This window comes from Magnolia sinica, chromosome 1 (genome assembly GCF_029962835.1).
Source record: "Magnolia sinica isolate HGM2019 chromosome 1, MsV1, whole genome shotgun sequence".
NCBI lineage: Eukaryota > Viridiplantae > Streptophyta > Magnoliopsida > Magnoliales > Magnoliaceae > Magnolia > Magnolia sinica.
In genome coordinates this window covers 36,932,070-37,004,158 of record NC_080573.1, presented here as the reverse complement: position 1 = coordinate 37,004,158, position 72,089 = coordinate 36,932,070, and the positions used below count along the sequence as shown (strand labels likewise).

The 72,089-nt window shown below is 40.8% G+C and overlaps 2 protein-coding genes and 2 non-coding genes across 7 annotated transcripts; 2 read left to right on the top strand and 2 right to left on the bottom strand.

Annotated features, from left to right (window-relative positions):
• Window positions 1–22,852: 22,852 nt before the first annotated feature.
• Window positions 22,853–23,048, top strand: LOC131222417 (U2 spliceosomal RNA). Its single transcript, XR_009160036.1, has one exon. It is a non-coding gene; the product is annotated as a U2 spliceosomal RNA (small nuclear RNA).
• A 484-nt stretch (window positions 23,049–23,532) lies between these two features.
• On the bottom strand, window positions 23,533–28,385 carry LOC131245879 (LRR receptor-like serine/threonine-protein kinase FLS2). 3 transcript variants are annotated; one of them, XM_058245645.1, is made up of 4 exons: window positions 27,728–28,385; window positions 26,394–27,587; window positions 24,837–25,499; window positions 23,533–24,171 (listed from the first exon to the last, which is right to left on the bottom strand). In XM_058245645.1, exons 1-4 carry the CDS (start codon window positions 28,266–28,268, stop codon window positions 23,825–23,827), a joined length of 2,745 nt encoding a protein of 914 aa, XP_058101628.1. In that variant the 5' UTR covers window positions 28,269–28,385; the 3' UTR covers window positions 23,533–23,824. The 3 variants fall into 3 exon arrangements, with proteins under 3 accessions (XP_058101628.1, XP_058101622.1, XP_058101614.1); XM_058245639.1 differs by having other exon boundaries at window positions 24,837–26,639; window positions 27,444–27,587; XM_058245631.1 differs by having other exon boundaries at window positions 24,837–27,587.
• A 2,719-nt stretch (window positions 28,386–31,104) lies between these two features.
• LOC131223003 (U2 spliceosomal RNA) lies at window positions 31,105–31,300 on the top strand. Its single transcript, XR_009160258.1, has one exon. It is a non-coding gene; the product is annotated as a U2 spliceosomal RNA (small nuclear RNA).
• Window positions 31,301–31,863: 563 nt separating this feature from the next.
• Window positions 31,864–36,633, bottom strand: LOC131245864 (LRR receptor-like serine/threonine-protein kinase FLS2). Of its 2 annotated transcripts, XM_058245610.1 has the most exons (4): window positions 35,980–36,633; window positions 34,646–35,839; window positions 33,089–33,751; window positions 31,864–32,423 (listed from the first exon to the last, which is right to left on the bottom strand). In XM_058245610.1, exons 1-4 carry the CDS (start codon window positions 36,518–36,520, stop codon window positions 32,077–32,079), a joined length of 2,745 nt encoding a protein of 914 aa, XP_058101593.1. In that variant the 5' UTR covers window positions 36,521–36,633; the 3' UTR covers window positions 31,864–32,076. The 2 variants fall into 2 exon arrangements, with proteins under 2 accessions (XP_058101593.1, XP_058101585.1); XM_058245602.1 differs by having other exon boundaries at window positions 33,089–35,839.
• Window positions 36,634–72,089: the final 35,456 nt, after the last annotated feature.

The following is a 72,089-nucleotide window of genomic DNA, read 5'->3' as shown; positions in this document are numbered from 1 at the left end:
GATGATCTACCTCCAAAGATGGCGAGGCAACCTCTTGTGGTGATGTGGGTGCCTACTGCAAACGCATTCATCTTTCGAATGCTATTTTCATTAATTAGATTTATTGGAACAGGACGTACGGAAGGCTTTGAAAATTTACACCATCATACCAATATGTAAATGAGATGGCCAAATTGTAAGGCAGATGAATAGCTTGACAACAACACTGACACACTCTAGTGCACAATTAACATAAGAAGGTAGAGTTGTCAATGAAAACCAACCTTGTGTAGCGTTTCCAATATAAACAGGGTTAAATCCGTGTAGTTACCCGAGCATGCGTACACATTGGTGATGAAGATTACGTGAAGAATGTGGTATTGTCCTAATACCATTTGACAATGCTGACGATGCATAGGAAATGAGTCCACCCCTCCCTTTAGGTCTGAGAAGTCGAATCAGACTTGGGAAAGTCGATCCTGGATGGCGGAACCCCTATCAACTAACTAATAGTGGTCGGAGTCATATGCTTAACCCTACCATTATACCAGATGTTGAAGTTGGGTGGCTTCATACCCGGCTTCGAGCACCTAATGAAGACTGATCGGACTAGGCCCTAATACACAGGATCCTTAAATGATAGGATAGGGTCCCACCCCAACTAGAAAAGGAGCTCGTGCACCTCGAACCCCCTTAGGCAATCTACTAGAATTTGGTACTCACACACTACAGTATGGGACGTGACCTCTCCACTGATGCCCTAAGATTTTTCATCATAAGGGTGGTATAAATTACCTAATTGCGGGTCATTCGGGGTAGTACTATTATGTCTCACGGATGATTAGGTGGCACCCTATTTCCTTTAAGCCTAAATACGACTCCCTGGTTCGATTGACTGTATCTAGCATCTTCCAAAGGGTCGATGATGTTCCAACAAGATCTTCCCTACCCAAGGGATGGAGTAATGGTATTCAACTAGCACGAAAAGACGGGGGCTAGTGAGATTGAATCCAATATGCCAATCTCCCACTTGGCCATGTCAGAAGGCTCGTTATATCACTTCTCAGTCCTAGTGAATTCCTGTCTTTTGCTTAATCAAAGTAGTGATTCCATTAGTAATTGATTAGGATTTAGAATTGGGTCAAACTACAAATACTTTGCTTAAACATGGTTTCATAAGCCCGTGGTTTTGAAAATTCCTGACCCTTGGGAAACATTATACGATTTCCTGCTTTCACACCACAGGATATCCCAAATTTCATAATTCGGCCTAATGGATAAATATTCCTTGAATGAGCAACGATTCCTCTTGTCACTTCTACCTTTAGAACTAAAAGGGATTGTCACATCTAACCTAGGAAAAGTCATATGGTAGTTCAGTAAGAGGTTCCCCATTAAGGGGGACGATGCGACACATCTAAATACAAATTGTTCAAGACAAAGAGTTAGGTTTCATGGGTAAAGTGGTGGACACCTTCCTACCCTAGAAGGGTTATCTTAAAACGTAAGTTTCCCCATTCGAAGGGTCATCTTAGAACCTCTCATGGGAACCTAAGAGCTTAATTCTTGCATTTTCAGGTTTTCCTTAATCTTAGGGTTTCCCTACTCAGGGTCGATTCCCTCATTTTCTACATCCCGACATTTGGTTATTATGGTTTGGATAAGCCTCATTCCCAAGGCCCTGGTTATCTCAATACTCTACTTTGATACCAACTCTATAACACCCAAAACTCAGCACCTAAGTATGAAGACTCAGGCCCCGAACTCGAGAGTGTTAGCTTGATATTAACATGCACTCTATAACGCCTTAGTTTTCATGACTAGAATACGATGCCCCTGCAGTGAAAACCCATGTATCTTACTAGGAAGAACCACACGTGAGTGTATCTCCTGCCCATCCATTAAGTCAACTTAACATTCATTCCCACAATTAATGATCAGAGTAGCATGCAGTTAATAGCGAAATCAAAGGCAAGTGAAGATAACTGTAACCATGCTAAATACGCCAACATCCATAAAAGAATATAAAAGTATATCATCTAAAATGGATCCCACAGCTGGGGACTAGAACGCCCACAATAACTAAAAAGTATGAATATAGAAACGACAAAAGGGTAAGAAAATAAATCTACTGGTGAGCCACAAAGCTCAGCTACTACAACAAAGTTCCATGATAATTAACTCCCCACATCTCCTTCTAGGATATCCTCAGGTTAAACCTCGACACGATCAACCTTGCACTACCTGTACAGTTGGGTGAAATTGCACATAACAGATGATGAGTGGCCAACTCAATGATAAGTCCCATCAAGATTACATAGTTGATATATTAGTCAAGTATATTTTTGAGAAAAATATATAGAAAATTATAGTTTATAATACATCTTATTTAAATGCATGAGTGCATGAAAATACTCATTGTACTGGGATGCAATCCAACCGAACCAATGCAAGAGCCTAGGTCTTTTAAAATAGTCGACCTATCTCATAGTAAATGAAATGATCTTTCAAATAATGGTTAGTAGTTAGTGAAGATATCTCAAGAAATGGTACGTGCGACCATAACATCCATATTATCCACCAGAGAATGCCCGTATGTCGCGAATGTATGATTAATCCAACATGTATTAGTCCATTTTGCAAACAATCCATTTATGAAGAGTCCATACAACTAGTGGCTAACTTTGATCCAACAAGTAGAAGAATTGAAGACTTGAAGATCTATGACATTTTAAGGCTATTCAAAGACATGTATACATGGTAGTGCCTTGGTTCCAAAACCTATGAACTTATAGCCCAAAATTAAAATAAATCTAGTTAGCCTATCCTTTGTTAGGAAAACTAATTGCCAAGTGTTTAAAGCCTTGTCCAATAGAACAAATTGGATCTTGAATATGTGCATAGATTTGAACTTCAAAATCAGCTTAAATATGCACTTTGATCAAGCTATGTCTCGAGTAATCGAGCTCATGCTCGATCAATCAACCTCAAGTGATCGAAATAGGCCAAAAACGTCCAGTGAACTACATAGCAAAAAAAAGCATGTTTGATCGATCGAGAAAATCCTCGATCCCTCTTCAGCTATCAAGTTCGATCGATCAAACTTGTCTAGATTTGTCCAGCAAGCATTTTATTTTGAAATCATTTGAAGCTTGATTGATCGAGGCCTTTCTCGAGCGATTGAGCCTAGCATTATCTTTCCATTTTTCTTTGTTTAAAATGTAGTCTATTTATATGAGAAGATGGGCATCTGGGCACTTCGAGGAGAATCCATTAGAGCCTTGTGTGAGTGTTTTTCCTAGTTTAAAACCTTCTTCCCAAGCTCTAATCCCCTGAGTTCATCATTCAATCCTAGTGTTTATGAGAGCATTAATGAGCATTTAAAGCTCAGTTTGAATAATGAACTCAATGCATATATTAATGGCCTTGACCTAATCTAAATCAAGAAAATCTTTTGTCATTATGGCCAATGAATGCTTTATACTTTAGAAAGATTCATCCATCATTTTCTCCCCTACCTTGGCACTACAAAGGCACATCTTCTATAAGATTATTGTTTAAGGGAGTTGAAGAAGAACCTTTCATGATAGAAGAACCTCTTCAATATGGTGCATTCATGGGGGCTCATCTATTTCGAGTAAAAAAGTATTTTTTGAGTCCATTTTGTCTAGAAATTGATTCTTGTGTACAATTAGATTTTAGAGTTTGATGAACCAAACTCACTAAGTCCTTATATAGGCCTCCAACGGGAGCATATGTGTGTCATCCTTGTGTATGAAATTTTGTTGAGTTTGAGATCCAAACTCTTTATGACCGTGTGTAGGCCATCAACGGATGCAAAATGTGTATACCTTGTGTAGGTTGTAAAGGTTTATGGTAAACTTGATTTAAAACCAATGTCATAGTAAAATCCGGTAAACTTTAGGAGAGAATGTCAGCCAAGAGTTGAGTAGGCATATAACCGAACCATTATACATCGTATGCAATGGGTTGAATGAATCTTTATTTATTATTAGTTTTATTTTGTTGAATGTTTGTGAATGTATATATTTATTGTAGGCAACATGTTTGATGAATTGCTCACATGATGATTCACTGTGTTTATATTTTAGATTTGAGTTGAATTGGTAAATCAATCTATATCTTGTTTGTTTGATTGAGTGGTTGGAGGTGAACCTTTGCAATTTAATTTTAAATTTTTTAAAAGATTCTATTGACCCCCCTCTAGGACTTAGCCTTACTTTCTAGGTCTTATTGTAGCGACTATTGAACTTAGACCACAATTTCAAACCTTACCCTCATGGTTTATATAATTGAAACAAAATGAGCCTTTCAATAAAAGCCAACAAGGCACTAAGTCCATTTAAGGACACCACAAAGGGGTTCCACCTATCAAAGACAACGAGGCACCATACTTTCCAAAGATGGTTAGTTTATAGCCAATTCCATTTGATCTAAAATACAAGGTGACCAATAGTTCGAGGTACAATCTTATATACGTGTTACAACTATATAAATCACAAATGGGGTAGCCGGGTCGCATGAGTCAATCCACAATCACCCATTATCCTTGTGGATATCACAAGTGAGTTCTGATTTCAAGAAATCGTGATTCCAAACATTTTAACATGCTAACATAAAAAATTTACTCTAAAACGTATTCAGTGCATGTTTATATATAATCAACGAGACAAGTATTACACTTAGGCATGTAACGAAGTGCGCATATGTGCAACAACCTATACAAAGAGCTAACATATTGAGTTTTCATATACATATTTCTAGAGTTAGGAATTCTACCAAATAATCTTATAATTGACACATGTGGCATATGTTACAAGAGTTATCATAGGATTCATAACCAAATAATTCTAGGGCTAACAGATAAAGTATAGACTACAAGGGATATCACTTGATTTATTGGTTGATTAGCATAATTACCCAAGTATTGAGACCATCTTAAGAGAAAAAATGTAGTAAGAAAGCTTGAAGGGCATTTAATCACCTTGGGGCTAGGGTTCCTTAGCTCAACCACCCTCAATTTGGGTGTGACTTGTTGGATACGGTTCCTAGGTCTTAAAATTGGGGAATACCTAAGACAACTTCAATTCGGAGCCTCTACATTGATTTTCCCCAAATTTGTAAATGGTTTACTTACCATGGGATCCAACGATTGCCTAGGGCTGCTTGACTCGACATGAATCCAAGGCTCTAGTGATGCTATGCCTTACGCATGACTTTCACTTGAAGATGGACAACTCTATATTATGGGTAGGGCTTTAAAAATCAAAGTTAAGATGAGAAGCTACTAGTGGGAGGTGATCTGGGAGAACTGACATGATCTGGAGTGACGAGATCTGGCTCCGATCTACCTCTCTCTCTCTCTCTCTCATTTTCTTTAAAACCCTAGGGCTTGGAAGGAATGAAAGAAGGAAAGAAAGAAAGGGTTGAGGGGTATTTATAATCACAAACATTTTTTTCCCAAATTCACATGTAACGTCCCGAATTTTTACCAACTTGGAGTTAGACGTCCTTAGGCAATGGGCCAATCATAACCCCTTATTGAATTCTCAAAACTCAATCCTAAAGCCTCAAATCCCCTTTCAACCTATTTCCTTCAAAAATCTCACCTTTCACTACCTTATTCTTCAAAATTTTCTAAATACTTTCATATTAGACACTAATCCGAAAGTTTAAATGATAAAGAACAATACTTAAACTAAAATTTACTATAAATAGTAAATCTATAAATAAAATGGGTTTTTTACTATTAAAATTATGAAATATCACAAAATAAATAGATTATTTGGATAGATCAGCTTCTCCTACCTCAAATTCATATATGGCGTGTCGCGTAACTCATTCCAAATAGGAAGATATGCCCATTTCAAGAAAACAAGTGGTAAAACCACCACCAGGCGAGCGCGGCGGCACCGCCTAGGCAGAGACGCACCACCGGCTCTCCAGCAGACCACGGCGCCACCGCCCTGACTGCAGCGCGCCGCCGGTGCACTAAGTTTTGGTGGACCTTGGCTGCAGTTTTCTCTAGTTTTCAATTGACTTCAAAAAGTCATATCTCCCTCAATATAACTCCAATTTAGGTGATTCAAAAGCTAGATTTAATCTTGATAATTTAGTTTCATATAAAAATAAGTAAAAAATATAATAAAAATTTTAATATAGTTAAATCTAGGTTGATGTGACAACTGTTTAAAAATTATTAGTTCGAACAGCTGCTACTTTTAGAATTTTTAGAATTTTTCTACAACACGAAATCTAGTGAAATTTGGTAGAGATAAATTAGACTTGATGATGAACTATTAAAAAAATAACTAAAATAACATACTAACTAAAAGTGCCAAAAAGGGACATAGAACTACCCTAGGACCTTATGCTATCGAAATTAGGGTGGAATTTAGTTAAGTACTAAACTAAACAATCAGTGGATTTGGGTTGATCCACTTTCTATACAAATGACAAGACCCAAAATTGTTAAAATCGCTAACTCAACATTACTTGAAAACTTCAGAAAAATCTCGAAACCCAGTTGCTCTCGGGAGCACATTGAAACTCCGTATCGGACCTGGACCGCACATCGGAAGTCCGATGACCGTGAAACTCTAAGGTTATGACCACCTTATTGAGCTTGATAAGCATCATGGGAATTGAGGCCATATAGTATCCAGAAGCGTACAATTTAAAACCCTGAGCGAAGTGTGTGAGAAACGTGAATATCTTTAAAAAGTGAACCAAAACTTAAGTGAATTGGACCATTCGCTTGCGAGCGAAATTGAAGACTTCAGACCGTTAGATTCTGACCGAACTTCACTCATGGGTCAGAGAAATTTTTCCGCACCAATTAGTATACTTGTGGCCCTGATTGAGGAACGATGACCGTCGATCTGATATAGGTCCTTCACGGCCGATTCGTTTGTCAGATCGCACCAAAAAGATAGTCCTTACATAGATCCATTGTCAGGGAACTTACCCTACGATGTATGTGAGTTGTGGACCTCCCTATGGGCCTTGTTTGTCAAAAACACTTGCCCTTTGGATACAAACCAGGTATTCCATGGCCCTAAGCCCATTTGCATCGCTTTTGAGCCTATATAAGGCCCTTAAACTGACCTCTCTCTCTCCCATATGAATTTCTCCAAACCTTACTAGAGAGAAGAGAGAAAAGAGGGGAAAAGAGTGAGGAGAGAAGGGAGAGTCAGGGAGATCGTTGCAGGAATCCTCCCACACGACTCTACGTGTTAGATCGCCATTTTCTTTCACTATCCAACCCTCTTTCGGCTACAATTTTGGTAAGAAATCCTAATCATAATCTTGTTTTAGGAATCCAAATAGAGGAATCGACGAAATAGCTAACCTATTTTGTTATTTAGGTAGCCGTTGTTCTATAAATGGAAGCGTAGGATTTGAACCGAGTTCGAAACGAGTTTTTTGACGAAAGGTGCAGACTATAAACATTTAGGTCATGGTTTTCAAGGCTTTCAATGTCAGCAATGATTTATATCTGACTTGATTACTACCATATGATCTTAGTTATGATGTATTCAATAAATTATACATGTGTGTGAACTATGTGAATATAAAATGCATTACATGTGTTTGTTGAAATGTTTGAATGAAATTGAAATCATGATTTGTGCTTGCCCTGACTATTAACCTAGAATTCATGTTTGTTGTGTGAATGACAACTCCTTTGTGAAAGGATTTGCCATAATATATGAACCTAAGTGTTTGATAAAATGTCTGAATGAGAAATTATTTGTTGAATCACTTCTAATGAGGGTGTTGAGATAGGATTTTCAACTACCTTATCCATACCTATAATTTCCTTCATGTAATATAAATTGCTACTATGTGATTGGATAAAATGCGTATGTATAGTAAAATGTTCTGTGTTTGATAAAATGCTCAGTTGGGAATTTTGTTTAAATTGTTTGTTAAATATTGTTAAGAATAATATATGTGATTATTTAGTACATTTGAGTGTGATTGGGACTACTACGTAGTCCAGGTAATCGGTAATGGTTCCTGTTTGATTGGCCGAACTAATTTCGCCACACTGGACACGTTCGATGAATCCGAGCCATACGGTGATTGTCGACAGTGGTTAGGCCATGTGGAGTGCTTGTGCGCTTCATGTCGATTACTTAAGCATGCACTCATGCCAATCGAACTTTTCAAATAACCCGATTGGCCTATTGTGTGTTTACCATGTATGGATGCTACTGCTTGAATCTAAGGTACCGCTTACCAATGCAAAATCCGTTTAAACAGGGTACCAAGATCCGCTAAGACTCATGAGCTGGATATGGTGGTGTATGGGACACTGTGGTTGAGCTGTTGGCCTACGTCGGGGTGACGAGCCTCCCCGTAGTGACCAGTGAGCAACCCAAACTCGTGAGCCAAATATGGTGGTGTATAGGACACCGTATTCGAGATGTCAGCCTACGTTCAGGTGACGAGCCTCCCTTAGTGACCTCGAGTATAAACTAGGCCTACGCTAAGGTGACGAGCCTCTCTGTTGTGACCTCGAGTGTAAACTCGTGAATTTACCTATCCACTGCTTTTCATCAAGGGTGATGCCCCACAACTTGCCTATCGTATGTGATTAATTAGAATTGACGACCCTATATGGATCATTGTTTAGGTAAGTGATATAAAGGGAGATACCTTAGCTTCTCGAATCTGCTGAATGAATAAGCCTAATGAATTACTTAGCTAACACGATCATGTACCGCATTGCATGTGCTTTGGCGAAGAAGCGCACGTTTAAGGAGTTTACCATGCGCGATCGTGAGATGATGTCGTTGCGGGAGTGCAGGCGAGGGTATGCATCATTACTACATATCATTTTTGCATTAACAAGAGTAATTAGGAAGTGATTGTTGTATTGCTTTATCATTACTGTTTAATTGAATTGATAACATACTAACCTTTGCCTTATAGTACCACTGAGTTAGCCACTCATTCCCATCTAGGGATGGTGTTTTAAAACACCACCCAGACTCTGGTTTAGATGCAGTGACGATGAAGTCTATGTGACGGGGTTGGACTTTATAGACCTAGAGGAAGAATTCTCTTACGTTCAGCCCTTAGGCGGGTCTAAGTAGACCTTGTTCTGATTTGACGGGATTACAAGGATATATGATTTAGTCGGACACTTGACATTTTGACATTTTGTATATTTTGAAACAAAACATGTATGTATTCAACCCTGTTACATTATCATACTCTGGAAGCAGATAACCGCTTACTTATCTTAATACATATATTTCAGTCTTACACTTGCTAAATTACATTTTCTTTGGAGTATGATATGTTGTTTTAGTATAATCTCACTCATGCTTAACCCATTAATATGGGCGAAATCTGAACATTATCATCCATATTGCATAAGTGATGCACTAGACCTCGGGAGTAGAGCTTCGCTCGACCCCCAATTTTTGGGGCCTTACATCACAACTTAATGTGAGCTATTAATCGAATCAATGACAACTGTTGGTTAGATTGACATATACCAAATATGTCATGCTTTTGGGCTAGGCAAGTAGGTTGAACTTTTATGACCTGAACTGTCCTATTTTGGGTCTAGTTCACCATTCTTGGGTCTTAAGGGTTGAGTGACGTGGTTCATAGATGATTCTGGACTTGAGGGTTCTAGTTTTGGTGTGCTCAGGTGAACAATTTGATCGAATGTACTCTAGGGATCGATCGAATGCATCCCCTGGGCTAACTTGTAGTTTAGATATAAGGTTCGATGTGTTTCTAACGTAAGTTCTATCTGGCCTACTGTAACACCCCAAATTTTTACCAACTTGGAAATAGACATTCTTATGCAATGGGTTGTTCATAACACCTTACTGACCTCTCAGAACTCAATTCCAAAGTCTAAAATCACTTTTTAACCCATTTCCTTCAAAATCTCACCTTTCACCACCTTATTCTTCAACATTTTCTTAGCACTTTCATATTAGAGACAAATCCTAAAGTTTAGGTGATGAAGAACAATACTTAAACTATAATTTACTATAAATAGTAAATAAATAAATAAAATGGGTTTTTGACCATTAACCTTTTGGAATCTCTTGAAATAAATAGGTTATTTGAATAGAGCAGCTTCTTCTACCCCAAAATCATATACTGCAAGTCATATAACTCATTCCAGTTTGTAAAATACACCCATTTCAAATATCGGGTGGCGAAACTACCACCAGACAGGACAACGAGTCGGTGATGGCCTCGTCGCAACGGCGAGGCCTCACCATCCAGCGGGCCGAATGGCCCGTTTCCTACCGTTTTTTATAGTTTTTTTCATCCAACTTCAAAAAGTTATATCTCCCTCGATATAACTCTGATTTAGGTGATTTGAAAGCTAGATTGAAGCTTGATAAGTCTAGTTTCATATAAAAATAAGTAAAAAATATAATTTTTTTAAAATATAGTTAAATATTGGTCATTGTGACAACTGTCTGAAAATCATTAGTTTGGACAGCTGCTGCTTCTAGAATTTTTTGAATTTTTTTTACAACATGAAATCTCATGAAATTTAGAAGAGATGAAGTAAACTTGATGATGAACTACTAAAAAAATAATTAAAATAATATACTAACTAAAATTACCAAAAAGGGGCATAGAACTACCCTAGGACCTTATTCTGTCGTAATTAGGTGGAATTTGGTTAAGTACTAAACTAAATAATTGATGGATTTGGCTTGAACCACTTTCCATACGAACCAGAAGACCCAAAACTATTAAAATCACTAACCCAACATTACTAAAAAACCTAGGAGCAATTTTAAAACCCAGTTGCTGTCGAGAGAACATCGAAACTCCATATCAGACTTGGACCGCGCGTCGAAAGTCCGACTACAGCGAAACTATACGGTTATGACCACCTTACTGGGCTTGACAACCATCTCAAAAATCAAATCCACATAGTGTTGAGCCCTAACTGAAGTGTGCTTAGAAAAAAGAACTAAAACTTAAGTGAATTGAGTCGTTCGCTTGTATGTCAAATCAAAGGTTTTAGATCGTCATAATCTAACCAAATTACACCCTTGGATCAGGAAATTTTTTAAATACATGTCAAGGTACTTATGGCCCTGATCGAGTAACGATGATCGTTGAACTGAAACTGATCCTCCGCGTCGATCTATAAATCTGATCGGACCGAACACTTAACTTGGCGTAGATCCATCATCAGGGAACTTTCTTCGAACCGTACACATAAAAGGGGCCTCCAGATGTGCCCTGTTAAACCGAAACAACCAATTTTTAGCTATAACCTAAGTATACCATGGCCCTAGGGTCAATCCCATCAGTTATGGGCCTATATAAAGACCTAAACCCACCCCTCTCTCATTCCATACGAATTTCAACCCTAGGAGAGAGTAGAAAGAGAGGAGAAGAGAGAGAAAGTGGGAGATCGGTCCCGGGATTCGATCCCACCACTCCACGTGCTTAACCACCGTTTCCGTATCGCTATACCGGCGATTCTGATCCTCTTCTTGGGTAAAAAATCCCAACCCTAATCTATTTTAGGGATTCAAGTAGAGAAGGTGAAACAGCTAACCTATTTCATACTATAAGTTGCCGTTGTGCTGTAGACGGCGAGTTAGTGTTCGAACTAAGTTCATTACGAGTCTACCGGCGTAAGGTACAGACTAAAAACGTTTAGGTTATGGTTTTCAAGGCTTTCAATGTCAGCAATGATTTATGTCTGACTTGATTGCTATCACATATGCCTAGATACAATGTTTTCCATATATTTCACAGATATGTAAACTATGTTTATTTTAAATGCATTCTATGTGTTTGGTGAAATGTCTGAATGGATATGGAATTATGATTTATGCTTGTTGTGATGGACATTTGGGAACACATGATGGTTGTACGTGTGGCAACTCCTATGTAGAAGGATTTGCTATAATGTGTTTTAACTAACTTATTACATGTATGTAATATGTTATTACATGTATGTAATATGTGTAGTCTAAGTGTTTGATAAAATGCCTGAATGAGAAAATGCTTTATGTGATGCATTTAATGAGGGTGTGGAGATAGGATTTTCAACTCCCTCATCTAAAGTTACAGTTTCCTTTATGTAATCTATCTTGCTACTACGTGATTTATGTATGGAATGCCTATGTATGATAATATGTACTCTATGTGTTTGTTAAAATGCTTATATGAGATTTATATCTGAATTGATTGTCACGTGCTGTCTTTGACGATCACATGTGAATGCCATTACTTAAAGTGTGATTGGGGCTACGATGTAGTCCAGGCAATCGGTAATGGTTCACTGTCGGTGGCCAAGCTGTTTTAACCACGACGGAACGTCCGATGAATCCGAGTCGTATGGTGATTACCGACAGTGGTTAGGCCATGAGGGGTGCATATGCGCTCCATGTCGACTAATTCAACATACGCTCGTACTAGTCAAGCTTGTCAAGTAATCCGATTTGTCCAATGTATGTTCACCATGTATGGATGCTGCTGCTTGAATCTAAGGTACCAACTTTTAGTGGAAAAGCCCGTTTAACCTTGGTACCTCGATCCGCTAAGACTCAGGAGCTATACATGTGGTATGAGACACCGTGGTCGAACTGTCAGCCTACGCTGGGGCGACGAGCCTTCCCGTAGTGACCAGTGAGCAACCCAAACTCGTGAGCCGAATACGGTGGTATGGGACACTATATTCGAGCTTTCAGCCTACGATCAGGTGTCGAGCCCGTAGTGACTTCGAGTATACGCTAGGACTATGTTAAGGTGACGAGCCATTTTGTAGTAACCTTGAGTATAAACTAGGCCTGCGCTGATGGGAACAAGCCTCTCCGTAGCGACCTACGACTGCTGTCGTATGTAATTTAACTAGGATTGACGACCCTAAATGGATCATTGTTTGGATAAATGATATAAAGGGAGGTGCCTTAGCTTCCCAATCCTGCTGTATGAATATGTTTAATTAAGTATTGGCCAACACGATCATGCACCGCATTGCTTGTGCTTTGGTAAGGAAGCGCACATTTCGGGAGGATGCCATGCACGAAGGTGAGATGAAGTCGCTAAGGGAGTGTAGGCGAGGGCTTGCATCATTATCATATACCATGCTTGCATTAATAAGAGTAATGTAGGACATGATTGTTGTACTACGTTATCATTACTGCTTGACTGAATTGATAACATATTAACCTTTGCCTTATAGTTCCATTGAGTTGATCACTCACTCCTACATTTTGGGACAGTGTTTTAAAACACCAGCTAGACTCTGGTTTATTTACAGATGATGGTGATGCTTGCGTGGTGGAGCTTGATTTTTATGATGACGAGGAGGAGTTCTCCTACATGCAATTATCAGCGGGTCTATGTAGGCCCTGTTTTGATCGACGGGAATCACTGGGATGCTGACTAGATGACAATACATATTTTGTATATTTTGGAATTTTACATGTAATAAATTGACCTGGTAACATGATCATACCCAAGAGACTTTAAATTACTTATATGCTTTATATAATTTCCACAGTCTTCCGCTTGTGAAATTTCAAATGTCTCTGGAGTATAATATACTATTTTGGTATAATCTCACTCATGTCTAATGCACTGACATGGACAACATTAAATCATTCCTTTCCATGTTGCATAAATAATGCGTTGGAACTCGGGAGTTGGGCTCTTACTTGACCCCCTGATTTTCAGGGCATTACACCTACATTAGGGGCTTGTCAAATGGACTTGGTGGATTGGCTTAGGGATTGAATATTCAATTTGGCATGTTTTTGGGTAGGCTTTATTTAATCAGATGTCCGGCTAATGGATTAGAGATCTGGGTCCCACAAGGGATATGGTTTGATCCGATTCGTTAACGTACAAGATTCAATTGCATCATGGGTTTCTGGGTTTAGAGTGTCACTTACGGAACTTAAATCTTTTGGTTTTAAACACGTACACGTGCAAAGGCATGCAATTATATACTTACTCGAAAAAAATTTCGGATAACATCCGAGGATATTCAATACCCGAGTATTGGAGGCCCGATGTATTACATATAATCTCTTGACTTGATTTTTGATGGGGCCCACCATGATACATATGCAATATCCACTCCAACCATTAAATGACTTCTAATTCAAGTGGGCCACCCCAGAGAAAAAAACTAAGAGAGATGTATACCCTTGATTTTTATAAGGCCCAACATTATATGAAATCCACTTCCATCATTAGATGCCACACTAAAATTTAGGCCTGATGCATAAAAAATAGGCCTATCCATGATTCAGGTGGGCCATGTTGGGGGAAACATTTTTGAGGGCGATCATTGTCATGTAAAATGGTTCGATTTATTTACTCCACTCTTGGTAGACGCACTCAACCCATGAGTGTACCATATTTCACTATCGGGAATTTTAAATTAGGTTCACCTCTAACCTTTACAAGTGTACAATCCCGCTAAATGCATACACAAGAACTTACCCACATACTCACCCATGTTGGTGGCTTAGACAAGGATTTACCATATATACACCCGTGGTGGTGGCCTACACAAGGACTTACCGCGTATACACCCGTGTCAGTGGCCTACTCAAGGACTTACCCATGTATACACCCATGTTGGTGGCCTACACAAGGACTTACACACGTACTCATTCATGTCGGTGGTGATACAGTCCTACACAAGAACCTACGCGAGTTTGGTTTGTAAAATTTACACTTAATCCTACACAAGGAAGGAGTCTGTGGACTCTTACAATTTGACAACTTACTTACGGATTGAGCTATTTTTGCAATGCCTTCTCGGGTTACTTGATCGATGATCTTTCATGCTTCAATCAGCTCCCCTTTTGCTCCCCTGATCGTTATTTCGATGCGTTACTAATGCTTTAGTTCCTATGGTCGTTTATCTTATATATGAAGTGCCGATGAGGTGACTAAGGCAAGGTAGGTTAGGTGAATCTCCTACAACTCATAAAAATGTTGTAATCCTAGTGGATTCGCCTAGAAGGATTTTTTAAAGTGTTTGAGCAGGAATTTGACTATAGGCATAGTTTTTAATCTCTAGAAAAGTGAGAATTCATCTACATATTCAAATAGGAGCATGGAATGCTCATTAAAGTGAAGGATCATAAGAAGATTGGTATGAAACTCTTTGGATAGAAGTTTAGGATGTGTGGTATGAGTGAGAAAGCACCTGTCCTATATTTGCACTGAAAACCCCTATTAATACCCAAATATCGAATGCCATATATATAGGAACCAAGTTCCAACAATAAAAAAGGACAAATTCAACTACTTTCGATCGATGGCAATTGATCGAAGTGAAATCAATTTTAACCAGATTAGTCGTTGGACAGGCCATGTTCGATCACTCGAACTTGAACGATCGATCAATGACTACTCGATGGCTGCTGTTTGGGGAGATAGTTTTACAGCAGCTCACATTTCTTTTAGCCTTACTTATCATGTTTCGATTTTGGCTCCTAAGGCTAAGGATGATCGAACAAGGTTTACCTATATAGGTTAGGATCATTTAGAGGCCAAAGGTTGTTTTGGATTAGGGTTAGGGTCACAAAGGCACCTCGTTTATATATTCTTTACTTCCTTAGTACTCCAATCTTCACGTGTCTTTGATTTTTAACTTCCAATGGCTCAACCAACTTCCTGACACACAAACGTACATGATTATCAAACAATATGTACAAATAAGTGCCCTAACAATGATAATTATATTGATTAATAACGTAACTTTTTGAAAATTTCATATTATTTAGGTAGCTTTTATGAAATGTAAATTTCATAATAATTGAGTAGTTATTTTTTTTATTTCCCAAAATAAAACTAGGCGTCATGTAATACCGAAAACTTATAGGAAGGGGCTTTTGGTCCTCCCATTATAAAATTTCTAGATTAGGATTGTAATTAGAGTATTAATAGTTGGATAACTGTAATTACAATATAAGTCAGGTATTTGACTCATATATCGAAGTCTCATCAAAGTCTATGTGTGCCCATTGATTAGGCTAGGCCAGTCCAGCCTGGAGTCTGGCCCACAGCAATAACTGGGCTTTGAACGAGGTTTCAGGCACAGCATCTGATCAGGATGGGCCTAGGAATGCCTCTTTAATTGTGAAACTGGTTAGCCCAATCCTACCTGTTACCCATTATTGGGCGTAATTCATTGCTAGAGAACTTGATTGGGCTCAGACCCAAATCCTCAGCTAGTGGGTCCGGTAGAGCCCTGGTTCTTAGCCACAGATTGGGCTGGGTTGGGTTTCAGACTTTGACGCAGGGATGAACGTGATGAGGATAACTACCCCGAATCCACGGAGCTTCTCTGGACTCCTCACAGAGACTTCTCGAATCTACGAGGAAAAGAAAGCAGAAAATAGAAATAAATTCTAATAAATTCGAAATTGATTAATTGATGATTAAAAACGAGTTCACAACCCTTTAAATAGGGCTACCAAGCAATGGGAAAGAAATTAGAAGCAAACTACAACTCAAACTCTTAGAATCCGCGACTTACTATAAATAGTAAACTTACTATTTATAGACGGTCGTGATGTCTACTAGTGCGCAAGGTTTTCGGCCAAAAATAGTAAGTGTCCTATTTGGCTTCACCAAACCGTTCTCCTAATTATTCTAAGCTCTTTTCACGTTGGGCGCAACTCCTAAAGCCCGACGGATGAAGAGTTATAATCAAACTAAAACTTACTATTTATAGTAAAAACGAAATTAAAACGGGGAAACGACCATCGATCCAGGGGTTTTTCACAATTTCAGGCTGCGCAACCCGGCATAGCGGGGTTGGTTGGCTTCAGTAGCTCGTTCTACCCCAAAATCATATATTTTACGTCAGATAACTCATTCCGGATTGCAAGATACGCCCGATTTAAGGTTCGATGGTCTGGATCACTTCTGTCGTCGACCGGGCCTTTTCTGATCCATCTTGGCCATGTAATTGTCTGCGACCCGCTCTACATCAGTCTCCTCCACTTCAAAAGAACTCGTCCTCGAGTTCTTGTCATGCTCTGGTTCATGATTTCGGTCCGTGACATTGAAAGTCTGTGAGATTGCCATGTCATCTGGAAGATCAACAATATAAGCGTTATCATTAATCTTTTGGATGATTGGGACGGGTCCAATCTTCTTATTTTTCAACTTGTTGTACGTCCCGGTCGGAAATCTCTCTTTGCGCAGATGGACCATAACGCGGTCGCCCACCTCGAACACTTTTTGTAGCCGATGCTTGTCCGCTTGTTCCTTTTACTTCTCGTTCGAGGCATGTAGCTTGGTCTGCACTTCTGCATGGATGCTCATGATCTTGTCTGCCATATGTTCTGCTGCAATGCTCGTGCCTGGGTGCTTGGGCAGAGGGACCAAGTCAAGTGTGTGGCGAGGCACTCGTCCGTATATAATCTGGAATGGTGATCTCCCTGTTGAGCGGTTCACCATGTTGTTGAATGCAAACTCTGCTTGAGACAAGGCCAAGTCCCACTGCTTCGGTTTTTCTCCTGAAATACAGCGAAGGAGGTTTCCCAACGTGCGATTCACAACTTCGGTCTGCCCATCAGTCTGTGGGTGGTAAGCACTGCTGAATTGAAGTCGTGTATCGAATCGATTCCATAAAGTCCGCCAAAAATGGCTAATGAACTTCGTGTCACGATCGGAAGTAATGGTCTTGGGGACCCCGTGTAGCCGTACGACCTCCCTAAAAAATAAATTCGCCACGTGTGTTGCATCGAGGGTCTTCTTGCATGGGATAAAGTGCGCCATCTTAGAGAAACGATCTACCACCACGAACACCGAATCCATGCCACGTTGTGTTCGTGGGAGACCAAGCACGAAGTCCATTGATAAATCCTCCCAAGGACCGTCAGGAACAGGTAACGGGGTGTAGAGGCCCGTATTCTGAGATTGCCCCTTGGATGTCTGACAAACATGACAACGTTGTACGGCTTTTCCCACATCACGTACTAACTGCGGCCAGTAATACCGCTCTTCCACGAGATCTCGCGTCTTGTCTCGCCCCAGGTGTCCACCAAGGCCACCTCCATGTAGCTCCTGAATAATCTGCTCCCTCAGAGAACTTTGGGGGATGCACAATCGATTCCCTTTGAAGAGAAAATCGTCCTGTATATGAAGGTCACTGGGGTGACCTTCTTGACACTTCATCCAAGAATCTTTGAAGTCCTCATCCTCGGCATACAGCTCCTTGAGACAGTCGAAACCGACTACCTCGTTGCTCATTGTAACTAGTAGTGATGCACGACGGCTAAGTGCATCGGCCACCTTATTCTGCTGCCTTGACCTGTGCTTAAGAACGAACGTGAATTCTTGTAAAAACGTAACCTATCTAGCATGCACACGATTCACGTTAGTCTGATTATTAATAAAATTTAATGCTTGATGGTCAGTATACAAAACAAACTCTCTTTGAATCAGATAATGCCGCCAATGTCGCAGCGCTTGAACAACTGCGTACAACTTAAGCTCATAAGTCAACCACTTCTTTTGGGCTTCGCTAAGCTTCTCGCTATGGAAGGCTACCGGCCTGCCTTCCTATAATAATACTCCTCCAATTCCGACGTATGAAGAGTCACACTCAACTTCAAACAATTTGTCAAAATTAGGAAGCACCAAGACCGGTGTTGTAGACAAACGATGCTTGATCTCATGAAAGCTCTTGTCAGCTTTGTCGGTCCATTGGAACGATTCTTTTTTCATGTAATCTGTTATAGGCGCGACTATGGTGCTAAAATCTCGCACAAATCGACGATAGAAAGTCGTCAACCCATGAAAACTCCTCACCTCATGAATGTTTGTCGGGATCGACCATTCCCCTAATAGCTCACACATTTTCATCGTCTACACGAATGCCTGTGGATGTTACAACAAATCCTAAAAACAATAGGTTGTCAGTTAAAAAAACTACACTTCTTCAAGTTGAGGTACAACTTATTAATTTGTAGGACCCGCAGCACCTGCCTGAGATGTTTCCTGTGATCCGCCTCATCCTGGCTATATATCAATATGTCATCAAAATATACTACCACAAATCGGCCAATGAATGGTTTTAGAACTTGATTCATTAAACGCATAAAAGTACTTGGTGCGTTCGATAAGCCGAAGGGCATGACCAGCCACTCATACAACCATTCCTTGGTCTTGAATGCCGTTTTCCACTCATCACCGGGTCGAATACGAATCTGATGGTACCCGCTCCTTAGATCTAGTTTAGAGAACACCTTGGCCCCTTCTAACATATCGAGCATGTCGTCCAACCGTGGTATTGGAAACCGATATTTGATGGTAATTTTGTTGATTGCTCGGCTGTCGACACACATGCGCCAGCTTCCATCTCTCTTTGGCGTTAATAATGCTGGTACGACACATGGGCTCATGCTCTCTCTCAAGAGACCCTTACGGATCAATTCCTCCACTTGCCCCTGAAGTATCTCACACTCCTTCGGACTCATCCGATAATGAGGGCGATTGGGCAGGCTAGCCCCAGGGACGAGGTCTATGTGATGTTGGATGTCCCTCATGGGGGGCAATCCATCAGGTAAATCTTCAGGCCAGACTTCTTTGAATTCGTTTAGCAACAGTCTTAAACTTGGAGGGATGTTTGAGGGTTCCTCTTCCTCGCCCTTCACTACTACAGCGTATACCTCGCCGGTTTCCTTGGATTCCTCCATAAAATTTTGAATGGTCAAGAGGGAACTCCCCTCCACTTTAGAGGCTTCAGGGTGGTTCTCTGGTGCCATAGGGGCAAGGATTATTTTTCGACTATCCTTGACGAATACGTAGACATTATCTCGTCCCCGATGGGTCGCATCACGGTCCGACTGCCAGGGTCGACCGAGTAACATATGACAAGCTTCCATATCGACCACGTCACAAAGTATTTGATCCTTATAATTTTTACCAATTGAAAACGAGATAGTGCATTGTTCAGTTACCTTGGTCTCATTCACCTTTTTTATCCAGCCAATAGAGTATGGGGAAGGATGCTTCATCGTTGGTAGCCGCAACTTGTCCACCATTACTCTCGAGACGATATTTTCACTACTACCACTGTCTATGATCACATCACAGACCTTTCCGTTGACGGTGCACCGAGTACGAAATATATTGTGTCGCTGTGGATGTAATTCCTTTCGTGGGGCATACAGTAATCGCCTCACAACTAGAAATTCGCCACGATCTTCGCCCGTCACTTCATCGCCACCTGCTGTTTCTTCAGTAGTTTGTTCATGTTCATCAAAGCGATGGTCTTCTTCTGCGGCCTCATCTTCAGTGCCCCCTTCGTTTATAGTTAAGTGCGCTGCGGGACGTTGAGGACAAGTGTTTGATAAGTGGCCTGGTTGGCCACAGTGGTAACAATTGTTCGACCTTGGCCGAGCATAAGGATTTGGAATCCTACTCGGACCCGCTGTTGTGAGTGCTGCATGTTGAGGTCTGAATGAGCCGCTCCTCGTATCACGGTTTGCGGTTGTAGGAGGTTGAAGACGTTCTCCTACTGGATCTTTTCCTCGTGCCAACACTGGATCCTGCGTGGGACCCGTCATAGGGGGTTGAGTTGAAGGATATGGACGAGCAGGAGCTCTTGCAAGTTGTGTTTCTGCCCTACCTGCCAATTGAACTGCTTCATCCACGGTCCCAACTGGGTACATCTGAACTCGGTCCTGAATTGTCAGTCGCAACCCACCTATAAATCGTGTCACCTTCTGTGACTTAGATTCTGACAGATCGTTTCATGTAGCCAACCGTTGGAATTCTTCAGTGTAATTTGTGATGGTTCGATTTCCTTGTCGACAATTTTGATATTACTGGAATAATATCTGCTCATAATCACTGGGGAGAAATCATGATTGAAGAAGACGTCTCATCCGTGGCCATGATGAGATGGGCGCCTTGTTCTGGCGGGCTCGTGAGAGTTGTAATTGTTCCCACCATGCAGAAGCACCAGATTTTAATTTAAACGCTACCAATTTTACCCTTTTATGATCTGGCACATCCATGTAATCAAAATATCTCTCTACTTCGGCTAGCCAATCGAGAAAATCTTCTATACGTAATAAACCATTAAAACTAGGAAGTTCAGCCTTACCTCGATAGTCTCTTTCAGCACGATCTAGATGATCACCTCCATGGATTGGTCGTCGAGCAAAACCCTCATTAAGGTCCTCGCGCTAGAACTGGAATCATCTGTGGTAGCCTTACGGTTTGCCACTGGTAGTGCTCTACGAAAATCGGGATTGTGTCGTACAGCAACCATGGGTGGTGGAGCACCGCCTAGGGCTCGGGGCGGAAGTAGCGCATCCGCAAGACGGTCGAGAGTTGCCTGCAGCCCTTGCATGGTCAACTGACTCTCCCGGTGGAAAGCTTCCATTCTTTCCGAAAGATAACGAATCCCTGGATCACCGTCCACAGGATTTTGATTCATACCTTCGTTGTTTGCCATCGGCCCGAGGGAAATCCTCGCTTTGATACCAATTGACGCAGGGATGAACGTGATGAGGATAACTACTCCGAATCCACGGAGCTTCTCTGGACTCCTCACGAGGAAAGAAAGCAGGAAAAGAAAGCAGAAAATAGAAATAAATTCTAATAAATTCGAAATTGATTAATTGATGATTAAAAACGAGTTCACAACCCTTTAAATAGGGCTACCAAGCAATGGGAAAGAAATTAGAAGCAAACTACAACTCAAACTCTTAGAATCCGCGACTTACTATAAATAGTAAACTTACTATTTATAGACGGTCGTGATGTCTACTAGTGCGCAAGGTTTTCGGCCAAAAATAGTAAGTGTCCTATTTGGCTTCACCAAACCGTTCTCCTAATTATTCTAAGCTCTTTTCACGTTGGGCGCAACTCCTAAAGCCCGACGGATGAAGAGTTATAATCAAACTAAAACTTACTATTTATAGTAAAAACGAAATTAAAACAGGGAAACGACCATCGATCCAGGGGTTTTTCACAATTTCGGGCTGCGCAACCCGGCATAGCAGGGTTGGTTGGCTTCAGTAGCTCGTTCTACCCCAAAATCATATATTTTACGTTAGATAACTCATTCCGGATTGCAAGATACGCCCGATTTAAGGTTCGATGGTCTGGATCACTTCTGTCGTCAACCGGGCCTTTTCTGATCCATCTTGGCCATGTAATTGTCTGCGACCCGCTCTACATCAGACTTGTTAGCCAAGTACCTTTCTCAACTTTCCAGGTAAGACTGTCAACCAGTCTGACCAAAGTCCCAGGACTAGATGCCTGGGCCACAAAGTAAAACCTAGGCCTGAGCTGGACCCAGGTCCATGATGGGCCAAAATAAAGAGGCCCAAGCCCAGACCAAGCTCGGTTTCACAATCCACTTTTGTGCGACATCTGGGCTGTTCATTGAATGCGCTCCATTGTTCATTGAGTATGAAAAACAAGTCCTTGAAATCTTAAACGGGCCCGGACAAGCTGGGCTTACTGTCTCCTAAATGAAGCCTGAGCCCAGTACAGTTATTAAATCTGTTGGATGCAGGCCCGTAGTGAATTTTTTTTTTTTTTTCATGTGAAATATTAATTTTTTTTTTTAATTCATTACGAGTTCCGCATCTGATAGACGCATACCACAATTTTTCATTAGGTCATATAAATGATAATAAAAATTAGTTACAAGTAATTCAGTTTCCAATAACTAGGCCTCATCAAAGAATATTTAAAGAGGTAAGTCTAAGCATTTTAAAATCGGAAACCCTAACCAACTCAAAGAAATGAAGAGCTGATATTCCCACATCGAATGAAGCCAAGAATGAGTTTTGAGAGAAAACAAGTATAAAAGAGGGTTTAAGAGGAGTAAGAAAGCATACCTTTCTCGGCCTTTTGGCTAAGATCAAGTGTAGTATCTGTTCTTATCAGTTTAATATCTGATACGTGGCCCATTGGGTCACATGATATTAAATTAATTTCTTTTGGGGGAGGGCCTACCACAGTAGCTTGCTGCTGGGGCCCTCATGTGTCGCTCATGCGTTGCACTACTGCACGGGTCTGGCACACCCTACCAAATCAGCTCAACATTTTCTTTCTTAGTCGTCCACTGGATGATGGGTCCAAGTAGATTTGGATGGTTGATACTGCTACAACAAAATAAAGGGCTGCGATGATGGTCTTCGTCCATATCCTTTTTGTTATTATAACACAACCTGCCTGATTTTCACTTTAGGACCCACTACTTGGACGGCTTTGATGTCGTGTGGTATCAATCAATTTTCTTTAATTGTGAAAAGTGGGAAACATGGTTCGGTATTCCAGATCTTTGGCATGCTTGTGGAACCATAGCTTGAACGGCCTCTCTATCGTCCAACTGCAATTTTGGGGCCATGGGCCATCATGGTGGGACCCACCACGACAGTCCAACACATCATATTATCATGGGTTTTCTCTTCACGTATGAAGAGTTTCATATATAAATACATTCAGCTAAATTCAAGTTCATATAAAAAACTTAGACAATCCTGCAATTGCCTCACAAAATATTCGAATCTCCTTTTCAAGTATGAAGAGTTTCATATATCAATACATTCAGCTAAATGCAAGTTCATACAAAACTCAGAAAATCCTGTAATTGCCTGACAAAATATTCATATCTTCTTTTCAAGTATGAAGAGTTTCATATATCAATACATTCAGCTTAATGCAAGTTCATATAAAACTCAGACAATCCTGCAATTACCTCACAAAATATTCAAATCTAGAACAGTAACCTACATGGTTTCATCTTAAGTTCCTAAACATCTGTTATAAGTCCCACCGCGATGTTTCGAGCTCAGTCGTCTGATCACATCTTCCCATCATTAATCTTCAACAGTACAGACAAGACCTCATTCATGTCCGGCCGATCCTCAGGGGCTGCACGGGTGCAGGACAAGGCCAGTTCCAGGATGGCGACGATCTCATCGCTGTTGGATTTCGACGTTCCATTAGAGACTAGATCATGGTCGACCACGCGTAAAACAGCGTCTGTTCCATTACGGACGGCGTTCTCCACAAAGTGCCGTAGAGTGATGGGGACACCATCGTCTTCGATGGTGCCAGTGGGCCTTCTCTTAGTTAAAAACTCCATCATGATCACACCAAAACTGAAGACGTCGGCCTTTGTTGTCACCCTACTCATGTATGCAAACTCTGAAGAATCAATGGTTATTAGTTAGAGCAAGAAGCATTGAAGCAACAGGAGACTACATTGTAATCTTTATTAGGACTGTAAATCTGTGATTAGACAATCCTAACTTTGGGGCCATCTGATCACTTGCCATCCACTTGTAGCCAATGATCAGATATAACTAGCATAGTCCCATCGCTGTGATGGCCCAGAAAACCAACAGTACCGATCCCTGCTCGATTATCATCAGTCGGGCCTCGCCTTTCAGATCTAGGGGTGTAGAAATCAGGCTGTTGGATTCCTCAGGTGGGCCACAGTGGACAAAACTAACAGAAGACTGAAAAAAATGCTTCAGCCATCCATTTATTTTGCGCACCGCAGGCGATGGCAGAACTGTCTGATTACTGAATGAGAAGATCAATTCAGTGTGGCCCACCTGATTATAAATCAGATCATGCACATCCATAGGCACATGTTCTTGTGTGTGGAGGGACAGGGTTCTACCTAATTTGAATTGCTGTTGATGGTGTACATGTTTGGATGCAGAGTTGAATTAGAATTTGTGAACTAATTATTTCAATTCAACTCGGTATCGCATCCAAACACGCCCTTGATCGGGCCATAACCGCATATATAGACATGACCACACACAGATGAAGATGGGAAAATAGGAATTGAAAAGAAATACCTGGTGCCAAATACCCTATGGTGCCTTGGAAAGACGATGCTAATGAAAGGCTGCTGCCATCTTGCAAATGGACACCCAACATTCGAGAGGTCCCGAAATCACTGACATGGGCTATCCAGTCTCGATCCAGAAGAATGTTGGACGGCTTCAAATCGCAGTGGACAATTGGAAAACCATAGTCACAATGCAAGTAAACCAACCCATTTGCAACGGACACAAACAAATTCACTCTCTCAGACAAGCTCCACCTCGATCCATCCGTTCCCGAGTCATGTATGACACTTTCCAAGCTCCCGTTCTCCATGAATTCAAGAACCAATGCCTTGAATTTCCCATACTCCCAAGCATAACCCACCATCTTAACCAGGTTCTTGTGCCTCAGTTGGTTCAAAATCTTCAGTTCTGTGTCGAAGCATTTGTCGGACTCTGCTGCAAACTGCTCTAGATTCAGTTTCTTTACAGCAATGACCCACCCATCATCAATTCTCCCCCTGTAGACGGTGCTCAAACTGCTATGGCCTATCACATTGCGTTCATTGAAGAAATCCGTCGCAATCTGCAAATCTTCTTGGGTGAATCTCTTCAGTGATGGTGCTACTGAATACTCTGTTTTAGATTCACAACGGTCTTCTGTTTTCGGCTTCGTGATGCATCGATGGATGGCTATGATCACGCAGACCACCAGTAGTGACACGAAGATGGATGAGAGAATTATAAGAATAATGGTGACCTTTTTCGAAATCCGTCGGGAATTAGTTTTCTGAATTTCATCAATGCATGGGCTGAGGAATTTCGTTCCACAGAGAAACGGGTTTCCGTCCAAACTCAATGAACTCAGATTTTGAAATATTCCAGAATTGGGGATGGACCCTTCCAGCTGGTTGAATGAAAGGTTGAGATGTTTTAGGCTAGTAAGGTTCCCCAAGCTCACAGGAATTCGACCGCTGAATTCATTCTGAGAAAGATCGAGAGAGACTAGATATTTCAGTTCTGATAATCTTGATGGAATTTCGCCATCTAGCTTATTTCCAGAAAGATTCAAGCTCATAAGCAAGTCTAGTTGATTGAAAATGCGGGCTGGAATCTGACCTGAAACCGCATTTCTGGACAGATCAAGAGAACCCAAATTCCTACAGCCTCCTATCGATGCAGGGATACTTCCTGTGAGATTATTATTCGAGATATCGATGGCCTGAACCATCTGCATCCCGCCGATCTCATCTGGGATGGAACCCACCAAGAAATTGTTGGAAAGGTTAAGATAGATTTGGATGTTCTTCATGCCCACGATCATGGCTGCCGGAACAGATCCAATCAGACGGTTGTGGGAGAGGTCCAAGGTCATGAGTCCTTTCAGATCGCCCATGCTTCTTGGGATGGGCCCACTAAGCATGTTCCCATGGAGGTCCAAGTTCGAAAGCAGCTTAAGTTTCGAGACGGAGTTCGGAATCAGACCACTGAATCTGTTCTCCTGCAGCTTGAGCTCTGAAAGCTGTTTCAATTCAAATATTTCTTCTGGAATTGCCCCATGGAAAGCATTTTCATATAAAGAAAGACCTTGGAGAGCCGACAAGTTCGATATCGATGATGGAATAGGACCTGAAAATCCATTTGTGCTGAGGTCCAAAGAGATTAACATGCTTAGATTCCCAATCTCCTGAGGAATCTTCCCAGTCAGAGAATTAAGAAACAGTCTCAAATTCCTTAGATTCGTTAGTTTTCCGATACCCGGTTTTAGTGACCCGCTGAGATTGTTTCGCGCCAAATCCAGCCTCGTAAGCTCAGTGCAATTGAATATATCTTCTGGAATCGCACCCGACAGTCGATTTTGTCCAAGTGAAAGGAAATTCAGATCCTGTAACATTCCTAAACCCGATGGAATCCGCCCCGTCAATCCATTGTTAACCCAGCTTATGTTTTGAAGATTAGAACAGTTGGTGATCGATGAAGGAATTGGACCCTCTAAGTGGTTGTTATGTAGAATTAGCACCTCCAGCTTATAAAGTGATCCGACAGTCGACGGAATCGGCCCGCTCAAGGAATTGAAGCTAAGAGCCAAGTATATCAGATCCGTCAAATTCATCAAGGATGGTGGTATTTCGCCCGTTAGACTATTCAAATTCAGATTCAGTCTACGTAAGGATCTCAAAGACCCCAGTTCAGACGGTATGTTCCCGGTTAATTCATTTTCAGAAAGACCCAAACTGATTAATGAATTGCATTGTGATATCGAAGCAGGGATTGTGGAAGATAAGTTATTATTATATAATAGAAGAGCTTGTAAGTTGGCCAATTCACCTAGCTCAGATGGAATCCTGCCCGTTAATCGATTGCTATAGAGGGCCAACATTGTGAGATTCTTACAACGGCCCAGTTCAGCTGGGACTTGCCCAATGAATTGATTTTCTTGTAACTGAAGAATTTGTAATTTCGACAAGTTCCCGATCACCGGAGGTATTATTCCAGATATCTGATTCTGACTCAAATCAAATGCAATCAAAGCTTGCAGTCTACCGATTGATGATGGAATGGGGCCCACCAATCCATTTAAGTAACCGATGAACGACTGAAGATTAACCAAATTGCCAATATCTGATGGGATCATACCCGTTAGATTGTTCGTGCTGAAGTCTAGGCCAGTCAGGGACGTGCAGTTGATGATGCTTGTCGGAATGGTACCGTTGAAGAAGTTTTCGCTCAAATCCAAAATCTGCAGTTCTTTCAGGTTCCCGAGCTCCAAAGGAATCGTACCTGAGAGGGAATCATCAAAGAACATAAACTCAGTGTAATCTATGGATTGACTGTCGAGTGAATTGGGTTTGCCAATTGATTCATATAAGCTAGGAAGAATTGAAAATTAACTAAATGACCGATGTGTGATTCGATCATACCTGTTAGCTTGTTTGTGGGGAGGCCTAATCCGATCAGAGCCGTGCAGTTGCCAATGCTTGCTGGAATGCTCCCATCCAAGAAATTGGTGCTCAGATCCAAAACCTGAAGCTTTTTCAGGTTCCCCAACTCGGTAGGAATCGCATCCGACAGAGAATTGTTCGAGAGGAGCAACTCGGTGAGTTCCGAGCAGAGATGGAGTTCAGTTGGGATTGAACCGGAGAATGAATTCGACGATAAATCAAGAGTCTGGAGGCTCGAAATGTTTCCGAGAAATGGAGTAATCTTGCCTTGGAGTTGCAATTCAGACAGAGAAATCGAAACAACAGCATTGCTTGAAGGATCGCAGGCGATGCCGGACCAATTACAGTGATGAGTTCTGTCTATCCAATCTGCCAGAGCTCCAATTGGGTCGTTGGTGATCAAGCTCTTGAAGGCTTTCAATGCCTCAATTTCTAGATTGGAGCTCAGCCCTTCCGATGGGATTATGTATAGAACAGAACAAATACAGAGCATAAACAGAAGGACCTTCAAATTGGCCATTTCAACGGTCAGATCAGTGATTAAATGGTCTGAACTACTGAACAAACGGAAATTGCAGAGGTTTAAATAAACTCAGAAAGATTCAACCTCTGCAATCGAAGCAATTGAATGATGAATGTTTAATATGCAAGTGGGGCCCATGTGAAGATATGGGAGGATGAGCTGTCCTTCTTCTGGGTGCTTGCGTGGGTGGGACCACAGCCCACAGTCAATGATTCACATACATACAACTCTGAAAGTTAAAGAAAGAAGCTGATGCGTCCATTCCCTCACAAAGGCTTTCCACGGACATGATACAAAAATGGGAACAGATCCAAAACAAAAGTGGGCCGACAGGGAAATGCCTGTCGTTGAAAGCTTCCCGGGTCCACCGTGATTCTTATATGTCATTCATACTGTTCGTAAGGTCACTGGACCAGTCGGGTTATCTGGGTTAGCTGGATAGATTCGACTTGGAAAAGCTCAACTCGCCTCAGCTCGAAATTGGATTCGGACTGAGTTGAGCTGGTTTTTAGAGTTCAAAAAATTTCGAGCTGAGTTTGAGCTTGCTCGAGCTCGACTTGATGCGGATCGAATCAGCTTAGTGACTTGGTTGTTTTGATTTTGATGTGTTTGATTTTAATCCTGTTCTCCGGTGTTTGATGAAATACCTGTAAAAATATTGTTATTGTTTTGCATTCTTTGAGAAATTGAAGATGCATTTTATGTGTTTGAAAAAATGCCTCATAGGCTTGAACTCGGCTTGAGCTGGCCTGAGTTGTCGATAGAACCGAGCCAAGTTGGCCAAATAGGCTCGAGGACCGAGCCGAGCTGTGCCAAGCTCGACTCGGTTCAACTTAGTCATTCCTACTGGATGAACTAAAAACACGAAATATTAGCCTGATCTAAAACTTTTGTGGGTCCATGAATATTTCCATGTAGACATTAAATCTCACTTTTTCCTATGGTACAACACACTTGAATTTGAATCTACCTGATTTTTGAACCCATGTCCCAACATAATCAGGCAAAATAGATAAATGGGGTGAATTTCCTACTAGCATCATGGTGGGGCCTAACTAGCTTCCCATGGGCTTTGGCAGTTTGCCCATTAGTAGCCAGTAGCGATGATGTATAGGTTTTATCCATGCCGTCCATCTACTTTTCTGGATCATTTTAGGGCTAGAGCCTAAAAGTAGATCCAAATCTCATGTGGAACATATCACGGGAAATAGTGGTGATTGAACCCCACTATTAAAAACTTTCTAGAGGTACAGAAGTTTTGGATTAAGCTTGTGTTTCCAATTCATCCATATCTTCGTAACATGGTTAATAGATTGGATGGCAAATAAACATTACAATGGCACTAGGAAGTTTTTAATGGTGTGCACCAAACACCTATTTTTTTCTTATGGTGTGGTCCACTTGAGATTTGGATGTCTTATTTTTGGATTCATGCAATAAAATAATATGTGAAAATAGATAGACAGGATGTCTTATTTTTGGATTCATGCAATAAAATAATATGTGAAAATAGATAGACAGCTAGAATAAAACATATATATCATGGTGGGGCCCATAGAACAATGCAGCCAGCCACTGGCATCGTCAGCAAGCGATCAACATCCTTGGTTATTAAAACTAAAATAAATGTTATAGCACCCAAGAGTAACAATTTAGTTTAAGTTAATAAATTACCTTTTAAATTTCAACTAAAATAAATATTATAATACAAAGTTTTTAAAAATAAAAATAAATTTTTTTTTAAAGCATTGAAAACTTATAGGAAGGGGCTTTTGGTCCTCCCATTATAAAATTTCTAGATTAGGATTGTAATTAGAGTATTAATAGTTGGATAACTGTAATTACAATATAAGTCAGGTATTTGACTCATATATCGAAGTCTCATCAAAGTCTATGTGTGCCCATTGATTAGGCTAGGCCAGTCCAGCCTGGAGTCTGGCCCACAGCAGTAACTGGGCTTTGAACGAGGTTTCAGGCACAGCATCTGATCAGGATGGGCCTAGGAATGCCTCTTTAATTGTGAAACTGGTTAGCCCAATCCTACCTGTTACCCATTATTGGGCGTAATTCATTGCTAGAGAACTTGATTGGGCTCAGACCCAAATCCTCAGCTAGTGGGTCCGGTAGAGCCCTGGTTCTTAGCCACAGATTGGGCTGGGTTGGGTTTCAGACTTGTTAGCCAAGTACCTTTCTCAACTTTCCAGGTAAGACTGTCAACCAGTCTGACCAAAGTCCCAGGACTAGACGCCTGGGCCACAAAGTAAAACCTAGGCCTGAGCTTGACCCAGGTCCATGATGGGCCAAAATAAAGAGGCCCAAGCCCAGACCAAGCTCGGTTTCACAATCCACTTTTGTGCGACATCTGGGCTGTTCATTGAATGCGCTCCATTGTTCATTGAGTATGAAAAACAAGTCCTTGAAATCTTAAACGGGCCCGGACAAGCTGGGCTTACTGTCTCCTAAATGAAGCCTGAGCCCAGTACAGTTATTAAATCTGTTGGATGCAGGCCCGTAGTGAATTTTTTTTTTTTTTTTCATGTGAAATATTAATTTTTTTTTTTTAATTCATTACGAGTTCCGCATCTGATAGACGCATACCACAATTTTTCATTAGGTCATATAAATGATAATAAAAATTAGTTACAAGTAATTCAGTTTCCAATAACTAGGCCTCATCAAAGAATATTTAAAGAGGTAAGTCTAAGCATTTTAAAATCGGAAACCCTAACCAACTCAAAGAAATGAAGAGCTGATATTCCCACATCGAATGAAGCCAAGAATGAGTTTTGAGAGAAAACAAGTATAAAAGAGGGTTTAAGAGGAGTAAGAAAGCATACCTTTCTCGGCCTTTTGGCTAAGATCAAGTGTAGTATCTGTTCTTATCAGTTTAATATCTGATACGTGGCCCATTGGGTCACATGATATTAAATTAATTTCTTTTGGGGGAGGGCCCACCACAGTAGCTTGCTGCTGGGGCCCTCATGTGTCGCTCATTCGTTGCAGTACTGCACGGGCCTGGCACACCCTACCAAATCAGCTCAACATTTTCTTTCTTAGTCGTCCACTGGATGATGGGTCCAAGTAGATTTGGATGGTTGATACTGCTACAACAAAATGAAGGGCTGCGATGATGGTCTTCGTCCATATCCTTTTTGTTATTGTAACATAACCTGCCTGATTTTCACTTTAGGACCCACTACTTGGACGGCTTTGATGTCGTGTGGTATCAATCAATTTTCTTTAATTGTGAAAAGTGGGAAACATGGTTCGGTATTCCAGATCTTTGGCATGCTTGTGGAACCATAGCTTGAACGGCCTCTCTATCGTCCAACTGCAATTTTGGGGCCATGGGCCATCATGGTGGGACCGACCACGACAGTCCAACACATCATATTATCATGGGTTTTCTCTTCACGTATGAAGAGTTTCATATATAAATACATTCAGCTAAATTCAAGTTCATATAAAAAACTTAGACAATCCTGCAATTGCCTCACAAAATATTCGAATCTCCTTTTCAAGTATGAAGAGTTTCATATATCAATACATTCAGCTAAATGCAAGTTCATACAAAACTCAGAAAATCCTGTAATTGCCTGACAAAATATTCATATCTTCTTTTCAAGTATGAAGAGTTTCATATATCAATACATTCAGCTTAATGCAAGTTCATATAAAACTCAGACAATCCTGCAATTACCTCACAAAATATTCAAATCTAGAACAGTAACCTACATGGTTTCATCTTAAGTTCCTAAACATCTGTTATAAGTCCCACCGCAATGTTTCGAGCTCAGTCGTCTGATCACATCTTCCCATCATTAATCTTCAACAGTACAGACAAGACCTCATTCATGTCCGGCCGATCCTCAGGGGCTGCACGGGTGCAGGACAAGGCCAATTCCAGGAGGGCGACGATCTCATCGCTGTTGGATTTCGACGTTCCATTAGAGACTAGATCATGGTCGACCACGCGTAAAACAGCGTCTGTTCCATTACGGACGGCGTTCTCCACAAAGTGCCGTAGAGTGATGGGGACACCATCGTCTTCGATGGTGCCAGTGGGCCTTCTCTTAGTTAAAAACTCCATCATGATCACACCGAAACTGAAGACGTCGGCCTTTGTTGTCACCCTACTCATGTATGCAAACTCTGAAGAATCAATGGTTATTAGTTAGAGCAAGAAGCATTGAAGCAACAGGAGACTACATTGTAATCTTTATTAGGACTGTAAATCTGTGATTAGACAATCCTAACTTTGGGGCCATCTGATCACTTGCCATCCACTTGTAGCCAATGATCAGATATAACTAGCATAGTCCCATCGCTGTGATGGCCCAGAAAACCAACAGTACCGATCCCTGCTCGATTATCATCAGTCGGGCCTCGCCTTTCAGATCTAGGGGTGTAGAAATCAGGCTGTTGGATTCCTCAGGTGGGCCACAGTGGACAAAACTAACAGAAGACTGAAAAAAATGCTTCAGCCATCCATTTATTTTGCGCACCGCAGGCGATGGCAGAACTGTCTGATTACTGAATGAGAAGATCAATTCAGTGTGGCCCACCTGATTATAAATCAGATCATGCACATCCATAGGCACATGTTCTTGTGTGTGGAGGGACAGGGTTCTACCTAATTTGAATTGCTATTGATGGTGTACATGTTTGGATGCAGAGTTGAATTAGAATTTGTGAACTAATTATTTCAATTCAACTCGGTATCGCATCCAAACACGCCCTTGATCGGGCCATAACCGCATATATAGACATGACCACACACAGATGAAGATGGGAAAATAGGAATTGAAAAGAAATACCTGGTGCCAAATACCCTATGGTGCCTTGGAAAGACGATGCTGATGAAAGGCTGCTGCCATCTTGCAAATGGACACCCAACATTCGAGAGGTCCCGAAATCACTGACATGGGCTATCCAGTCTCGATCCAGAAGAATGTTGGACGGCTTCAAATCGCAGTGGACAATTGGAAAACCATAGTCACAATGCAAGTAAACCAACCCATTTGCAACGGACACAAACAAATTCACTCTCTCAGACAAGCTCCACCTCGATCCATCCGTTCCCGAGTCATGTATGACACTTTCCAAGCTCCCGTTCTCCATGAATTCAAGAACCAATGCCTTGAATTTCCCATACTCCCAAGCATAACCCACCATCTTAACCAGGTTCTTGTGCCTCAGTTGGTTCAAAATCTTCAGTTCTGTGTCGAAGCATTTGTCGGACTCTGCTGCAAACTGCTCTAGATTCAGTTTCTTTACAGCAATGACCCACCCATCATCAATTCTCCCCCTGTAGACGGTGCTCAAACTGCTATGGCCTATCACATTGCGTTCATTGAAGAAATCCGTCGCAATCTGCAAATCTTCTTGGGTGAATCTCTTCAGTGATGGTGCTACTGAATACTCTGTTTTAGATTCACAACGGTCTTCTGTTTTCGGCTTCGTGATGCATCGATGGATGGCTATGATCACGCAGACCACCAGTAGTGACACGAAGATGGATGAGAGAATTATAAGAATAATGGTGACCTTTTTCGAAATCCGTCGGGAATTAGTTTTCTGAATTTCATCAATGCATGGGCTGAGGAATTTCGTTCCACAGAGAAACGGGTTTCCGTCCAAACTCAATGAACTCAGATTTTGAAATATTCCAGAATTGGGGATGGACCCTTCCAGCTGGTTGAATGAAAGGTTGAGATGTTTTAGGCTAGTAAGGTTCCCCAAGCTCACAGGAATTCGACCGCTGAATTCATTCTGGGAAAGATCGAGAGAGACTAGATATTTCAGTTCTGATAATCTTGATGGAATTTCGCCATCTAGCTTATTTCCAGAAAGATTCAAGCTCATAAGCAAGTCTAGTTGATTGAAAATGCGGGCTGGAATCTGACCTGAAACCGCATTTCTGGACAGATCAAGAGAACCCAAATTCCTACAGCCTCCTATCGATGCAGGGATACTTCCTGTGAGATTATTATTCGAGATATCGATGGCCTGAACCATCTGCATCCCGCTGATCTCATCTGGGATGGAACCCACCAAGAAATTGTTGGAAAGGTTAAGATAGATTTGGATGTTCTTCATGCCCACGATCATGGCTGCCGGAACAGATCCAATCAGACGGTTGTGGGAGAGGTCCAAGGTCATGAGTCCTTTCAGATCGCCCATGCTTCTTGGGATGGGCCCACTAAGCATGTTCCCATGGAGGTCCAAGTTCGAAAGCAGCTTAAGTTTCGAGACGGAGTTCGGAATCAGACCACTGAATCTGTTCTCCTGCAGCTTGAGCTCTGAAAGCTGTTTCAATTCAAATATTTCTTCTGGAATTGCCCCATGGAAAGCATTTTCATATAAAGAAAGACCTTGGAGAGCCGACAAGTTCGATATCGATGATGGAATAGGACCTGAAAATCCATTTGTGCTGAGGTCCAAAGAGATTAACATGCTTAGATTCCCAATCTCCTGAGGAATCTTCCCAGTCAGAGAATTAAGAAACAGTCTCAAATTCCTTAGATTCGTTAGTTTTCCGATAGCCGGTTTTAGTGACCCGCTGAGATTGTTTCGCGCCAAATCCAGCCTCGTAAGCTCAGTGCAATTGAATATATCTTCTGGAATCGCACCCGACAGTCGATTTTGCCCAAGTGAAAGGAAATTCAGATTCTGTAACATTCCTAAACCCGATGGAATCCGCCCCGTCAATCCATTGTTAACCCAGCTTATGTTTTGAAGATTAGAACAGTTGGTGATCGATGAAGGAATTGGACCCTCTAAGTGGTTGTTATGTAGAATTAGCACCTCCAGCTTATAAAGTGATCCGACAGTCGACGGAATCGGCCCGCTCAAGGAATTGAAGCTAAGAGCCAAGTATATCAGATCCGTCAAATTCATCAAGGATGGTGGTATTTCGCCCGTTAGACTATTCAAATTCAGATTCAGTCTACGTAAGGATCTCAAAGACCCCAGTTCAGACGGTATGTTCCCGGTTAATTCATTTTCAGAAAGACCCAAACGGATTAATGAATTGCATTGTGATATCGAAGCAGGGATTGTGGAAGATAAGTTATTATTATATAATAGAAGAGCTTGTAAGTTGGCCAATTCACCTAGCTCAGATGGAATCCTGCCCGTTAATCGATTGCTATAGAGGGCCAACATTGTGAGATTCTTACAACGGCCCAGTTCAGCTGGGACTTGCCCAATGAATTGATTTTCTTGTAACTGAAGAATTTGTAATTTCGACAAGTTCCCGATCACCGGAGGTATTATTCCAGATATCTGATTCTGACTCAAATCAAATGCAATCAAAGCTTGCAGTCTACCGATTGATGATGGAATGGGGCCCACCAATCCATTTAAGTAACCGATGAACGACTGAAGATTAACCAAATTGCCAATATCTGATGGGATCATACCCGTTAGATTGTTCGTGCTGAAGTCTAGGCCAGTCAGGGACGTGCAGTTGATGATGCTTGTCGGAATGGTACCGTTGAAGAAGTTTTCGCTCAAATCCAAAATCTGCAGTTCTTTCAGGTTCCCGAGCTCCAAAGGAATCGTACCTGAGAGGGAATCATCAAAGAACATAAACTCAGTGTAATCTATGGATTGACTGTCGAGTGAATTGGGTTTGCCAATTGATTCATATAAGCTAGGAAGAATTGAAAATTAACTAAATGACCGATGTGTGATTCGATCATACCTGTTAGCTTGTTTGTGGGGAGGCCTAATCCGATCAGAGCCGTGCAGTTGCCAATGCTTGCTGGAATGCTCCCATCCAAGAAATTGGTGCTCAGATCCAAAACCTGAAGCTTTTTCAGGTTCCCCAACTCGGTAGGAATCGCATCCGACAGAGAATTGTTCGAGAGGAGCAACTCGGTGAGTTCCGAGCAGAGATGGAGTTCAGTTGGGATTGAACCGGAGAATGAATTCGACGATAAATCAAGAGTCTGGAGGCTCGAAATGTTTCCGAGAAATGGAGTAATCTTGCCTTGGAGTTGCAATTCAGACAGAGAAATCGAAACAACAGCATTGCTTGAAGGATCGCAGGCGATGCCGGACCAATTACAGTGATGAGTTCTGTCTATCCAATCTGCCAGAGCTCCAATTGGGTCGTTGGTGATCAAGCTCTTGAAGGCTTTCAATGCCTCAATTTCTAGATTGGAGCTCAGCCCTTCCGATGGGATTATGTATAGAACAGAACAAATACAGAGCATAAACAGAAGGACCTTCAAATTGGCCATTTCAACGGTCAGATCAGTGATTAAATGGTCTGAACTACTGAACAAACGGAAATTGCAGAGGTTTAAATAAACTCAGAAAGATTCAACCTCTGCAATCGAAGCAATTGAATGATGAATGTTTAATATGCAAGTGGGGCCCATGTGAAGATATGGGAGGATGAGCTGTCCTTCTTCTGGGTGCTTGCGTGGGTGGGACCACAGCCCACAGTCAATGATTCACATACATACAACTCTGAAAGTTAAAGAAAGAAGCTGATGCGTCCATTCCCTCACAAAGGCTTTCCACGGACATGATACAAAAATGGGAACAGATCCAAAACAAAAGTGGGCCGACAGGGAAATGCCTGTCGTTGAAAGCTTCCCGGGTCCACCGTGATTCTTATATGTCATTCATACTGTTCGTAAGGTCACTGGACCAGTCGGGTTATCTGGGTTAGCTGGATAGATTCGACTTGGAAAAGCTCAACTCGCCTCAGCTCGAAATTGGATTCGGACTGAGTTGAGCTGGTTTTTAGAGTTCAAAAAATTTCGAGCTGAGTTTGAGCTTGCTCGAGCTCGACTTGATGCGGATCGAATCAGCTTAGTGACTGGGTTGTTTTGATTTTGATGTGTTTGATTTTAATCCTGTTCTCCGGTGTTTGATGAAATACCTGTAAAAATATTGTTATTGTTTTGCATTCTTTGAGAAATTGAAGATGCATTTTATGTGTTTGAGAAAATGCCTCATAGGCTTGAACTCGGCTTGAGCTGGCCTGAGTTGTCGATAGAACCGAGCCAAGTTGGCCAAATAGGCTCAAGGACCGAGCCGAGCTGTGCCAAGCTCGACTCGGTTCAACTTAGTCATTCCTACTGGATGAACTAAAAACACGAAATATTAGCCTGATCTAAAACTTTTGTGGGTCCGTGAATATTTCCATGTAGACATTCAATCTCACTTTTTCCTATGGTACAACACACTTGAATTTGAATCTACCTGATTTTTGAACCCATGTCCCAACATAATCAGGCAAAATAGATAAATGGGGTGAATTTCCTACTAGCATCATGGTGGGGCCTAACTAGCTTCCCATGGGCTTTGGCAGTTTGCCCATTAGTAGCCAGTAGCGATGATGTATAGGTTTTATCCATGCCGTCCATCTACTTTTCTGGATCATTTTAGAGCTAGAGCCTAAAAGTAGATCCAAATCTCATGTGGAACATATCACGGGAACTAGTGGTGATTGAACCCCACTATTAAAAACTTTCTAGAGGTACAGAAGTTTTGGATTAAGCTTGTGTTTCCAATTCATCCATATCTTCGTAACATAGTTAATAGATTGGATGGCAAATAAACATTACAATGGCACTAGGAAGTTTTTAATGGTGTGCACCAAACACCTATTTTTTCTTATGGTGTGGTCCACTTGAGATTTGGATGTCTTATTTTTGGATTCATGCAATAAAATAATATGTGAAAATAGATAGACAGCTAGAATAAAACATATATATCATGGTGGGGCCCATAGAACAATGCAGCCAGCCACTGGCATCGTCAGCAGGCGATCAACATCCTTGGTTATTAAAACTAAAATAAATGTTATAGCACCCAAGAGTAACAATTTAGTTTAAGTTAATAAATTACCTTTTAAATTTCAACTAAAATAAATATTATAATACAAAGTTTTTAAAAATAAAAATAAAATTTTTTTTAAAGCATTTCAAATTAAATAGGTAATTTAAACTATAAGAGGTAATAAATCACCCCATGATGTTCTTGAGAAATCCATCAAGTCAACCATTTTATTTGTCTTATTTTAGGGGTGGGGCAAATATGAACTAGATTCAATATTCAAGTGGGCCACGTGACTTGCAACAGTGGTACTGAACATCCACTATTGAAACTTCACCCATTGTCATGTGGCCCACCATGATGTTTATGAGAAATCAATCTATCCATCAGTTTTCCCAGCTCACTTTCGAACACATGTCCAAATGTAATGAAGATTTAAAACTCAAGTGTGCCACACAACTTGAAAAAGTGTTATTAATCCCCTACTATTAGAATGGATAAGTTCAAAAAACTAGAGTGTCTCATCATAATGATTTTGAAAAATCGACCCTATCCACTATTTTCATCAGCTCATTTTAGATGCAAGCTCAAACATGATGCATATCTATCACTCATGTGGGCCACACTATTTGAAACAATGGTAGGCTACTGAACCTTCATTATTGAAATAGTCATGAGACCCACATTTATTTTTTGAAACATTTACCAATCCACCAGTTTCTTCACATGATCTTATGGGTGGGAATAGAGTTGTACACAAGTCGAACCATGTCGAGCTTGGCAAAGCTAAACTCAGCTTGGCCACTAGTTGACCCTAGCTAGAACTGAGCTCTGCTCGGTCCTTGAGCTTGACTACCCAACTCAGCTCGGTTCGGTCAACAGCTCGGGCCAGTTCGAGCCTGTGCGGCATTTTCTCAAACACATGAACTGCACCTTCAATTCTCATAGTTTGCACAATAGCGGTAGCAATTTGCATGTATTTCATCAAACACTCAGTAGGCAACATCAAAATCAAGATTCAAGGGTACTTTTATCATGTAATGGTTTTTTCTTGTAGTGACTTGTTTCATATCCATACCTTCCTCGCCACTGACCGATCCCACGAAGAATGTATCCACCCAAAACAACACTTCGTTCAGTCATTTCATCGAACACTTGGTGAGCAACATCAATATCAAAGTAATCGAGTCACCGAACTAGTTTGATTTGAGTTGAGGTTCAATCCGAGTTGATTCGTGCTTGGCCAAGTTCGAACTCGGCTCGAAATTTTTTCGAGCTTCAAAAATTGACTTGGCTCGAACTCAGTTTCAAATTGAGTCGAATCGAGTTTTTTTTAGTCAAGCGAGTTAATTGAGCTAACTCAGTTTGTGTATAGCCCTAGATGGGAATGACCTAATGACCAATTTAGACGAAATATAATTGACATGGTGGACCCTTAGAAGATTATGGCCCTAGGCACATAGAGTTAAGTCACCCAGTAATTTACGTCTATGAACTAACAGGAGGAGAGGGAGCACATTTGGTCAGGTATGGGTAACAACTTATTCAATCAAGTCATGACTGTGGACCCACTTTGATTTATATGTCATATATCCATGCCTTTCATCTGTGGACCATAGTATATGAAATATGATGATTGAATGCCTACAATTAAAAACTTCTTGGTGGCCAAAAAAGTTTTAGATCAAGCTGATATTAATGTTTTTTCTTTAAACTGGTTTATTTGACCTCATCAATAGGTTGGATGACAACTAAACATTACAGTGGACCCTGGGAAGTTTTTAATGTGGGCTTTCAATAACCACTATGATTTAAATATTTAGGCCAATACTCTAAAATGAGTTGGCAAAACGGATGGACGAAATGGATACATAACATATACATTAAGGTGGGCCCACTATCAAGACATTATCAAACATAATGTTTCAACAACTCAACATGTTTTTTGGTTAATTAATTTACTGGAAATGCTTATCTGCTCGTTAAGTTGAAACTAAGATAAGCTACTTACAGACATGAGTAGCTTATGTAGAGTAACTTACTATCCATTGTTTCTATTCCTTTGACCTGTTTGTTTTGCCAATTTCTCTAATAATGTAAAGTAAATGTGTTATCATTATTGTTCTATCATGGCAAAACCAAATACAGAAATGGTATGTTAAATACTATAAAAGTTTTCAACTAAACGACTAAATAAACATACTTTGATAATGATTTAACATTGAAGTAATTTAAAATTACCATCATCATGAATTCTCATTTTCTTTATATTAATGTAGTAATTTGACATTGAAATTAATAATGTAAAATCACTATCATTATGAATTATTGCTCATTTCCTATACATTATTTTTCTTCTTAGAGCCCAAAAATGACAAGAAAACATAACAACAAACTGTTGGGATAGAATGCCAAATGCAAACTGTATGATGACCCTAACCAATGTAGCGCGGTGTTGGGAATTGATGGATTTAATTGGGCAATGTGTTGCTGTAAGAGATGGGGCCATGCAAAGTATGTTAGAAATTTGTTAGGTCACGTACGTGCCCATATGTGATAGTGGCACGTGGCACAATCAAATTCCACCACCATTCCTACACCTTTGTGATGAGATTTTTCCTCCCAGGCTCGATCGGTTAAGGGTGGTACTCGACCAGTCAAGTGGGCCTCAACTCAAAGTCCAACAACCAATTGTTTTTATTCGTTCGGGTTGCTCGACTAGTCGAGGAATCTGTTCGATCGATCGAGGCTCTGCTCGACCAGTTGAGGACTCTGCTCGACTAGTTGAGGTTACGCAGATTCTAGTCCGATTTTGTGCGGGATTCAGAAATTTGAGGCGGTTTTCGTACCCATGCGAAAGGGAGTTTCCTAAACTATAAATAAGAGGTACCTATGGCTTTCTAGGTAATGCAAGAGGGTTTTCTAAAGCTTTGCAAGGGTTTACTAAAGGATTTAGGGCTATCAAAGGTGTGTGTGTGTGTGTGAGAGAGAGAGAGAGAAAGAGAAAGAGGAAGCTTGTGGAAGTGAGGTTATGCTTATGGAGGTGATCTACTGTGCAATCAACATCTCAACGCTTTTATGTACTTGTGATCGGTGAGATCTCTCTATTTTTCTCTATTTTCTTATTGTTTATCTATTCATACGTGAGTGAAGAAGGTTTGATCCAAGCGGTGTGTGCTTGTGATCGGTTGTAATGTTCTACTTCATAGTGGATTATTGATCTCGACGAGGTCCCTCGGTTTTTACCTCTTTGAGGGTTTTCCACGTAAAAATCTCTTGTGTCATATAGTTTGTGCTTTGATTTATTTCATTGCTTTATTATCCCATAATTCTGGTAGTATTTTTGGGAGGCTAGATCCTAAGGTTTTGTGCAAGGCCCTCAACAAAGTGGTATTAGAGATAAGTTCATTGAACGAAATGGGATCAGTTTTGTATTATAAAAGGTGGCTCATCAAGGATGATCAGTCTCAATGGTTCTAACTGGACCATATGGAAGGCTAAGATGGAGGACTTGCTATATTGCAAGGACTTGTATTCTCCAATTCAAGGCATATCAGCAAAGTCAAATGATATGACAGATGATGATTGGAAGAAATTAGACCAGAAAGCGGTGGGGTTTATTAGACAATGGTTGGACGATTCCGTACTCCACCATGTGTCTACGGAGACCTCAATCGCTAGCCTATGGCTGAAACTGCAAGGGTTGTATGAGAGGAAGACAACGCACAATAAGATTTTCTTGATACGACGACTTGTGAATCTCAAGTTCAAAGATGGTGGTTCTATGACTGAGCACATGAATGAGGTCAGTAATATTTTGAACCAACTCTCCACTATGAAGATGGTCCTGGATGATGAATTACAGGCTTTACTATTGCTTAGCTCATTGCTTGATAGTTGGGAGACATTGGTGGTATCTCTAAGTAACTCCGTGTCAGACGGAAAGGTATCCATGGAACAGGTAACTAGGTATCTCTTCAATGAGGAGACAAGGAAGAAGTCTCAGGGGTCTACTCAGCAAGAGGCCCTTGTGACATAAGAATGGGGGAGAGGAAAGAACAGAAATGACGGGAAGGCCTGAGATAAATCAAGAGGCAAGTCGAGCAACAGGAAGGATGTTGAATGCTGGAATTGTGGTAAGAAGGGCCACTACAAGAATAAATGTCGTAATAAGAAGAACAACAAGAAAGGAAAAGGAAAGGAGAAGGAAGATGAATCAGATTCCACTGCGGTCGCTTCAGATGGCGACGTTGTAGTTATTCTTTCTGTAGATCGTGATGTTTGTCTCACGGCTACGAGTTAGGACACCGGCTGTGTGATAGAATAGGAGCCTCATTTCATGCGACTCCACGTAGGGACTTCTTCGCAAGCTACAAGTCAGGTGACTTTAGGACCGTGAAGATGGAAAATTCTGGCGTATCAAAGATCGTAGGGGTCGGTGATATTTGTGTGAAGATCGATGCGGGCTATACATTGGTTCTCAGGGATGTGAGGCATATCACAGACCTTCGCCTCAACTTAATATCGACGGGAAGGTTGGATGATGATGGCTATAAAAGTCGTTTTGTTGGTGGGCGCTGGAAGCTCATCAAAGGTTCATTGATCGTGTCCAGAGGAAATAAGTGTTACACCCTTTACAAGGCAAGCGTCAGTATGTGCAAGGGTGGGTTGAACGCAGCAGGAGATTAAGCTAGTGACATGTGGCACAGGCGTCTAGGTCACATGAGTGAAAAAAGTCTTCAGGTACTAGCAAGGAAGCGGCTCCTTCCAGACGTGACAGGTATATCTCTCAAAATCTATATTGATTGTTTATCAGGGAAACAGTATAAAGTTTCGATTGTTAAATCTGCTTCTCATGTTAATAAAGTGCATGCATTAGATTTGATTTATTCTGATGTTTGTGGTCCTATGAGGACAAAAACCTTCAGTGGGGCATTGTATTTTATCACTTTTATAGATGATGCATCTAGGAGGATTTGGGTATATGCTTTGAAATCCAAGGGCAAAGTCTTTGGTGTGTTTAAATTGTTTCATGTTATGGTCGAGAGAGAGACAATAGATCATTGAAGTGCATTCGCACTAACAATGGTGGTGAATACATCAGTGACTTTTATGAGTATTGTAAGTCCCTGGGTATACGGCGTAAACAGACGGTTCCTAAGACCCCCCAACATAACGGTATGGCTGAGCGAATGAATCGCACAATTGTAGAGAGAATCAGATGCATGTTATTCCATACGAAGTTACCCAAGACGTTCTGGGAGAAGCAATGCACACGGCAATGTATTTAATAAACAGGTCTCCATCAGCCCCGTTGAATGGAGAAGTACCTGAAAAGGTGTGGACTGGACAGGATCCATCGTATAGTCATCTCAGGGTATTTGGATGCGGGGCATCCGTTCATGTACCAAAGGATGAGAGGTCCAAACTCGATATGAAGATTAGGCAGTGTGTGTTCTTGGGGTATGATGATGAAAAATTCGGTTATAGATTGTGGGATCTGACCAAGAAAAAGCTCGTCAGGAGCAGAGATGTGGTTTTCTTTGAAGATCAGTGTATAAAAGGCATTGGTAAGTCAGAGAAGAACCAACTTAGTTCAAGTGAGCTAGAAGATATGGATCCGGTTATTCCTCCCGTGGTACCTGATAACGGGGGAGTACAGCAATGTGCAAAGGACGAGGGAGTTCCTATAGAAGATGGACCGGGAGAGCAGCCCCCATTTGATCCACCTGTTAAGCCACATGTGAGGAGGTCATTTAGGGATAGACAGTTATCTAAGATGTACTAGCCACATGAGTACATTATGCTCACTGATGGGGGAGAGCCAGAAGATTATTCTGAGGCCCTAGTCGACAAGCATAAGGGGGAGTGGTTGAAAGCTATACAAGAGGAGATAAAATCCTTACATAAGAACCACACCTATAACATGGTGAAACTGCCTAAGAGTAAGAAAGCTCTAAGCAACAAGTGGGTGTTCAGAAAGAATATTGAGCAGAAGAATTCACAGACGAGGTTCAAGGCCAGACTTGTGGTGAAAGGGTTCGATGAGAGGAAAAGTATAGACTTTGAGGAGACATTCTCACCAGTGGTGAAGATGACATCCATACGGGTATTACTTGGGTTGGAGGCTAGCATGGATTTGGAGATAGAGTAGTTAGATGTTAAAACTGCCTTTCTCTATGGTGACTTGGAAGAAGAGATCTACATACACCAACCAAAGGGGTTCGAAGTCAAAGACAAAGAGCATATGATGTGTAGGTTGAGGAAGAGCTTGTATGGGAGGAAACAAGCTCCACGGCAATGGTACAATAAGTTCAACTAGTTCATGTTGAAGCATAGATATGACAGAACGGAGTCGGAACACTGTGTGTTCACGCGCAAGTTCTCATATAGTGATTTCTTAGTTATGCTATTATATGTTGATGACATGCTCATCATGGGAAAAGATATTAAGAAGATTGACAGGCTGAAACAGGAGTTGGGCAAGTCGTTCACGATGAAAGGCTTGGGCCCAGCTAAACAGATCTTAGGAATAGAGATAATCCATGACAGAAGCAGTAAGAAGCTTTGGCTGTTGCAAGAGTGGTTTATTAAGAAAGTCCTAGAGCAGTTCAATATGAATGCAGCGAAGCCGGTCAGTACCCCACTAGATGGTCACTTCAGATTGAGCAACAGGCAGAGTCCCAAGACGAAGGCAGAGGTGGATGAGATGTAGAAGATACCCTATGCGTCAGCGGTAGGAAGATTGATGTATGCTATGGTGTGTACATGTCCAGACATAGCATATGTAGTTGGTGTTGTCAACCGGTATCTTACCAATCCTGGCAAAGAGTATTGGGCAATGGTGAAGTGGATATTGTGGTATCTAAGAGGCTCATCCAGGTTGAGCCTATGCTATAGTGACGGAAAACCTGTGTTACAGGGTTACACAGATGCAGATATGGTAGATGACATAGACTCTAGGAAGTCTACATCGGGGTTCATGTTCACATTTGCAGGAGGAGCGATCTCTTAGCAAAGCAAGGTACGGAAGGTCATAGCATTGTCGACGACAGATGCCGAGTGTATTGTAATCATAGAGGTATGTAAATAGATGCTTTGGATGAAGAGGTTCCTACAAGAACTTAGCCTGAAGTAGGAGCAGCACGTGGTTTATTACGATAGCCAAAGTGCTATACACTTGAGCAAGAATCCAATTCAGCACTCCAAGTCGAAGCACATAGAGATTCGATATTACTGGATCAGGGATAATTTGGAACAGAAGGTGTTACAGCTTAAGAAGGTCCACACGGATGATAATGGGTAGATATGATGACCAAGGCATTGCTCAAGGGCAAGTTTGAGATTTGTAGAAACCTGGATGACTTGAAGAAAGTAGATCTCTCCTGAGTCGGAAAGAGAGAGATTTGATGGGATTTTTCCTCCCAGGCATGACCGGTTGAGAGCCTGGCTCGACCGGTTGAGGGTAGCGCTCGACAGTCGAGTGGGGCTCGACTCAAAGTCCAACGACCAATTATTTTTATTCATCTGGGCTGCTTGACCAGTCGAGGACTCTGCTCGACTAGTCGAGGTTACGCAGATTTTAGTTCGATTTTGTGCGGGATTCGAAAATTTGAGGCGGTTTTCGCACCCATTCGAAAGGGAGTTTCCTAAACTATAAATAGGAGGTACATAGGGCTTTCTAAGTAATGCAAGAGGGTTTCCTAAAGCTTTGCAAAGGTTTGCTTAAAGGGTTTAGGGCTATCAAAGATGTGTGAGAGAGAGAGAAAGAGAGAGAGGAAGCTTGTGGAAGGAAGGTAATGCTCGTGAAGGTGATCTACTGTGCAATCAACATCCTAGCGCTTCTACGTCCTCGTGATTGGTGAGATCTCTCCGTTTTTCTTTATTTTCTTATTGTTTATCTACTCCTGCGTGAGTAAAGAAGGTTTCATTTAAGCGGTGTGTACTTGTGATCGGTTGTAACGTTCTACTTCATAGTGGATTGTTGATCTAGACGAGGTCTCGTGGTTTTTACCTCTTTAAGGGTTTTCCACGTAAAAATATCTTGTGTCGTGTAGTTTGTGCTTTGATTTATTTCATTGCTTTATTATCCCATAATTCTGGTGTTTTTTGGGAGGCTAGATCCTAAGATTTTGTGCAAGGCCCCCAATACTTTGATCTTAATGGTGTCAAGTCACTATGTAATCTGTGTCCAAGGATGCCCATGAGCATATTGAATGTGAGACCCATTGTCAAAAGATGCATCCAACTAGGATATAGATATACGCCTAAAAAAATCAAGCCATTTTGTAACTCAGGCAGCCCCAACTAATGATTTTAGAGGTTCATGCATGATTCTTCATATGGTGGCCAACCTAAGTTTTGGATCAATTTGAATTTTGGATCCAAGGAGTATATGGACGTGAATTGCCTACTAACAAAGCCATTAGCGACTTAATGGTGCTTTGTGGGCCCCACCATAATGTATGTGTTTTGTCCACACTATTGACCCATTTTTGCCAGCTCATCTTAGGGCATGAAGCCAAAAATGAGGCATATCAAAATCTCAGGTGGAACGTACACCACAGGAAAAGGTGGTAATTGAATGCCTTCAATCCAGTTGATATTTATGTTTTCCCTTCATCTAGGGTCTCTGTAACCTAATCATAAGGTTGGATGGCAAATAAATATTACAATAGACCTTAGGAAGTTTTTAATAATAGGCATCCAGTTACCACTGTATTCCTTGATGTGGTACACCAGGATCTCCCTCATCTTCATGTTTGAGGTCATGATCCAAGGTGTATGTATGGTGGGGTAAAACACAGGCATCATAGTGAGCTCACATAGCACCGTCCAACAGCGGAGTAGATTAGCTGTTATCTGGGTTACCCTTACCACCCGGGGGCCACCTCAATGAACGTGTTTCATATCGACGATGCTCATTCGTTTTTTAGCTCATTTAAGGATGCCACCACTTAAAAAAGTGGTGAATGACCATTAAAAGGTTTTTGTAAGCCACAAAAATTTATGGGTTGAAAAAATGGATGGACGAAGTGGATATACAACATATCATCAAGGTGGGCCGTATAGTAACACCTAATCCATGCCCATCCAGGGAGTGGATTAGCCTTACCCGGGTAAGTAACACCTTAGTGGGTGTTACCCTTACTGTATGGGACCCACCTCGATGTATGTGTTTCACATCCACCACGAAGGACGTATAACAAAGCTTAACATATATCTCTTGTGGACCACACCACTGGAAGTGGTGGTGAATGACCATTGAAAGTTTTTTGTAGGCCACAAAAGTTTTGGATCAAGCTAATCTTTGCATTTTCCATTCATGGATTTTCTTATAGTGGGCCTTGAGAAGTTTTTAATGGAGCATTCAATGATCACTATTTCTTGTGGTGTGGCTTACCCTAGATTTGAACATGCTTAATTTTTAGGATTGCGTCCTAAAATGGGCTGAAAAATGGATGGACAGGGTGGATATACAACATATCATCAAGGTGAGCCTTATGGTAAGGTACAGGTAACACCCACTAAGGTTACCGGGGTAACACCTTACCGTGTGGACCCATCTCAATGAATGTGTTTCATATCATGACACTCATTCATTTTCTCAACTCATTTATTTTCTTAGCTCATTTAAGAACATTATATCAAAACTTAAGCATATCCAAATTTCTTGTAGACCACACCACTGGAAAAAGTGTGAATGACCATTAAAAGCTTCCCGTAGGACACAAAAGTTTTGGATCAAGTTAATCTTTGTATTTTCCATTCATCCTGTTATAGTTGACCTTATTAAATGGTTGAATGGCCTATAAATATTATGAATATTCTTACAATGGGCCTTGAAAAGGCTTTCATGGTAAGCATCTTATGGTGTGGCCCACTTGAGAATTGGATAGGCTTAATTTTAGGACCGTGTTTTAAAATGGGCTGGAAAAACAGATGAACAGAGTGAAATACAACATATCATAAAGGTGGGCCCTATGGTAAGGGCAACACCTGGGTAAACCTGATCCACGCCCCTCCATGGAGCAGATTATCTATTATAGGGGCCCACCTTAATGAATGTGTTTCGTATCCACGACCCTCATTGCTTTCTCACTGATTTTACAAAAAAAAAATCGTGAATGACCATTAAAAACTTTTTATTGGCAACAAAAGTTTTAGATCAAGCTAATCTTTATATTTTCCATTCATCCACTTTTGGTTAACCTTATCAAGTAGTTGGATGGCATATAAACATTATAAATTTTCTTACAATAAGCCTTGAGAAGTTTTTATTGGTGAGCATTCAATGATCACTGTTTCTTGTGGTGTGGCACACTTGAGATTTGGATATACTTAATTTTTAGAAATATATCCTAAAATGGACTGGAAAAACGGATGGAAGGAGTGGAGACGCAACATATCATCAAAGTAAGCCCTGCGGTAAGGGTAGTACCTCGATGAATGTGTTTTATATCCACGACGTACATTCGTTTTCACAGCTCATTTAAATACATTATATCAAGATAGCCACGTTGATATTGCCAGTATCAGTACGGAATCGCGTCTAGAGAATACCAGCGGAACACGAGTTTAAATGCGTTGGAGAAGAGAGAGAAGGTTTGTTTTACCTGAAAAATCCACTTGCAAGGAAGTCAGCGATGTTATTTCTACCAAGCGAGCTTTCCTTCCCTCTTTTTGTTCTTTTCTTTTTTTGTTTTGTTTTTCTGCATAGATAGCTTTCATTTTGGTTTTTGTTCTTTTCTTTTTCCTGCGTAGCTTAGCTGGCGAGCTAGCTTGACAGATTGCGAAGTGCAGAGAACATGAAAAAAAAAAACAAAAAAAAAGAAAAAGAAAAAAAGACTCAGAAATTAAGACAGTTTCAATATTCAATGCATGGATACGCAATCTGATTTGGTGGTCACCATCGCGGTTTCAAGACTAGCTATCCGACGAGAAGAGGTGACTCGGCTAAGTCAGGCCAAGTAATTTGCTAATTTTCAATTCTGGCAAATAAAGCCCATGATTCATTGATCCAGACCATTGGCTGTTGATTCTCATCTTGATGGAGCATGCCCAGAAAAAATTTAATCAGTGAATGAATATTATTTCACTAAAATGTGTATTGTCTTTCTCAACCATCTATATGAGCAACGATAGGCCACCAATCTGGAAATCATTTGAATAGTGGCCCATCCGCAGCAATCCATAATGTATCAATGGTCTGGATTGCCCAAACATGAGACCCACTTGCCAAAACTAAACACTCTAGATATAAGTGGGGTAGATGCAGCAGCTGATTGTTTTGACCAGACAAGTCCCATAGCTTGACTCGCCCTGACTCGGACTCATCCCAGTCTTACCCATACAGTGCTCGACTGAGTCCGAGTCAACTTGAACGACTCGTCAAGTCAAACCAACGACGGTAACCATTTGAGAGGATGAAAGGAGTACTGGATATTCCAAATTCAAAGTAAACATGTGGCCCACCTAATGAATGGTCTGGATCCTACAGATGCATTTGAAAAATGATACTCCACCGACTACCTGCCTTTGCATTTTCTACACCCACTCTAGTGGTGTAGGCTGGGAGCGCGCAGGCAAGTGGGTTTCAACGGCTACTTTTCATAAGGCAAGTGGATGGATGGGGTGGGCCCACTTTGGGTCTTACATGCCCGTGAGTTCCCATTTGGATTAGGGAATTATTTGGATGGTGGCTGGCCGACATAAAACCGTGATACTCTGTCACAGTGTCATGGATCATACACGGGCCCTTAAAAAATTGCTAGAAATTGTATACGTAGCATGTAATTAATTCAAATTAAATTATCCAATTTATGAGTCCATTTTAGATAAATCATGAACTGAAGTTTAAGATTTTTTTTATAATCTAACTGAGATATTTACTGGACAGTTAAAAATGAGCAACATCTAACCATGGTATTTTAACAAATAAGTGTCTATAAATCACATGTTAGGATTGTTCAACAAATATGAATTTGAGTCTGTGACTCATCCATATTCCATGTGTATGATCTCTATGTGTCTGAGTATCAAGCATCGCACTCTACGGAGTAGCGAATAATTTCCCAGCGCAAATTCTAGTCTAATCAAAACATGCCTAAAGAAAGAATAATAATAATAATAAAATAAGCAGAAGACTCTTCAAAGAGAGAAGTGCTGTAGGAGCACTGTATAAGTTCTAACTGCACCAGTTCTTATAGTGCTCTTAGTTGCATTACTTCAATTAGCCGTTTCAATTGATTGATCTGAACCGTCCATTAACTTTAGAATGCATTTATAAGGCTTTCAAGAGAAGATCACACCATTCTGATGATCCAAACCATCTTTGGTTTGGACTTACTTTCTATAGTCATATTTTTTTTCCAAGCCATAGATGATTGCGTAACAAGAGTGATTCTTTAGAATCATAAGCAATTGATGATGGTCTATTACAAATACATGGATCGGATTATTGATTAGACCTATTTTTGTTTATATGATCTTGACCGTCCTTATTAAAAGCCACTGGTCAATGGTTAATATTTATTAGATTAGCTTGATGGTTGCATGGTTGTCCATGAAATGTATGTTGGACGTAATGAACAGTCTAGATCAATGGATTGGATCGTCCAAGTGTTCCAATGCAACTAAGGGCTGGTTTGGCAGCATGGATTTGAACTCCAGTGGATCAATGGGATTCTAGTCTATATGGAATCAAGTGGGTTTGAAATGGGCGTTTTGTGGTGGAAATTTTGAGGTAGGCGTGCAAATAGGGCAAAAAGGTTTTTTATTTTAAGGATTTGAACCTCATTATCTCACGTTCTGAACCCAAGCAATCTAATTGGTTGCTACCAAATGAATTATAAATAAATAATGGGTGGTCCAAATTCAAAGGAAAGATGAGATAGTAAATATTATATTAACCAATTGTTAAGAAGTTCTTTACCAAAAGTTTCATTGGCAAATTAGAGGGTTTGGATTGCCATAGAAGTATACCAGGTATATGGTTAAAGGGTAACCATAATCTTAAAAATGTGATAAAACATGGTAGAATGGCTTATCAATAAAAATCTAATTTTGACAAATATTTTTACTAACAATTTGGCCTCATTTAATAGCTTGTATTCAAAATACATTTGAATTCAAATCACAAATACCCTCAATCCGAAATACGCATTTGTGTTTGACAACTGAATGTGATATTCATTCAAAATTTAGAGTACATTTGTAGAAACTTAAGTGAGAAAGTAAATTATCTACAATATCCTAAAGTGGTTAACTTATATCACAATATAAATAATCATTACAATATAAACCTATCAAACATTGAAAGAAAATGAAAAAAGATAATTTTGAACTTCAGGTGGGTCATAAAAGTAAACATACTAAATTTTATACTTAAAACAAAAGCCCATATATTATAACATTCTTCCCATGACATGTTAATGCCTGGGCATTAGCTGACAAATACCATATTAATTTTTGTTGCATGACATTTAAAAGGCAACTGTATAAAAGATGTGCAAATCTAATTTAGAAGGTGGTGTTTTTATAACAAAAATAAATTTTAAAAATAAAATTTTATTTTAATAAGTAAATAAATATATTAATTATTAAAAATTTTCATAAAAAAGAGTATATAGCTAGTTGGCAAGAGAATGAGTTTTGGCTTCTGCAACTCTTTTGTCTCTTTATATAACAGATGAAGACGTATTGAAATGCAAAGTTAATTGCTTAACGTCGTCTATCAAGAACTACTCGGAGACAATGAGGGGCATATAAAATTCCCTTGACAGTTTTGTACAAACATATAATGTTGATGTCAACGAGAAGAACTTTGAGCCATACGTAATGCAGTGTTTGAAGAACATGACAAAATGTTCGCTCATGCGCAGTGTGGGTTGTGGGGCTGCTTGGGAACTCTAATATGCGCACTTAGCACTTCACACGTGTAGCTAAAAGAGCATCATTAGTCTTTTTGGCACATGGTTTAAACTTTTTGGGCTATTGTGCAACTTGAATTGAACTAGGGTCTACCCTGAAGTATTATTACCCTTGTGTTGATTGACAGCAACTGTAATATGGTTGTACATGTGGCACCTATGCCATGTGTCGCTCATGTGGAAATAATTTTAAACTGTTGGATGACTTTTTCTGTCTAAAAGGATACATAAATAACTATCATAAGACAAATGGTCATGTCCTTTCATGAAAGAATGTTTTTTTTTTTTTTTGTAAATGGGTATGGATGTTTTGAAGAGGCACATTGGTATCTCTTCAGAAAGAACTCCATGACCATTCAATTGCTATAAATCCTGGATACTATAATCCAGAAAGATATTACATTCTCTCCATTTTCCAGATAAACCATCCATTGCGAAGTACTCTCAAATATGATTTCTTGCTGTGTTTATTCAAAACTTTTTAAAGACATATCAGTATCAAAACTAGAGATCTGTTTAATACTTAAATGTGCAAATTTTTGTGTTGAAATTCGAATTGAGAATTTATTGTATCTTAAAGACAATTTGTAGATTTTCTTCGTTTGCACTTGCTGGAACTACTAGAGAAATAGCAGCAAATCTCTCTTGAAAAAATCGACTATTTAAGTCAAGCCTTGAGCTCGATAGATTTGATTGTCTCATTATATTTTTCATCTATTTTCTTTATATTTTAGATTGTTATTTTTCCAACAGAAGACACCACCTATATGTTAAAAGAAACTCCAAAAAATAAAGAAAATGATAGGAAATAATAAATATTAAACTTTTAGAGTAATATAAGTCAATTTATGATATTAACTAAATTAAAAGATGAAAAGAACGTCACATCTTCAATCTCTCATCATGTTTACCAAAAACTCCTACCTTAATTCAACGGACAAATGGACAAACAACTTGGCTAAATTTTTATTTGCAATGAGATACTTTAGTGCTTTCCAAGTATATGCTTCACTTACATTTTGTCATATTCTTCAAACACTATATTATCTATGGCTCAAATTTCTTCTCAGTGACATCAACATTATATATTTGCACAAAACTATCAAGGTATTTTGTATTTTTTCTATGTGAATGTGGGTCGACGGTACGAGTCGAATCCCTTCATGACATGATTCGATCAAATATATTTGATCTATGTCGGATTGGCACACATGTCCATCGAGTGAATCTCATTCTGATGGGTCAATGAAAGCAATTAGGATTAGATCGGTCTTGGAACAATTCGCTGCATTGAGACTAATATACTTATAACTATCCATGTATATTTGTTTAGCAATTATCCCCCTCCCGAGGTTAAGTGATTGACTTCGCCTTTCAATACTTCTTCATCTATCATATAATCTGTAGCGTCCATTGTGAAGCACAATTAGAGTTCAAGTCTAGGTCATTCGGAGTCAACATTTCCAACCTGCTTGATAGAATTCTCATCGAGTTAGTCAGTGTTTTTGTTTTAGGGCGTAGATCTTGGTTCTAAAAAGGGTTTTCATTCCAAGTATTCATTTCTAGCTAGCTCAATGTACATTTTTTGAAAATAAAAGGGTTTTAACTCTACAGTCTCACTTGTGGGGGTATAATAGCAATTGCATGAGGCCAAGTAGAAGTTCCATCACCCGCTGATGGATGGTCCACAAAATCAACCATAAATTTGGAATGCTTTATTATTCTACATTTAGCTATTCATGTCAGATAATTAAATAGGACATTTTCTAATCCAATAAATTTCAAACCATACTGATAATGGTTAGATAATTTCAAACCATGTATCAGTGTTTATAGTATATACATGCTCCCTGCATGAAATGATCCACTCACCTCCAAATCCATATTTCAGTGCCAAAAGAAGATAATTTTGTAAGGTATTTGATATATCCACGCCATCCATTCGATTTGCCAGCTTATTTCAGGGCATGAGCCCAAAATTGAGGCACAACCGCAGATCAAATGGCCCATAAGACCTAAAACAGTGGGGATTGAAGGCTTAACATTAAAATATCCTATGGCCCACCCAGACGTTTTGGATCAACCTGATATTTGTGGTTTCCCTTCATCTCAGTTAGACTGACCTTGTGAAGCGGTTGGATGGAAAATAAGCATCACCTTGGGCCCTTGGGAAATTTCAAGGGTGTGCGTCAAGGCCCAACAATACATAATGTCGTGTGGTCCCCCGGAACTTTGGATTGCACTCATTTTTTGGCTCATGCCCTAATATCAGATGTTGAGTAGTATGGACAGTCCGGATATGAAAATGACATGACTGTAGGCCTCATATAGTTTCTGCTACAGGAGGGAGCAGAATAGGGGCTTCCTGCGCAAAAGGATGCCGGGTGGGGCCCACCGCTATGTTTGTGATAAATCTACCTGTTCATCCGTTTTGCGAGATGATTTTAGGATATTCAACCAAAAATGAGGTGGATCCAAAACTCAAGTGGGCCACACGAGAGGAAACAGTGGGTATTTAGTGAGAACCGTTGAAACATTCTTGTGCCCATAAATGCTGTGTCAGGCTTTTTTTTTTTTTTTTTTCTTTTTTGTATTTTTACTTCATCCCAGTGGCAATGACCTTATAAACGGTTTGGATGGCATATAAACATCAAGGTGGAGCCCAGGAAGGTTTCAACGGTAGGCATTTCTTTCCCTTTTGTGTGGCCCACTTGAGTTGTGGATCCACCTGACTTTTTCTCTCTTGTACTAAAATGAGCTCTCCAGACGGATGAACGGGGTAGATTTTCTAAAAACATGTCGGTGGGCCCCACCTAGCATCCTTGCGTAGGAAGTCCTTGGAAAGGCTTTGGCAGGAAATCCGCCTCCGTTTTGCCGGCTCATTTTAGGGAACTGGACTTTGGTAGTAACCATTCCAGGACTAAAAGGTTGGTATTGGTCACTGCTGATGCATGCGTTTTATCCATTTTGCCAGCTCACTTTGGAGCCTGGCCTAAAAAATGAGGCAGATCCAAATCTCGTGTGTACCACACAATATTGGGAAATAGTGGTGATTGAACACCCATAGTTAAAAACTTATCCAGGGCCATGAAAGTTTTGGACCAAGGTGATATTTGTTTTTCCCTTTTATCCAGGTTATGTGACCTAATCAACATGTTAGATGGTAGATAAACATTACATTAGGTCCTAGGAAATTCTTAATGGTGAGTGTTCAATCACCCCGGTCTCCTGTGGTGGTCTACCATTCCACCTGAGACTTCAATCTGCCTCATTTTCAGGCTCATATCCTAAAACGAAGTGGAAAAGTAGATGGATGACATGAATAAAACACATACATCACGAGGGCCCATAACATAACATGACTAGGGTACAAAGTGGTCACTATCAAATCCGAGTCACACTTTAAGAATCAGCCCAAAGATGAAGAAGATCCGAATATCAGGTTGACCACACAATATGAAAAATGATAGTTGAATGCCACCATAAAAAACCTTCCTAAGGCCCGCGGTAATGCCCAGTACTTATTTGTCATCCAACCTCCTGTAAGGTCACATAGATCTAGATGGAGAGTAAAAACAATTATCAGCTTGATCCAAAACTTTTGTGGTTGACAATACGCTTTTAATGGTCAATCACCACTGTTTCATGTGTTATGGTCCACCTGATATTTGGATTTACTTCAATTTTGGGCTCATGCCCTAAAATGAGCTGGGAAAATGGACTGACACCCTGGATATACGAATGTAGGCCAAGTTGATTTATGTGTTTTATTTCCCAAAAAGGAACCAGATCTGAAGCATAAGTGGATCATACCACATGAAACAGTGGATATAATGGCAACCAACCGTAATGCATATTTGTCATCCAACCTCTCGATAAAGTCATTTGGATGAAAGGAAAACACAAATATCAGCTTGATCTAAAACTTTTGTGGCCTTGAGAAATTTTTAATGATTCCCATTCACTCACCATTGTTTCCCGTGGTGTAGTCCACTTGAACTTAAGATCTGCTTCATTTTTTGGTTCATGTCCTAAAATAAAAGGGAAAAATAGATGGACAACATTAATATAAAATACATACCACACGTTGGGCCCCACAACATCTAACACATATGATGTATTTTGTTTCAAAATTTATAATTTTTTTTTAAAAAATTCAAATATTTTGGTTTCCCTCCAAAGTTGAAATTTCTATTACTTTTGAGTTGTAGGTTTAATCCCACATCGAATTTTTCTAAAAAAAGTTTTCATGTATGTAAGATATACTTTTTTTTGGGGGCTTGAGCCCCTAGCTTTAATATATATCATTGACCACACATGCACGGGTGTGCTAAGCCAAGCCAAGTCTGATTTTGAGTCCACGTGCGTGTACACGATGAGATGGGTCGAGCGCGGGTGCAGCTGTGTGTATGGGTACTCATGAGACTTTACTTTTGCGAGAGTGGACTCACACTTGCGCCTTTTAGTTTGAACTAGAGAGATGTGGCCAGTCAGTTTGTCACACCTATTGAGTTTAAATCCAACCGACCAAACCCTTTCAAAAATGTGCTTAATGCACCACTTCAAAGTCTATATAAGGACTTCCATTCAATTTTCGAAAACACAAAAAAATCTCTTTGTTTTTGTATTGTTTTACAAGTTTTGGTTGCTAAGTTCGTTCCCGAGTTAACTCAGCACTTTCGAGTTAAACTGCAAGTGGTTCGAGAACGCATATAATAAGTGCACCACTTGGACCGGTTATAGTCGTTATATCCAGGAGGTCAATTGCTCTAGAAAACTGTTGTACTTGGGACGCTGTCCAAGGAGAGAAAATTCAATTTCAAGCCGAGTGACTCACGTCACACCTTGACTCAACTCTACATGTTTTCTATCTCATTTCTTTTATTTTTATTTTTTTTGGTTTTCAATTTTTAAATAGTTTATTTGATTCAACCAAATAGTCTAACAGTTTTGAAATCGAATTTGTTGAATTAAATAGACTAGGGGTGCACATCTATCACGCCCTAAACCTGGAAGCCGGATTCACAGGAATCCCGATCACCGAATCCGATGCGGACAGCCTCCGTAGTACTCCATTCTCGGCTCCCAGCGCCTATATACCAGGTTCCGATCCTGGGATCCTATAAGGAGGATTTTTCAATGTACATTTATCTCGTAAGAAGCATAACCAGAAGTTTACCCAAATCACAAGAACAACATCATCATCACATATCCACTAATATAAACATTTGAATACAATGCTGAAAGGGAAATACATATGTCAAAATCAATGCTCCAGAAGTCAGCTACATGCTCCAAGTTCCACACTACTGCAACCTAACATCACCTGCAAGCATCTATCGTGCATAAGCTTATAGAAAACTTAGAGGGTGGTGTAAGTGTGTGCACAATGTAAGTGTCAAGTATTCAACATAGTGTCATTATCATACAATATCAGAAATATTGGTGAGATCATGAATTATACGATATCAAAGTGAAGCAGAAATACCGACAAGTCCATGAGCCAACAATATCAGAGTACGCAATATAAATCAGCTATGCAAATGAGAGTCATAAAGAGCCAAATATCAAATGCCGAGGATGCAATGCAATATACAACTCCTAATGAGTTCACAAATATCGTCAGCCGTATCTAAACCATATAAATGCAGAAATACAGTAACCTAAAATGTCATATGTCATAGATGTAATGCAATATGCGGTGCGAATGGAATGACCACGCAGGAGTGTGAAGTCGGGATGATAGTACGTAGTATCACAGGTTATGAGGTCCATCACAAGGGACTTTTATCCAAACCAGTCCCATACCTAAATTTGGATAGTTAGACTCAATATCGTAAACTCCTGATCTCAGGTTAGTCGCGCGCCCCAATTGAAATCCTGGCCATTGCGAAGGCACACATAACAAATAGTTGCGCACCACTAACCCGAGTGGATAGTGAATGAATGAGTATGCAACTCTTGCTCAATAAGTCCACATATCAGTACTGTTCATCTCTGGAATCAACACCGGGATCTAGTGCACTCTACATGCAAATCGCTACTTACTAATGCGCGACCATGCAAGTGGAAGAGAGCTCACTATCTGCCTGGCCAGTAGTTAACCAATATCTACCCGGCACGTCGATAGTGAACCCATTCACAAGCTGGTCAAGCTCAACCTAACTATGCCCCCTACTCTCGGGTGGGTAAGGCCACACCCCCTCCCAACCGACCACGACACAGTGGGAGACGTGGCCTCCTGGTATTCAGCACTCAGGCGCTCATGTATCCACTTAGTCTCGACGTTGGGGCGTCTCCTGATCACGGAGGTTTAGGGACTTTCACCCATGGACATCCAAAGTGCCTAGATGCTCGAACCAAACATTTTTGGTGTTCCATCTAGCCATCCACGACATCCTTATGGAGGCTACGGCCCTGATGTCACTAGGGCGTACAGTAATCACAATCACACAATGCAAGATGCATGAGTCATGTAGTCCAATCATGCATTAATCCTTCGAATACCACGCGCTCATGTGGGATAACTCCACCTATCAGGGAGTCCCATAACCATCTGTACTTTGACATATACAATGGTTAATCACATCTCATAATAAACATCCAAGCGATGCGTATGGGCATGTATCATGATGTTATGCTGTCATATACTCATAATCAGTATCAATAACCGGCATCAACAACCGGTCTCGACAATGTTGACATTTAACCAACATTACCTCCAAGGAATGACCCACATAGAGCCTAACATATAGTGGACCCATGGCCTCACACAAGGGCGTAATATACAACACCATGGGCCTCACTCAAGAGCTTATTATACATCACAATGGGCCTCTCACATGGGCTTGATATACATCACAATGGGCTCTATTACCTGGCGCTCAAATGCACCACAATGGGCCTCATCACATAGGCCTCATATACATCACAATGGGCCTTAAACACGGGCTGAATACACACCACAATGGACCTCAAGTACGGACCGCATATACGTCACATTGGGCCTCGACAATCGGCCTTAATAATTATAATCATCCTCGACAATTGGGATCGGCAATCAAAATCAGCCTCAGTAATCCGCCTTGATAATCGGAATCGGTCTCGACAATTGGAATCGACAATTAGAATCGGCCTCAGCAATCGGCCTCGATAATCGAAATGGGTCTTGACAATCAGAATCAACAATCAGAATTAGCCTCGATAATCGGAATCGGTCTCGATAATCGGCCTCGATAATTGGAATCGGCAATCAGCAATCAGCCTCGACAATCAAAATCGGTCTCGACAATCAGCCTTGATAATCGGAATCGGCGTTAACAAATTGAAATCAGCCTATATAATCAGCCTCGACAATCGAAATTTGCCTATACAATCAGCTTCAAAAAATCAGAATCGGCTTATATAATCGGCCTCGACAATCAGAATCGGCCTCAATACTCGGCCTCAACAATCGGAATCGGCCTCGATACTCGGCCTCGACAATCGAAATCGGCATATATAATCAGCTTCAACAAATCAAAATCAACCTCGATACTTGGCCTCGACAATCGGAATCGGCTTATACAATCGGCCTCGACAATCGGAATCGGCCTCGACAAATCGGAATCGGCCTTGATACTCGGCCTCAACAATTGAAATCGGCCTATACAATCGGCCTCGACAAATCGAAATCAGCCTATACAATCGGCCTCGACAATCGGAATTGGCCAATACAATCAGCTAAGGGAAGATCACAATGTGGACATTAAACCATCATTGCCCATCAATGTGGCCATTTAACCAACATTACTCCCAAGGAGTGGCCCACATAGAGCCAAACGTATAGTGGACCCATGGCCTCACACAATAGCCCAATGTACATCACGATGGGCCGGAATACGTCACAATGGGCCTTACCATATGAGCTTCATTTATAGGCCGCATATGCGTCACAATGGGCATCGACACCTGGGCCATAAATACACCACAATGGGCCTCATATACATCAAGTGGGCCACAAATACATCTAGGTGGGCCTCATAGTATATCACATTGGGCCTCATACAAGGGCCTCGTAGTAGGTGGGCCCTGCACAACCAACAGGTGGGCATGCACCTTTTAAATGGGCCCTTCAAATGAATTACATGGATGTACAACACATCTATCAAGTGGGCCACAAGTCTAACGGACTGAACGACGTGGCTAAAACAAATGAATCAAGGTGGACCCGTCAGATAGACGGTGTGTATAAGACATAAACATCATAGTGGGGTCCACACCACCGCCTTGACAGGTGGACGGAGTGGGTATATAATGCATACACCAAGATGGGTCCACACACGTGGCCCACCAATGATCTGGATCTGCCTCATTTATTCTCAAGCATGAAGACGATCTTGCCAATTGGATGGACGGTTAGGACATAACACATACCTCTGATCAAACCCACATAACTTGCTGAAGTCAATACAACAGCTAGATGGGGTCGCCACCGTCCAGATGGACGGTTGGGACAAAATACATAAATTATGTAGGGTCCACGGTTCAGATAGGACCCACAGAACTAGGTGACGTACGCAACAGCTATTGCCGCTGGTGAGGACCACAAATGGACTGTCTGGATTCCACCCATGCACTAAGTGGGTCCCGTCTAGATGGACGGACGATGTGGATGAAACCCACATATGTCAGGTGGGTCCCACAGAACTTGGTGATGGCACACTAGCCAATCCACTTTCAACAACCGGTGGGTCCCCACGTGGGGCCCACTAGATAAATATATAACATATATATGTATATTATATATATGTATAATATATATAATTTTATTTTATTTTAATAAGAACTGCCAGCGTGCAGCCCTGGATGCCCATTGATGGACGGTCTGGATATAACTGGTTAGCGTCATGCAGTGGGACCCACCATCATATGGATAGTGTAAATTAAACATGTATCCGGGTGGGCCTCACGTACTGTTGGAGGGTGCGAGTACAACACCTATATCAAGGTGGGGTCCACGGACGGTGCAAATGGAAAGCAGATGGACGGAGTGGAGTACATATATCATGTGTGGGGTCCACGCCTAGTCCACTGACGTTAGCAGTAGCAGCTATTGCTGCTGTAAGGAGATGCACGGCGTGTATGAAGCCCATAGTACAGTGGGCCACGTCTAGATGGACGGACGGCTGGATAAAACCCTTACATCACATGGGTCCCACAACAGGGATAAAACACATATTACAGGTGGGTCCCATCCCACACGTGCAGCACGTGTGGGGTGGGCTCCACACGTCCCAAATGAAAGGACGGTTTGAATATAGCACATACCTCAGGTTGGGGCCACCGAACTTGCTATGTCAGCACAACCTGGGTGCTATTGGATGGTCAGCAGTGTGGGCCCTGCTTGATGAACGACTTGGATAAAATACATATATCATAGTGAGGCCTACACAACTGGATAATGTGGGTATAAAACATATACATCAGGGTGGCCCACGCACCGTCCAAATAGTCCAGCACCGTTCACATGTTCTGGACGGTGTGGAGAAAGACATACATCAAGGTGGGTCCATGTGGTGGCCCACCACCGCTTAGATCAACTGATATTTGTACTTTAGCTTCATCCATGGCAGTGGGAAGGGGGGCTAACAAATGGATGGTCTAGATCAAGTTAGCCACAATCCAATAAAAGGGAGAGAGGGGAAGAGAGATAGAGAGAGAGAGAGAGGAAGGAAGAGGAACGTGTGAAGGGGAGGGACCCCGCCACTATGGGCCCTCTCCATACAATGCATACATCAAGTGGGTTCCACAACAAGTAGGCCCTCAAATCATCAAATTCAAACGAAATCGCCCACCTTTCTTGCTTCTTCTTGGATCAATGATAAGCTAAGCTCCTTGGCTACCACTTAGATGGAGGATGATGGTGATTGGACGGTGGAGATGGGAGATAGGGAGGTGGGCCACACCAACCACTCCTCTCTTGGAGATAGCTTGGGCGTCTCTCATGGTGGGGTTGCTTGGGAGAATGGAGAGAGAGAGAATGAGAGAGAGATGATGGGAGAGAAGTGATGGGAGAGATGGTGAGTGATGGATGGATGTACTTGTGTAAGGGAGAGAGAGTTGACTTTGGGGGGTTGTTGTATTTGGGGATGGAATGGTTGTACTTGACATTTGATATGATATGTCGTAGAGATTCCCTCAGTATTTGCAACGCGCGGCATTTTTCACGAACTGAACGTGGGCCCACATCTCCTGGCTTGGTTATCGCATCGGCGTACGAGACATGGCATTGGAACCGTGGCGACAGCGTGATCACACTGGTATAAGTCTCGGGTCGAGCCGACTCTGATATGCAGGACTCGGCTTAGGGTCACGCGCAAACGTCGATAACGAATCGCAGGTTATTGGAATTCGACCGGGAGGACTGCGGATGCATATGGAATGGTATGGGCTAGGATACGGGTCTCACAACATCGAATTGGTAAAATCGTGGAACCGGACCGAAACCGACCAAACGGTCCGATTTGGTTCGATTCTACAGTGCACCAGTTCTGGTTCCGGTTCTGGTTCCAAAAATTAAAGAACCATTTAATTCGGTTCGGTTCCAGTTTTGGGGTATGTAGAATAAAACCGACCATGATCCAAACAATGGAACCAAACTTAGAACTGAACTGTGGAACCAAACTTGGAACCGAACCATGGAACCAAACTTGGAACCGTGAGTTTACAATATGTTTTAGTTGTATACGGAGAACGTTCAACCAGCAGTAGATAATCTCCAGCAACATTACACCGAAACTATGCACATCCACCTTTGCAGTGATTGCCATATTCTTGAACCATTCAGGTGCGACGTATCCTATGATCCCTCTGATGTATGTGGTAGTTTGAGTCTAGTTAGTCCTAAGAAGCTTTGCTAGCCCAAAGTCAGAAATCCTAACTATGAAGTTATCATCTAATAATACATTTGGGGCTTTATGTCGTAATGGATGATCTGGTTCCTGCACTCCTCGTGCAAGTATGTGAGCCCTCTTGCAATCCCAAATGCAATCTGTGATCTTTGGTTCCAGCTAGGCCTTGAACTGCTAAAGAGGAAGCTTGCCAAAGAGCCATTGCTCATATACTCATACAACAGCAGCCGGTGGGGCCCCTCATCATAAAATCCTAACAATTGGACTAGATTCTTATGATGAATTTGGCTGATTGCACTCACTTCGGTCTTAAATTCTTTATCAGCTTCTTTCACCACTTTATCTAACCTCTTCACTGCCACAAAATTTGCACGATCCAACTCTAGCAGACTTTATAAATAGTGCCATAGGAACCCCTCCCGAGTTCTTCCTTGAACCCATCTGTGACTTTCTCTAGCTCCATATATGTAAAAAAGCGAAGATTTACTCCAATCAAGTTGGAATCTAGCTGGATTTTCATTAATTTTTTATGGTTTGTGAAGAAAATAATCCACAAAATCAATGACAAGAGGAAGAAATTAAGAAATGCAGGGCTGCCCAAAATTGCTGATATGATGAGTATTAGGGTCCAATTATTTTTCTTTCCTTTGCTCAATCCAGGTGAAGGAAGAGGTGGAGATGTGGAACTACCTCTTTCCATTTTGATCAGTGCCTTTCCACCAACACTAGGATTATAAAAAGCCCAGAACTGGAACCGATCTGAAACTGAACCATTTTTCATGGTTCGGTTCCAGTTCAGTTCTAGGGTGCTGATGGTCCGATTCCGGTTCTGAAAATTTGAGAATCGTAAGGAACGATTCGATTCCGGTTTCACCCTAGAACCAGACCGAACCGAACCGTGTGCACCCCTAAAATAGAATATGGCTACCGTAACAATTAATATTGCTACCGAGTTAGCCAAATTCATACCGTTCGATAGACAATACTTTAAATGGTGGAAACAAAAACTTATGTTCACATTGACCACCCTTAAAGTTTCATACATATCGTCTGAATCATTTATTATAGATCAAGTAAATCAAACTGAAGTAGCAGATGAAAATAATTGTAAAAATTATATTATGAACTCTTTATCCAATGAGTTGTATGATGTGTATGCTTTTTATAAGTTTGCTAAGGAAACATGGACTATTTTAAAAAAGAAATACATTATGAAAGATGTAGGAGTTAAGAAACATTCAATCAATAATTTCATTTACTATGAAATCATAGATGATAAACTTGTCACAAATCAGATTCATGATTTACAAAATATAGTTCATGCACTGTCATTAGAAGGAATTAAGTCAGATGAAATGTTTTTATCAGGAGTGCTGATAGAAAAGATACCACCCTCCTGAAACAATATAAAACTAAAATGAAACATAAAAAAGAATAGTGTTTTATTAGAAACTGTAATTGTACACAAACGAGTAGAGGAAGTTAATAGAAATATGGACAAAAAAATGCAAATGAGGTAGATTCAAACTCGAATCTTGTGGAATCAAGTCAGGAAATAATAAGAAGAAAAATAGAAAATGTAATAATTGTGGCAAGCCTGGACATTATGCCAATGAATGCAGGCTAAAAAAGAAGAATGCAAATAATCAATTCAATAAAAAAAAGAAACTGCTATAACTGTGGAAAGCCTAGGCATCACATTAAAATCTACAGCCTTAATAAAAATAAAGATAAGCCACAGGCTAACCTCACATAAATAAGTAATTGTTAGTGCACTCATTCTTGCACCCTGGTTTGTCAATCATGTGAGTCATTGTGTCATAAATTCGGTTGAGCCTTTGAACAGTAAAAATCGAAGACATAAGTGGAGCAGAAGCATCAAGGTGGCAAGAACAAGTAAACAGGTAGCCTTGGTGATCCTAACCCTTGACCTATAACAACTCCTTAACCTCTAGATGATTTGGACCCATTAGGATAACCCATTTTGATCATCCCTTAAGCCATGAGATCTTATATCCTATCATGTTTGGCTTAGCATTAGAGGTTTGTGTTGCTAAAATAAACAGTTGAGATCAACAACCTTCGGTCCGGCTGAATCAAGCCATTGCAGGGCAAAAATAAAATAGGAAAATCTGGCCACTGTTTGGTTGGACTCAGTCAGACTGAATGGCAACTTTGGCCCGACTGAACATAAATTTGGTCCGATCGAAGATAGTTTGGTGCGACTGAAGACCTCCTCGGTGTAACTAAAATATAGCCGTTAAAGATTCGTTGGAACTTCTTCCTTATAAAAATAACATCCTGATCTTTATGAAGAGCATAGACTTTGGTAGTTTAAAGACTCTAGTGCACTCCAAGCCTAATCTATAGCCTAGAACTCTTTCCCATTGAAATTCATGTCTTCTTCCTTATGATTCATCACTTAAATAAACATTCTATGCTTCTATTAAGGAAGAACATGATCTCATGCCTTCTCTAGAGTATTGAGACCAACCTTATAGGCATATCTATAATCTCTATGATACTCTAGAGTGTCCATCGGTTGAATCCCCTAGGAACAACAACTTTCCATTAGTTATAGGTGAAAGTGCCTTGGTTTGTCAATTAGCATGAGTGTTGAGTCGGACACTGCAGAGCCTCATAGGAAGATCAATTCAAGCGTCTGCCTCAATCGGGATGTGTGCAAGCTCGCCTCAGGTAAATCTAAGCCTCAAATCCCATGTCCCAAAACACCAGGTAGATAAAACCCTTGAAACAAATTAGAACATTATAGGGTTTATAAGTGAGAAAACTTTTTTAAAAATCAGAAAATCTTCAAGTTTTCTTGCTCTGTCGATTGTATCGATACACATCTCGATATGCTCGACTTGCGCTGTCGATGTCCTCGATGAACGAATCGATTCTATTGGAATGAGGATAAAATTGTCCAGCAACCATATACTTATCTGGATAGAATTATCGATGTATCGATATACATATCGATATTTGAATCTCGAGCCCATCGAAGGTGGCTTGATAATATCGACAGGCAGATATCTGGCGCCCCTATTTTTTCTTAAGAAAATCACATGTGCATTGATATATCGAAGTCGTTCTCGATACCATCGAAGTTCAAATCTTGATGATATCAGAAGGCTCTCGATGTTATCAGTCATGGGCACCTAAGTTCTCCAATAATTATTTTAGGATTAATTATCTAAGATCGAGGGGCACTCGATAGAATCGATATTCAAATATCGATGATATTGGTAAGGTTTCGATGGCATCGAACAGGGACAAACTGTCCAACAAGCTTAAACGAAAATCCTTGGAATTTATTGATGCCTCGACACTCTATCGATATCATCGACATTCAAATTTCGATGATCTCGAAGGTCCTTCGATCATTCTTGTAAAATCTGAAATATTTCATAACAAGTCTCTCTCATTTTCAAGTGTCGATGAATCGAACCTCACATCGATAATATCGGAGTTCAAAATCTGATGACGTCGATGCGTGTTTCGATTCCCTCGACTAGTTAGCAAAAGGTTTCAAAAGCGTATGACATTTGAGTTTATGTCATCGAGCGGCCAGTCGATGCAATTGAGAGTATACGCTAGATGATATCGACCCCACTTGATGATATCGAACTCTGTCATAAATGTGACCATTTTATATCCATTGGAACCTTTTGCCTATATAAAGAGAGCTTGTTTATTGTTGCTGGTAGAGAAAGAAAAGAGTGCTTTTGAGTGTTTTACCTTAGATCATATACCCAAAGCCCTTTCTCTCAAGGGAGTTCATCCTCTAATCCACCCTCATCATTAATATTCAATAGGGTGGATTGGAGAATGAACTTCTGTATTCAAGGATCCTCCAGCTATTATCTTAATGACAAATCATTAAGCTGGGATGCCTTGAATGCATAGATGATTAGAATCGATCTATCTTCCTAATAGGAAAACATTTAGAGAGTAGGATTCTATCATAACCTTGATCCGACCCGTCGCCATATATTGGTATATCATTTGAGTTGCGGATCAAGGAAGTATAAGACTCTTTATCAATAAAGGAAGAGATCTTCATCAACGAGCTGAATGGAACTCATCCACTTATCTATAAGTAACTAGAGTCCAGAGGACCCTTTAATCATTCCTCTATAGGATTGGGTCTAAGGTGTTTCTCACCCTTGCAAGCCCTCAAAGGAGGCCTCCGGCGGGAGTGTATGTGGTGCGTGTATTGTGTGGACCCTTGCTCTGTGGAGAGCATAAACATCTGGTTAGGGGTGAACTAGTTAAAACCTTGGGTTTGAGGTAAACCGTGTAAAACCTCTGATAGGGTCTTATAGAAGATCCTTGGCCAGTGTGCCTAAAAGTGGGTGCGTCGTGTTGACCTTTGCTTGTGAGAGCATAAACAGTCAGCCTCAGTGTAGGTTGTAAAGGTTGAAGGTGAACCTGATTTAAAACCTTAGGTTTGAGGTGAACCGCTGTGAAACCTCCTTAGTGAAATTCGGTACACTCAAGGGTTGAGTGCAGTTACCGAGAGTGGAGTAGACAAGTAGTTGAACCACTGTAAAAATGACTGTGTTTGAAATTACTATTCTTTTGTTTGTGTGATTTTATTTAATATTTTCATATCTAAATATCTGTGATCACACCTCACACACTTACACAGTCATATCCATCATAAACTAGTTTGAACATTATTTACTTCTTAAGTAATTTGTGATTGGATCCTCTACCAAGCTTGGAAGCCAGTAAAGTTACTTTTGAGTAATCTTAACATGTGTCTGTTGTTAGGATTAGTGTAATATGATTTTAAATAGACCATAAAATCTTAAAAAGTCCTATTCACCCCCCTCTAGGACATATTGACATATTCCTACTTCAACTAAAGCGGTCTTCACCGCTATTTCAATTGGTATCAGAGGGGGTCTCTCTTTAAGGGCTTCACTGCCTAGAGAGTGATCTTGACTGAAGTTGAGAATATGGCCAAAGGAGAGGGCTCATCGGTCACTAGACCTTCAATGTTTAATGGATCAAATTATGCATACTGGAAGGCTAGGATGCACTACTTTCTGAGATCTTTGGATCATGATGTTTGGGATATAGTTGAAAGTGGATATGTGCCACCATCTGAATAAGTTGTACTTGACAGTGGCACAACCATCACAAAATCCAAACCTAAAGAAAAGTTGATGACGTTCGATAAAGAAAAACAAACGACTGAAGCTAAAGCTATGAACGCCATCTACTGTGCCGTGTCCCAAGATATTTTCAATCAAATAAGTATGTGTGGGACATCCAAAGAAGCATGGGATCTATTGGAAACAATCCATGAAGGCACAAGCACTGTGAAGAGATCTAAACTTCAACTCCTGACTTCACAGTTCAAAAGTCTCAGAATGGAAGAGCATGAAACCTTTATGGAGTTTTTCACAAAGTTGAATAATATTTACAACTCCATGGGTGGATTGGGAGAAAAGGTTCTGGTGCCTAAAATCTGTAGGAAAATACTGAGATCATTACTAAAATGGTTTAATCCCAAAGTAACAACCATTGAAGAGTAGGAATATTGATGAAATGAAAGTTGAAGAAATGGTAGGTTCCCTACAAACTTTTAAACTACACTTCAAATGTAACATCTCGGAAAAATCCATACAGAAACCCAAGCACTACCTCAAGCAGAAACCACTTAGGACCAAATCCTTTAGAAATTAACGAGGATTAACTAGCACTAAACTAGATTACCTGTGAAATTAGCACCAACCACTTTAAATACGATCTGCAAGACCCAAAACTTATAGAATCGTTAACGCTACGTTACCCTAAAATCTAAGATCCAACTCTAAACCCAGTTGCTCATGGGAGCATTCAAAAATTCTGTAACGGACCTTGACAGCACGTCGAAAGTCCGATTGCGATAAACTTAAACAATTATGACCGCCTAGTTGGACTTGACAATCATCTCAAAAATTAAGTCCAGATGATGTCCTGTGATGATTTGCTTTCGTCCGGAGTGAAGAGTGTGAGAAAGGTGAATTTATTTAGAAATTAAATATGAATTTAAGTAATCTGAGTCGTGTCGCTTGCGCGCCAATTTTAAGCATTCTGAACATTGGATTCTGACCCAAATTCACCCTCGGATCAGGGAAGATGGCCCACACATGTCAAAGTGCTTGTGGCCCTGATCGAGTTTCCGTGACCATTGAATTGAAATTGGTCCGCCATGGGCGATCTGTAAACTTGATCGGACTGAAAACTTAACTTGATCAAGATCCAATATCTGTGAGCTTAAGTCCGACCGCATTCAGCAAAAGGACCTCCAGAAATGCTCCGTTGGATCGGAATAAGCCCGATTAGGTTAAACCTAAGTATACCATGGCCTTGGGGCTATTTTTGTTAGTTCTAGGCCTATATAAGGGTCTTAAACCCTCATTCTCTCATTCCATACGAATTTAGAAAACCTAGGAGAGAGAAGAGAGCAAAGAGAGAAGGAAAAAGAGAGAAAGTGAGAGAGAGAGTGGGAGAGAGTTCCTGGGATTCCATCTCATCGCTCCACGGGCTTGGCTACCACGTCTGTGTCGCTAATCTGATTATTTCGACTTCGTACTTGGGTAAGAAATCCTAACCCTAATCCGTTCTAGGGATTCAAATAGTGTAATAGATGAAATAGCTAACCTATTTCGTACTGTAGGTTGTCGTTGTGCTGTAACCGATGTATTAATAGACAAATTGAGTTCGTTATGTGTCTACCGACGTAATGTGCGGACTATATACATATAGGTTATGGTTTTCAAGGCTTTCAATGTTAGTTAATGATTTATTACTGACGTGGATGCTATTTCACATGCCAAATGTGATGTTTGTTTCACGTTTCAATTATATATGAACTATATTGCGTTTAGTGTATTTCATGTATTTGTAGGAAGGATCGTATACGTATGGAATTTGGAATTGTGTTTGCCATGATTAATTGTCGTGTATATATGCTAGTTGTATGTGTAACAAATTCTTGGCGGAAGGATTCGGCCTAATACATGTTATGCCAACATACGCTGTGTAATATTGTGAAGCATAGGTGTTTGTGAAAATGTCTAAATGAGTATAGAATGTCTATTCATGCTTACCATGTTTAACTATTGTGGATATATGATTGTTGCGTAGATGAAACTTCCTTGACGAAAGGATTTGCCCAAATACTTATTATAATCAACGTATGTTGTATATGTTGGAAGGTGTAGTCCGAGTGTTTGTAAAAATGACTGAATGAGTTAGTAGTTAGTAAATTGTGATTTGTAGGGAGTTGAGATACGAATCCCAGCTACCTTAGCTATGTGTATGATTTCTTCCATGTACTATATAAACATGTTTAAGTTATATTCCATAGTATGCTCAAATGATTGTAGGATTTGACTCAAGTCTTCAATACTGCTTTGATTATCTCATATGCTTAATTGTTATGATTGTACGTGGTTAGGACTATATTACAGTCTAGGTAATCAGTAACAGACCTCGAACTGGTGGCTGAGGTTATTTTCGCCACACAGGATGTGTTTGATAAATCCGAGTTGTACTTGGGATGTCGGCAGTGGTTAGGTCACACGAAGTGCTTATACACTTCATGTCGATCAACTCAACGTGCACTCGCACTAGTCGAGCTCATCAATCAACCCGATTGACTCAATGTATGTTCACCATGTTAAGACACTATTGCTTGAATCTAAAGTACCAAACTTACCAGTGAAATGCCCGTTTAATCTTGGTACCACGATCCGCTAAGACTCATGAGCCAGGCATGGTGGTATGGGACACCGTGGTCGAGCTGTCGGCCTACGCTGGGGCGACGAGCCTCCCCGTAGTGACTAATGAGCAACTTACACTCATGAGCCAAATACGATAGTATGGGACACTGTATTCGAGTTGTCAACCTACACTAGCGCAGCCTAGCTGTGGTCCCCAGTCGAGTTGGTGACGAGCCTTCGAAAATAGACTGTCAGTTGGTAGGGTGTCAGTGGAGTGACCTCGAGTATGAGCAGGCCTACCTCGGCGTAGCCTGGCTGTGGTCCCCAGTCGGGTTGGTGACAAGCCTTCGAAAATAGACTACCAGTTGGTAGGGCGTTGGTAGTAGTGACCAGAACTTACCTATTGTATGTGATTAACTAGGACTGACAACCCTAGATGGATCAATGTTGGACAAATGATATAAAGGGTGGTACCTTAGCTTCTCAATCCTGCTGTATGAAAAGGACTAATAAGAACTTGATAATCATGTTCATGCACCGCATTGCATGTGCCTTGGCATTGTGGAGCACTGCGAGAGGTTGTCATGCGTACCGTAAGATGAAGATGCTGAGGGAGTGTAGGCGAGGGCATGCATTATTTCTTCATACATCCTTGCATTAACAAGAGTAATTAGGACTTGTTTGATTGTACTGCTTTATCATTACTGCTTGATTGAATTGATAACATGTTAACCTTTATTATATAGTTCCATTGAGTTGATCACTCACTCTCACGTTCTGGGACGGTGTTTAAATGCCAACCAGACTCTGTCTTAGATGCAGGTGATGATGTGACCCACAAGGCAGAGTAGGAGTTCGAGGATGTTGAGGAGGCGTTCTCCTTTATGGAGTTCTCAGGCGGGTTCATGTGAGCCGTGTCCTAAGATACGGGGATTCAGGGTTATTGATGCAGTGGTTCATTTCCTTTTGATACTTGTATTTTGAAACAAACTCTTGTAATTATGACCTGGCAGAGCATACATATCTCAGGGACTTGTATTGATATATATATATATATATATATATATATATATATTTCTTCAGTCTTCCGCTTACATAGTTCACCTATCCCTGGATTATGTTTGCTGATTTAGTTTAATCTACTTCATGTTTTATGCACTAATACAGACAACATACATTCATCATTACATATGTTGCATAAGTGATGTTTTGAAACTCGGGAGTTGAGTTATGCTCGACCCCCGAATTTCAGGGCGTTACAAGTTGGTATCAGAGCATGATTTAGATTAAACCGGGCCTGAGTTATGGTCACACAATGCACGCTGACGCCACTTTAGTGTAGGAGGGTGCAAGAAAAATCTAGAAACATTATAGGCTTCCTAGTTGCACCACTTGGCGAAAGTTTACTTAAAACGATCACCGAGATCGAGTCCGTGCACATTCCTGATCATACACAGCGACCCCAAATCACTT

What these genes read in the sequence shown, in the direction of transcription:
- LOC131245879 (XM_058245631.1), bottom strand. Translation starts at nt 28,268, where the DNA reads ATGGCCAATTTGAAGGTCCTTCTGTTTATGCTCTGTATTTGTTCTGTT. An exon ending in CCCCACAAACAAGCTAACAG is followed by an intron (nt 27,588 to 27,727) that starts GTATGATCGAAT and finishes ATTCCCTCTCAG; the next exon opens with GTACGATTCCTTTGGAGCTC. An exon ending in CATAGGGTATTTGGCACCAG is followed by an intron (nt 24,172 to 24,836) that starts GTATTTCTTTTC and finishes TTGATTCTTCAG; the next exon opens with AGTTTGCATACATGAGTAGG.
- LOC131245864 (XM_058245602.1), bottom strand. Translation starts at nt 36,520, where the DNA reads ATGGCCAATTTGAAGGTCCTTCTGTTTATGCTCTGTATTTGTTCTGTT. An exon ending in CCCCACAAACAAGCTAACAG is followed by an intron (nt 35,840 to 35,979) that starts GTATGATCGAAT and finishes ATTCCCTCTCAG; the next exon opens with GTACGATTCCTTTGGAGCTC. An exon ending in CATAGGGTATTTGGCACCAG is followed by an intron (nt 32,424 to 33,088) that starts GTATTTCTTTTC and finishes TTGATTCTTCAG; the next exon opens with AGTTTGCATACATGAGTAGG.